General features: G+C 39.5%; 1 protein-coding gene across 1 annotated transcript; it reads right to left on the reverse strand.

Annotated features, from left to right (window-relative positions):
* Window positions 1-15,707: 15,707 nt before the first annotated feature.
* LOC148874246 (multiple RNA-binding domain-containing protein 1-like) lies at window positions 15,708-60,499 on the reverse strand. The gene is made up of 16 exons (XM_088965193.1): window positions 60,298-60,499; window positions 60,131-60,180; window positions 59,926-60,033; window positions 59,679-59,793; window positions 58,802-59,517; window positions 58,514-58,645; window positions 58,002-58,091; window positions 57,747-57,864; window positions 46,829-47,152; window positions 40,203-40,267; window positions 31,393-31,564; window positions 18,673-18,777; window positions 18,479-18,580; window positions 18,203-18,376; window positions 16,166-16,297; window positions 15,708-16,070 (listed from the first exon to the last, which is right to left on the reverse strand). Coding segments are annotated over exons 2-16 (2,529 nt in total). The 5' UTR covers window positions 60,133-60,180; window positions 60,298-60,499; the 3' UTR covers window positions 15,708-15,896.
* Window positions 60,500-67,845: the final 7,346 nt, after the last annotated feature.

Here is a 67,845-nt window from a genome sequence, read left to right on the forward strand (position 1 = left end):
GCATATAAGTCCTAGTCGCCTCTTCGGCATAGGCATATAAGTCCTAGTCGCCTCTTTAGCATAGGCATACAAGTCCTAGTCGCCTCTTCGGCCTAGGTGGACATGTCCTAGTCGCCTCTTTGGCATAGGAAGATAAGTCCTAGTCACCTCTTCGGCATACGCAGATCAAACCTCACGCCCAAGGCATAGACAATTCGGATACAGACGCTACGACATCTAGCCCACTTCGGCGTATAACAACAGGTTAATCCCATTTGAAGCCAGGCCCAATGGCTCGACACTAAGGGATAACCAACACCTAAGCGAGTAGCTCGTGTGCAGATAGGTCGGGTATATACCCCACAGTGTCCGCCCACCTCGGCATACAACGATACGAAATTATCCCTACTTGGAGTCCAGCTCGTTAGCTCGACAATTCGGGTTAACCTACACTTAGAAAAAATTCACTCCTATTTGGTTTAGTTCACTAGTTTGGAAGTTATTTACACTTAAAAGAAAAAAGGAATTCCAATACAAAGATTGCAAAAACATTTGTATTTCATTGATATGGAGTTTTTGGATACAAAAAAAAATTACAATACACCGAGCTCGGTGCTCTAGTCACTTCGAGGCTTCTCATCCTTACTAGAGGCTTCGATAGGAGGACCCGTCTCCATGCAGCTCTCGCCAACACCAGTATCCTCATCTTCATCAAGCAGGTTGTCGTCGCTTTCTGCTTCGGAGTCCGGATCTTGGGCTGCTTCAACGACCATCTCCTCTGTGATCCTTGAAGTGGTTATAACACTGAGGTCGAGCTGGGGAAACTCACAATGGGTCAGCCACCTGCTAAGTTTGAATCATTTGTGGTAGCTCGCCGTCCCTACCTCGACCATCTCCTTCCAGTACTCTGCTGAGGACTTGTACTCCTTGACAGCCTTAGCCTTGGATTCCTCCATTAACTGAAGAAGTATCTCGGTTCGCTCCTTCACATGAACCTCAAGGTTCTCCACCTCCCTCTTCAAAGCCACCTCTCGCTCCTCTCGCTCCCTCTTCAAGGCCACCTCACGCTCCTCGAGCTCTTTCTTCTTCGACATCAGCACAGTGAGCAACTCTTAATTAGCTCGCACGTCGTTCTTCAGTTGGTTTTTCTCGTTGCGAGCTAAGTTCAGTTTGGTGTGAGCTTTCCGGGAAGACTCCTCGACTTTGAGAGACCACTTCAAGTTCACCTTGGACTGATAAGCCAAGGCATGAATGGAGGAGTTCACCTGCCAAGAGAAGAAAATAAGCATCAGTATATAAAGAAATTCAAGTACAAGATTAGAAAGACAAGTTCAAAAACTTACCACCATACAGTGAGTAGCCGCTCGGGCTCTGAGCTGAGCAACTGGCAGTTTAGCCCAGCTAGCAACCTCCTCAGCAAATACCGCACCTTGACTCTTGAGGAGGCCGAATTTTGGAGTCAAAATACTCTGAGCTGCGTCGTCGTTGCCCGAAGAAGCAGCAGCTACCGGGGCAGGCTTCGAAGATGTAGCCTCCTCGGGCATGCGAGGCGGGGAGAGCTTGCCCGTCCTCGTTGACCAAATCTATTACTGGAGGCTGATTGGCAGTTGACGGCTGCTCGGGCTCTGGAATAGTAGCTGGTGGGGACTCAACATGAGCCCTTTTTGAGGCTCTCTTCTTTTTCCCCTTCTTCATACTCCCGAAGAGTTTGTTGGCGAGGATGTCCATGATAGGTGTGACAAAAAACGAGCTGTCAAAAACAACACTGAAGTAAAGCAAAGAGAAAATACAACAAACAGCAACCTACTAGGACTCAGACCAGCCTACACGAGCTTCTCCTCGATCACGAAGTCTTTAAACTTCAGGCCGAGCTCCGTCCAGGATTGGAGTGCCTCCCTTGTCTTTAGGTCCAATCTAATACTAGGGTCCTGGATGGCTGCCCTCCAATGAGTCGGAAAAGGCCACCCCTCAGTGTTGCGGACCACGAAATAGCACCTCTTCCAGGCTGGGACCTTGTTCGAGAGCTCGTGCAAGAGTTTGAAGCCAGGATGAGGTGACAAATAGTAAGTTTGCTTGTGCTCGGGTAGAACACAAGATGAATTCTTCTTGATGGAAAGAATAGAAGAAAAAATGTTGAGGTCAAGAGGAAGGTTGTAGTCGTGGGAAAGTGAAATGGTCCCTACGACGTTGCGGATGGAGTTCGGGTGAAGTGGAAGGCGAAGACCAGTTGCGAACTGCTCCTTGAAGATCACGATCTCATCGTGACCATGATCCTAAGGGAAGTTACCTAAGGGGATGCTATATACGAGATCAATGGGAAACCTGTACCGGGCTACTAGGGCTAGGAGCCTATCCGCCGTCATTGTCGACGGGCCAAAGTTATCTGGCAACCGACCTTGATGTGAGGTGGAAGCCAGGTTACCTGAGGCCTCTCACTCCCACCGAGGCTAGTCCACCTTGGGAGGACCGTGGACCGCATCCTGGCACAAAGTAACCTCCTCGGTAGGACGAGGATCTATGACTTGAACCGAGGTACCCACCTTGGCTCCAGCGAATTCACCGCTCCTATCTAAGAGACTGTCAAAACTGAAACTAGACATGATAGACATGGAATCGAAAAAGAGAGAGCAGAGGGGGACTCACCAAAAGAAGGACCGAAGAAAGAAAGGCGACCTCGGAAAGACACTGAACTGAAGGACTCAAGTGCGACCTCAGATTGTGGGTTAGCAGACTTGTAGCGAAGAAAATGAGCCCCTTGGCCCCTATTTATAGCCAGTGTATCCAGGGATCAACGGTCGAAATCAATATGATCCAACGGCTCCTAGGAAAACTGGTTGCACGAACCCCAAGGTTGAAATTAGTTTAGCATGTGTTTTGATGTTCACGGAGTTTACAAAACGGCGTGACGTCTACGCATAAACTAGACACGACTTGGGTCATTCCTGGTTGAGTCGGGCGGCCGAACAGGTCTAACCAATGATTCGCCCATCAATTGCCAAATCCACATGGACTCGTCATGAACTCCCCGCACCGGGTTGAGACCCCTGGCTCAGGGAGTGGGGGGCAATTGATGAAGGGTGATTTGGCCCGACCTAGCAAGAAGGGGACACGTGGACGTGGCCTGATTAAGGGATGATAGCTCAGCACTGGTGAGCCTAGTTCGCAACATTTGAGCTCATGTCTTTAGCCACCTCGGCCTAAAACTCACCTCGGCATTGAGGCACCTCAACATCCAATCCAGTTAAGAACTAAAGAACTGAAGTATCAGCTCGGGCTAACAACTTATGTAACCAACTCCAGAGGTCTCTCCAATAGATCCCGAATCTTTCGAGATCACGATGAGGTAACAAATCCTGACTTTTCCAAGATCACTATGAGGACTCATCCCGGCTCCGCCAGAGTCGGAAGTGGAACGATATGCCTTATCTACATACCGCTCCTTCGGAAGCAGAACGAACTCTATCTCCACACCTCGGAGATCGCAGAGCTCTTTCGTGAGATCCACGACAACTCCAGTATATAAAGACCGGAACCTCAAGCACAAAGGTACGCGTGATTACTCTACTCTCTAGCTCTCAAGCTCTCAAATTCTCAAGCATTCAACTCGCATTACAGTATACTAACTTAAGCATTGGAGTGATCTCGCCAGATTAGCAACCCCAAGTTCTCTGTTCCACTATCTTGCAGATAGATGTAGCTCGCTGCTCGATTAGAAGTCAGATCGCCCTCCAGTTGGGAGTAGTTAGATCGTAGCACAACACTAAAGTTGGACATATTGGAGGTATATGACAGATTAAATTGGCATTTTCTATTGTCATTCTTGGAAAGATTTGACTTCTCTCCTGATTGGATTAACCAAATGTGGAAAGATATTTGTAACAATTGGTTTTCTTTGAAAAATACAAAGCTTCATGTATGGTTACTTCAAATCCACTACAGGGTTGCACCAAATTTTAAGTAGGGGTTTGACCAAAAACTATCTAGCTATGACTCATTGCCTCTACAGATGGCATGATTATCTTTGTTAATAGTGTCAAAAGCTCTCTTATTAAGCTTATGAACTTCCTCAGTGCCTATGAAGACAACTCTAGATAGAAAATAAATAAGAGGAAGTATGGTTTTTATATTTTAGCTAAGGTCTCTATTAGTAGATGTAACCTAATTGAACCTGCTTTGGGTTTTGGTAAACATGTGATGCTATGCAAATACCTTGGAAGTTCCAATTTATAAAGGTCAGGCTAGATCATATATGTTTTATGAATTGGTTGCTAAATTCCAATCTAAGATTTATTCCTAGAGGGTAGACTACTCTCAACTGTTGGAGGTGGTCATATTACACTACTAAAACATGCATGTCTATACTATGATGTCTTGTGATCTTCCCAAAGGTCTACTTCAATGAATAGAAAAGAAGCTAAGGCAGTTTTTATGGTCGGGGGCCTTGTGATAATGCAAAACATGTGTGGGTTCCTAGGCATGTGGTAGGGGACCTAAGGAGAATTCGGATTAGCTGAATGCATTAGCTGTGTAAAAGGTTGTGGAACCAATGATAATGCCCCACACCATTGATAAAATACACTGAGCCCACACCAAAAACTTAAATGGTTGTGGGCCTCAAGAATTTTATGACTGATGTGTTGGTTCCACATCCTACTAAACAGCTACCATGTTCAACTAATTGTATCTCACTTGATGAAGGTAGTCTTGGTATTAGGTGCCTTAAATTCGTTGACAAGGTTTTCTGATTTAAGGCTCTTTGGGGGACCCTAGATCAGTTTTTGGCTTGAGAATTGGTGTCCATGGGGTGGGTCCTTTGGTGAATTTGGCTGATGACTTGGCAAATATTGATCTCTCTATTATGGGTTGTGATGTTTTGAATATGGATGACACTTGGAATTGGGTTTGATTGGTGATAAGCCTCGATACATTTGTTAAACAGAGGATAGAAGCTTCTGATTTTCTTTCTTAAATCTGGTTGAGACCTTAGGATCTAGAAGTCCAGCTCCACTGAAAATTTTACTTGTAAATTTATTGCCAACTTGGAATTCACTACACCCAAGTCTTGATTTTGTGCCATGGTACAAATTTCTCTAAAATCATAGAATACCTATAAAAGTTAGCTTTTCACTGATGGAACTTGGAAGGTGTTGATGGGTGACATTCCAACTGATGGACATATCAAAGCATTGGGAATTCAAGTAGTGTCAAGTTGTAATTGCTGCAAAGAGAAGAAAATTGAAACTTCGGACCACTTGGTTCATCGTAAGATTGCAAGTAAAAGTGTGGAAGTACTTCAGTAATCTTTCTCCTATCATAGCATGGGAAATCTAGAGAGAACATTGCAGTAGGTGAATGGAGGGCACAACCAATTCAACTGAGTATGTTATTTATAGGATTTGTGGTTGGATGTATGAGATCAAATGGACCTCTCCAAAGCATTTACTTTTAATAAAGGACAATTTAATCTTGTATATCCTATGTTTACATCCTCAAAAGCCAGCCACACCATCGCTTTAGTTTGTGAAATGATTACGACCTCCTATTGGAAGAACTAAAGCTAACATAGATGGAGATTGCTCTGGGAACCCTAGACCTTCGAGTAGTAGGGGTATTTTTACAACCCGTAAACTTTTTGACAAAGCCACTTTCTCCCTTTTATAATCTGAGGGGCTAATTTAGACCTCAAACTTCAAAAAAAAGGCTAACTGTAGGCAGAAACAAACGTCATTTGGCATGGTATACCCGTGATGGGTCTCACTATCAACCACTTGTAAGTACACGTCACCCCTTTCAAATTAGGCTCAATTTTAGGGGAAAATAAGAATGGAGACACCCCTTCGTCTTCTTCATCTCCGACTACGAAATACAGATCGAATACTCTAGTATTGGTATAAACCTCCATTCCGTTCATTCTCTGCTTCTGAGGTGATCTGGGAGGTGTAAAAGAGGAGTCTCCCTTATTCCTTTTCCTTACTCTTCTCACTCAGGGTTGGGCATCAATAGCTAGCATCAGATGTAGGTTACGCTTCTTTAACATCGGCCCTAGGTACCTCAACCACAAGTACCTCAAGTTCTGTGGTTGTCCCAAAACCATCTCCAACTTGGGCATGTATATTTCACAAAAATTAGTGGAATGTATAAAACATTTACACCCACTCTGACACTGTCCCAACCCCAACCCCAATCCCTAACATTGACTCTAACCTGACCTAGCAGTAAACCTAAACCATACCCCATTCCCCACAGCCCTAACCCAATCCCAACCCTAGGGTGGGCTAGCATATGTGCAGGCAACTAGCCCCAGTCTAGTTAATCAATGGACTAAGGCTAGTTGCCTACTCACAGACCAGCCCCACCCTACAGTTCCTAACCCCTAACCCTAACCCTAACCCTAACCCTGACCTTGATCCAACCCCATTATCCCAACCCTAACTCCCCATTCCAAACACTAGGGTGGATTGGCTTGTGTGCAAGTAGCCAACCCTAGTCCAACCAATGGACTTGGACTGGCTAGTTGCTCACAAGCTACCAACCTAACCTAGCCCCAATCCCCAATTCCAAACACTAGGGTGGGTTGGCATGTGTGCAGACAACCAGCCCTAGTCTAGTTAATGGACTGAGGCTGGTTACCTACTCACAGGTCAACTCTAGCCTAACATAGCCCCAACTTCCAACCCCAACCCCAACCTTGGCTCTAACCCTAATACAACCCCATTCCCCCTAACCTTGACTCCCCATTCCAAACACCAAGGTGGGCTGGCTTGTATGTAGGCAGCCAGTCCCAATTGAGTTAATGGGTTGAGGTTAGCTACTTGCCCACAAGCCAGCCCTAGCCTAACACAACCCCAAACCCCAATCCCAACCCCAACCTTGACCCTGACCCAACCCCTTTCCCCCCCTAACCCTAACTCCCCATTCCAAACACCAAGGTGGGCTGACCTATGTGGAGGCAACTAGCCCTAGTCTATTTAATGGACTGAAGCTAGTTTCTTTCTCATAAAATAGCCCTAGCCTAACATAGCCCTAGTCCCCAACCTTGACTCTAACCCAAACCTTAACCTTGACCCAACCCTAACTCCCTATTCTAAACACCAGTGTGGGGTAGCCTGTTAACAGGTAGCCAACCTCAGTCCATTAATAGGACTGGGGTTAGGTGCCTGCACACAGGCTAGCCCTGGTCTAATCCAGCCCATAGTCCATTGATAGGCCCCTTACCCTAACCTTGACTCTAACCTTGATCCAACACCATTCCCTCACCCACACTCCATTCCCCACTCTTGAACTTGACCTTGACCCCCACCTGAACAAGAACCTAGCCTACTCCTGACCTTGACCACTACTTGAGCTAGAACCCAATCTACCTTTCACCATGACCCCTACCTGAAACCCAAGGTTCAAAGTATTGAAAACGCCAAGTGTATTGGAAAGACAAATTTAAGAGATGCATCGGGATACGCTTAGGATACAGACAAAACTATATATACACATGGAAAAACTATATATACTCAAATAAATCATAAATATACATCAATAACATTAAATATAGGACCTAAATGAGCTATATATACATAAAAATCACATCCCTTAGTGATTTTTATGAAAGAATATATCATAATTAACATACACAAACATAAGGGTATTCTCTAATATGGTCATAACTACAAAATATAAGTCCAATAATTATTTAGTGAAACATTTTCTGTAATTTTTGAAACATTTATTTATTTCTTATTCAAACAATTATTTGATTTTTATTTTAAAAATTATAACAAAATTTAAAAAATAAAATGTAATAGAAAAATAATTTTATGGATGTGATAGATTGTCCATATATTTACAACATGGTAAATATTATGGTTATATCACACAAAAAAAAAGAAAATAATAAAAAATAAATATTTTACAATAAATTTCAATAGATTTATGAATTAATAAATAGAAAAAAATATTTTTTATTCTAAAATTACAAAAAGTTTTATAAAATAAACACTTTTTTACAAAATAAATAAATGTTTTTATTCCAAAAAGTACAAAAAATAAAAAGATGATTATTTTAGAAATTTCAATAGATGTGGATATGGTAGATCACCCAAAGATCTATGACACAATTATTCTTCATGTGTAGATTACACCAAAAATACAAAATTTTATCTTTTGTTGTTGTTATTATATATATATATATATTAATTTTTTCAAAAAATAAATAGATTTATTTAAAGCACAAAAAATATAGGATTTTCAACATAAGGATTATCAATATATATATATATATATATATATATATATATATATATATATATATATATATATATAAGCATTTCCAAATATTAAAAAAGTACAAAATATTGTAACATACTATCAAATAAATTGAAAAACAACATTTACTTTTGTACTTTTTTTCTAAAAATTTGAAAAAACTTCAAAAATCTTGAGTTCTGGAGATTGTTTTTGGATTTTTTTTTATGATTTTTCAATCCAAGAATTTGTAGGGATGATTTGGTGAGTTTGGGAGAGAAATAAGGCTTTTTGGAAAGAGTTAGAAGTTTTTTTTTCTCAAGCGCTTTTAATTCATGTTTTGAATATAGGAAAATCGTATTGTATCATGAAAAGACATGATACGAATGATTTTGTAACTTTTCCTATGCCAACCCCTTAAAGATACGATAATTTTGACCCTTGCTTGAACCTAACCCTGACTACTACCTGAAGTAGACCTATATCTGAAACTGAACCTAAACCCAGTCTGCTCCTGACCCTGACCCCTACTTGAACCAAAACCCCGCCTACCCCTAAACCTGACCCTAAATGCAACTTGAACTAGAAACCTAGCCTACCCCTAAACTTGACCCTAAACCAACTTGAACCAAAACCCAACCTACCCCTGACCTTGACCCCTACCTGGACCTGAACCCATCCTACCCCCTAACCATGCCCCTACCTGAACCAAACACATATCTGAAATTGACCATGAACTCAACTTGAACCAAAACCCACCCTACCCCTACCTGAACTAGAACCCAACCTACACCCAAACCTGACCCTGAACCCAACTTGGCCTAGAACCCATCCTACCTCCTGGCCACGCTAACAAAATAGAGGATTAACTATGGTTATAAATAAACAAAATTAACATAAGCATATAATCAAGTAATATACCTCCAACTTGTCACTCTACTTAACAGGACACGTTCTATGATTATGTCTATGTTTGAAGCAATACTGAAAGGTTATTATCCTACCTCTCCTACCAAGCTTTGTACCTTAATGAGTCTCCCAATCATCAAAGTCTTCTTATTCTTAGCATTCCCTTGTTCTTGTTCGTTGCTAGCTTAGGTGCTTCAACAATGGACTTGGGCCAAAACTTCATCCTAGTCATTGGCTGCATGGCATACCGATATGTCTTCATGAAATTCTCCTTACTATACCAATGTACCACCTAATCCTCTATCTTTTCCTTTCTATATAAAATGACACATATCGCATGAGGACAGGGTATGACAGTCAAGTCCTACCTTTTGTAGGTGTAGGTTTGTTTCACCATGTCAACAACATATTTGTCTACACTTGCTTGGACTTCAAACTCCGACTCCCCATTCCAAATCAATCTAGTTCGACCACTTTCTTCCTTATATTCCTTTATCCTTTCCCATATCTTGGGCCCAAACCCTCCTTTGAACCTAGAGGCAAAGCTTTTTCTCTCCACTGTCCTTGACAATAGTTTTACTTTGATATCATTCAGCATTGAAATAATTTCCTTATGTCTGAACTCAATGATGCCTTCATTGATTGTCTCAAACATGTTATTATCAACATAGCCACACTTCAATAATGTCTGAAAATATGCCATCGACAACCTATTGGATCTACTTTCAACAAATCTTCTTTAGCACCAGGCTTCAGCATCCCCAGCTTCTCCACCTCAATATAAAAGTCAGCAATTGTAGTGACCTTAGCACACATTCAAAATTGTCTCTACAACTCCTTACCCTTGTGTTTCCTCCTTCAGTATGCAAAGACATGCCTTGTACACTTCCCATGCTTTTCATAAGGTTGTAGGTCTGCAACTACCTTCACCAGTCCCTAAAAAATTCATAGCCATAACATAAAATTAGCCTTATTAATCCAACATGTACATAACTATATGATAAAGAGGTCAATTACATACTTTTTGTTAGTTAGATATAATAGTATAAGTGGCACTATTTGCTTCTGTGGTACCAAGATCATTCGTCAGGTAAGTAAGGAACCATTTCCAACTATCAATGCTATCACTTTTCATAATTGCCCATGCTATTGACATCACCTGATTGTTTTCATCCCTTCCAATACCCAAAACCAGCTATCCATGACTTGGTCCCTTCAAGAAACACCCATCTAATCCTATCACTAGCCTACAACCAATCACAAATCCCCTCTTACATGCATCAAACAAACATAAGATCTCCTAAAGATAGATTTCTTACCCTCGTTCTCTCTATGAAAATTTACATACATTGAGTTGTCAGAATTAGACCTCACTCTCTATAGCATAATCGTACACTAACCTATAACTCCTGACTAGGGTCACCTGCAAAGTTCTCCTTAACCCTCTTCTTTTCTCTCTTGCACCGTGATAGGGTGACATCACAGAACAACTACTCCTAAGCACTATTTTGGAGATTACATCTTATTTATGAAGTATTCAACTACTACTCTAAAAGTCACCTTAGAATTTTTGAAGCTCCATTGGCAGTTGTACTCTAGCACATAGGTTTTTAGATAAAAATCATGTGTGCTTTTGTCAATTGAAGCATGAAATATCCATGGGAAAATTTCATCCTTGTACATAGCCCTAATCCTTTGGGTCTCACACTTCTTGAATCTAATGTCCCTACGATTCCTGATAGCATGCTTTATAACTACCTACCCCCATGCATTGTTTGGTATTGACAAAAATCATTCCCAACTCAGTGGGGAACCTCAATACTAGGGTCATACACAGAACAAGTTTTTCGTTTCCTCCTAAAGTGATTTGCTTCTACTTCATTGTATGACCCACCACTAACCATATGATAGCTTCCATCGTCATCAAAACCATAGTAAAACCCGAATGTTAGTTCTCTCCTTCCTCACCTCCCTCTCCTCCCTTTCCTCCCTCCTCACATTTTGCAGATATAGGCTGTTGGATTCTTGCTTCCTCAATCCCAGTCAAATTACTATTGGATCCTCTCTCTCTGATACATCTGTTACATTAACACCAACCTTTTTCTTCTCCTAATTATCTCCTTCACTCTTTGTCTTACCGATTGAAGATCTTCATCATCATTGTATCTTAACCACTCAATATCTACATCTACAATCTCTTCCTTAGATGCACGATCCTCATTATCTAACTCCCCATCACTTTCCTCCTTAGGCTCTCCCTCCCCAGTCACTCTAGTAGGTTTTTTCTCTCGACTCCCTCCTTTAGTGTGAACCCTAGCCTCGCCCCCCTTTCAATGGGGTTGGCTTGTGTGACACAACCACATATATCCTCTAAATCACCTTGCAAAATTTTGCAAGTTACATCCTCAGTCAACCAAATGTCACCAACATTATGTTGGATATCATTATCCCTGCAATATTCAAACTCCCGTGCATGCTTATTCAAATCCACAACCAATTTGATCTATTTTTGGGTCTAATGGGTCCCCCTTCCCACATAATTATTTTGCAATGCACCTTGTTGCATTATATGTTGGATTTGACACAGTGTGTGTTAGATAGTGTATGCCCTTAGATCTAACCAGATTGATGTACATTAAACATTTATCATAAATGAATAAAAGTACATAATTGATGCATGTTATACTTGGTGTGTTTCTATGAAATTACCCTTAAACTGGATACTTATGATACTCGTGTTAGTTTAGAATGTTCTCGGCCGTTGGATAGACCTGGGAAGGTTTATCCTGCCAAAGCTGACACAAATGTGTTGCCAAGTTGGTTGGGATGGCTTGACTCAACTGCCAGGGTGAGATCCGAAGCACATGTAGTGTGCGTTTGTTTGAAACATTGAACCGGGACCATTTTTTAGTTATGCCCTAGACCTTTGAGATTGGTGGGCAAAACTGGAAAGTTACACCTAACCCTAGACTTGATTATGGTATTACAGGTGATCATAATGACGGAACCAGCCCCTTTGTTGGGCAAAGTGAATGATCAGGATTACACTCTCTCTTATGGAAACCAAAAACTACCAACAATTGATTTCAACCATGATTGAGATTTGTTTTGCAAAATATATTTATATGAATACACACACACACACACACATATATATATATATATATATATATATTATGTTTTATGAAAAAGATTTGCAAAAGGTTTTAATTCCCGGGATCCATCCGTGTAGAGAGTGTAACACTGTACCTTGTAGTTGAGGGAGATGTCATCTCTTGTTGGACAGTATTTGATCATTAAGGGCTGAGATGTTAAGTGTAAGACTATTTAGGGCTATTATACCTGATGGGCTAATCTCACTTAAGACCATAGTCCTTGGGCCTTCATAAGATGGTTGGACTCAAGAATCATTTAGTGTAAATGTTGGGCCCATTAAGAGCTCATACTAATGGACTCAAGGGTTCACTGTGTTTACCAATGAATTCGGCCAGACTCTGTCACAGAAACTAAGCTGAACCCATATGGCTTTTGTAAGATCAATGTTAGGGTCCCACATCATACAAAGAGAGCCAAGTTAGCCATCAATTAAAAGGGGACATGGGCCTACTTGCTTAATGGGCCTAAGGCCCATAATTAATTGGATTAGTTAAGAAGTCATGTGACTTGGGCAAATTTGGGTATGGCTATGGGCTTAGATTAGTAATGGGATAAGAGAATAACTCTTATCTACTTAAGGAGTCTAGATACAAATAAAGATTTGGATTAGGAAGCTCTTAATTGGATTAGGAGAAACTGATCTTTAAGGCCTAAAAATAGAGGAGGGCAAACTGCTACAGATTTCACCTTTCTGCTCTTAGTTCTCTGCCTTTGTTCTTGCCACCCAAACCCTAATTCGATCTCCAACTTTTGGGCTGATAGAGATCAATTCCTACCTCTGGTTTTGTAAGAAAATCAAATCATATTTCGTGCTCATACCCATTTGCTCGACCCAAGTTGTTGGATTGCAGTTCTTGTTGAATGACTGTATTGCTGAACCTACTTCGTCTCAAGATGTGCCATCTTTAGTGGAAGTAGGTTTTGGTACCCTCTTTGGGTGTAAACACCTACTTTGGGAGCTACACGTGTGGATTTTGTATCAGGTATTTCTCTTTCTTTCTTTTGGTTTCAGATCTGGTCCGGTTTGGTTCAAGAACAATCCTTGAAAAATGTAATTTTTCTAAAACTGGGAATACAATTCCCTGAAATTTCGCCCAACCACCTTGCATGGTTCGGCCATCCATATGATGGATTTCCCCTTCAGTGTGTTCCACATACATGTCAAAACTACCACCCTCAGATAAACAATTCAATAACCCAAATGTGGTTGAATCATCAATCACTTCCCTTAACCCATCACTAATACCCAAATTAGGCACCTTGTAAAAAAATTTACTTATCTCATTCTTCAAATATCCATAATCTTATACCATGATTAAGAATGTCCAATAGGATACCTTATCTATAAGCTTCACCTTAGCCCGAACATACAACAATTTGCCATTGGTCTGCTCAAATCCTCCTCCAATAAACCATTTCAACTCCACAGATACATCTATGCCCACATTGATTCCTATTAAAGAATAAACAAATAACAAAATTAAAAACTAATAATTGATTGATGAAGAAACAAAGTCACAATCAAACCCTTTGTATACACATTTATACATACCTCCTCCTGTTCACACGTCTTTTTCTGTTGGCTAGTGATTGACAGAAGGAGAATGGGAGATGATATTGGGAGACGAAGGATATGATGCTTAACTGAGAAATGGAGGATGTTGGCACTTGACAGAGATATAGGAGAATGTGAACGGAGGAGATTGGGAAAATGGGAGAAGGAGAGGTGATGTTCCGACCTGATGAAGAGACAAAGGAGAACAAAGGAGAAGAAGATGATCGAAGGAGACGATTGGATTGGAGTAGCAGACAATCAAAAAAAAAAATTTGCTAAAAAAGTTTAGGGTTGAAAATGGTAAAAAATTGAGCCTAATTTTAAAAGGGGTGATGTGTACTCAGAAATTGTCGAGAATGGGACCCACCAAGGATGGCAGATGCTGAATGGGCATGCCATGTCACCATTTTTCATTACTTTAATCGATCACAAATGACATAGATGACATCATTACAAATGTCGTCTGTTTTTGCCTACAGTTGGCCTTTTCTTAGAAGTCTGTGGTCTAAATTGACTCCTCGTATTATAAAAGTGTGAAAGTGTTTTTTTGCAATGTTCAAGGGTTGTTAGAGCCAAAATTCTTTTTTTCTACTTTGCTTCTTTCTATGGTGAAGGTACCAAACCTTATGGCTGAATGTCAAGCGATCCTAGATGCATTGAACTATGCTCGTGCTCTGGGTTTTCTTCTTTGATTCTTGAGAGTAACTCACAGGTGATGATAGACATCCTTAGGCCATGTTTGCCTTTTGGTAAGTTATTTACCCTAGTAAATACACTCACCCGGGTAGGTGCATTTAGCCATCTTCTTTTATTTCACAGGCAAAAAAGATAATGACCATTTTATCCATAAAAGGCCATTACTAATGAAGGCAATTTTGTCTCATCCAAATGTTGACAACTTTTCCCCCCTAGTGGGAAAGTTACATACTTGGCAAGTGATACCAAAGAAAATAGATTTTTCATGTACCCCACAAATCTAAAAAATGAACATGAGTATCTTAGTCAATGAGAATCAAAATCCACTGGCCAACATTCTCCCCTCCCAAAATCCTAAAATCAAACAAGCCCTTAATGATAAGGCTTAGGCCCATTGGACCATTCTACAGTGGCTAGTTGATAATTTTGGAGTGTTATTCTTCTTCAGATATCAAGTTCACATACACTCTTTGGAAAGGAAATGGCGTTGCAAACTCATTCACTATCCTCTACAGATTGAAGGCCTCGCTATTTTTTATCTTTATTCTTTACCACGTTCGGTTAAATTGCAAATTTTTGGTCAAGTCTCTTTTTGGTTTTCGGGTTTGAAGTGTGAGGGTGTGCAAATGTTATTGGTTTTGGGGCAAGGTGGGGTATGTCCTGTATTGATTTCTTAATAAAATTTTAATGTAGTCACTCCCACCAATGGGAATAAAATACAAAATTTAAAATCGACCAAAAACAAAACAAATTTTTCATTCAGGTGTTGAGCCAATGGTTTAAGCATTTAGGCTGTGTTTGGTTTAAAAGAAGGGAAAGTTGGGGAAACTTACACTATACAAGATTCGTTAAGGTTTTCCTGCCTTTCCCTACCTTTTCTTTCAAACCAACACAGCCTTAGGTTTATTGGGTCAACACATGTCATAATTAAATAATAGAAATTAAAAAACAAAACAAAAATACAATGACTTATAAAAAATATGAAAATTTTATAAAAAAACATGGATCAAATGGATCAACCCAGAAAGCAACAAGGTGTCGTAAAAAATGTTATTATCATTTGAAATTGCCAATGCAACGCACCATGCACATTTGCTAATACATTTAAACAGTGTATCATGGGATGGGATGGGCCTAAGCTAAGGAGCCCGGGCCGAGATGATAAACATGATCCTGATAGCCACATCATAAATGGACCACATTAAATTTCATGCCAGGTCGTTGAACAATTACAAGCTCTGAAGCTTCCCACGGAAAAAATTGGGAAGCCGGATGTAGATTAGAATATAATTACCTCGTGATACAAGAAAATATTCAGTTTCCTCATTTTGATCAATAAATATAGTTGACACATTGTTTGGATACACTAATCGGCGATCCTGCCAAACTTGAAGCTTCCCTCATCAATGATAGCCATGTGCTTTCTTTTCTTGGACAACTTTGTTGGATTTAGAAACCCACTTTGTTCATCAGTGAACTGAGCAGCAGTTCGCACCCGCAATTCTTCCAGGCTCTCACCTTCCTTTGCTCGCTCTAAGACCTGAAAGAAATAAACAGGAAATTTCAACAACTTTGATTTTGTTTAAGATCTTAGCAGGGAAAGCATGTTTAAAAAAAAAAAAAAAAGGATCTTACCAGATGTCGACCATACAGGTGGGTGCTTGAGAGAGCTTGAAGTGCATTCTCTGCTTCTTGCTTTGTAACATACTCCACAAATGCAAAACCTCTATGATTCCCAAACTTCATTGGAAGCCTTACACTCTTAATCTGCAATGTCATAAGATGACCGAGTAAACACCATCACAAGGAGAACAGAATTTTCCAGTGGAATCATCTACCACTCAGCTTGATATGCTATAGAATCATGCACCAACTTCTCAACAATGTTGTTCAGACTTTCAAAGACTAATAGAGATCAGTTTTCTTCTGATTTTTGCAAGAAAAATTCAGAGGAATTTCAGGCTCACCTTCCTAATTCAATCCAAGTAGATGGGTTGCAGTTTTGCTAAAAACTGTATTGCTGAATCAACTTCACCTATACACTACTCCATCTTCAGTGGAGGTGGTTTTAGGACTGATTTGGGCGTGAACTTCCACCTTGGGACCAACATTTGTGGTATCCGTACCAGGTATACATCTCCCTCTTGATTTGGTTTCAAATCTGATCCGATTCAGTGCAAGATCGATCCAAAAAAATGCAGTTTTTCAAAACAGGGAATTCGATTCCCATAAGGATTAGGAAATTTTTGAGATTTCGCCCAGCCATCTACCATGGTTCGGCCATCCATAAAATGGATCTAAACCCTTCCAACAGAAGTATCCCAAAAATGCATAAACAAGTTTACTAGAATTTTTCAAAAGTTGAAGGAAATTGGTTCGAACAAGACCCAAAGTTGCCCATGGCCCACATAACTGACTACATTTTGAATGGCTCCCACCCAAGATTCTGTTATTCACAACTTGCATAAGCATTTAATGGTTATCCCAAAAAGCAATTTGAACTAAAAATGCAAAGATGAAGCTTGCTTGTTCCAAGATAGAAATATAGGGATTGCTCTGCCACATGAGACAATCTAGAGATTCCATTTACACATTAGAGTGAGTTCAAGGGGACATCTCCCCCTGAAACTGTTGTTATAAATTCTTAAAACCAAAGAAGATGAAAATTGCAAATTGGGTTGTTTTAAGACAACTTGCATTGTCATTTCCTCATGAACTTGCTACTAATATTTGAAGGTGCTTATAAGACAACAGTCTAACCATATTGAGAACTTTTCAGCATGGTTTCAATGTGCCAAGTTGAAGCTAGGTGGTGGGGGGTGACTTGTCACCTAATTGTCTAGGCAATGGATTTTTTAAAATAAAATTATAAATCCAAGGGTAGCTCCCTAGGTTTCAAATAAGCAATAATTTTTAACTAATAATTACTATATCCTCATGAAATAAGTATAAACCTCAAATCAAAAGATAGAAAATAAACATACTTATTATAAAAAAGATAAGAAAGGAAAGAAAGCATATAAAACGTAAGGGATGACACCCATTTATCAAAAAAAAAAAGATTGAGTCTTTATTTTGGTCCTAGGAAGAAGATGATGAAAAAAAAATACCTATTGATTGTTCTTATGTGTCAATTGGATAAAATCTTCAAGTTATTTCTTACTTATCAATTCAGGTTTTAAAGTCTTAAAGGGTCCAAAACTATTATCACTCGACTTGTGTGTCGAGTGAACCCAAACAACTAAAAAACAATAAAAAGAAACTAGTATATGAATAATAATATTAATACTATATAGCCTCAATATGACTAATTTAGTTCAACAAAATCTATTGTACTACTATTAATAACATAAATAAAATATAAAAATATTATGTGGTGTCTTACATATAAATATGTAGGCTTTTGGGCAAGTCAACCCTCCAAGAGAGCAACTTTTCACCTAGGCGTCACCTTGACAACTATGCTTTCCAGAAGAATATTTAGTTACTTTTTTTTTCTTTCAGATCCCGTTCTTTGTCTAGGCAGAATACTACAGAGAAAAGCAAACTAAAATTGGAGGCAATTAGACACTGAAACAAAATGGAGGCCATATATAGAAAGAGAAGGATGTCCGTGGACCTCTATGTTATAAGTTAAAGCACATACAAAAAACTATAATGATTAACAATTACCTGGCCAAATGGACTAAACAGCTGCCTTAGATCTTTCTCTGTAGCCTCAAAAGCAACATTCCTCACAAGTAATTTTGTTGAGCTTCTATCCTTCTCAGATTTTTTCAAAACTTGCCCTTCTTTCTTGGCATGGCAAAGTTGCAAAATAAGAGCATGCCCATCTAAAATAGTTCCCTGATATGGAGAATGTTTTGGCTGCCTTAGTTAAGAGGTTACAGGAAGAAAACTTAATGCACAAATAATACAGCTAAGCAGTGCCTTTCTTAAAGACATTACCTGCAAATCCCTACACACATTTGTTGCTGTTTCTACAGAATCAAACTCAATGAAACCAAAACCCATTGAGACATTTTTTCCATTTTTCAGGTGCTTCTTTACCTATGAAAAGAAAAGAAAAGAAAACGCTATGACACCAAAAAAGAATGTGATCGAAACATTATAGCAATGTTTTTGAGAATGCAAAGACTTACTTTGACGCTTAGAATCCTTCCATCCTTCATATTCTCACTAAAATGCTTGGTCAAAGACTCATCAGATGTTTTGAAATTAAGATTTTTCACAAATAGAGACCGTGACTGCTCAAAAAACAAAAATTAATACATCAATATAAATTAATTAGAAGAAAAGCATTAGTAGTTGACAAAAAGCATGCGAAGAACAACTAATCCACAACCATTTAAAACAACCACCAATTACAATAAAATTTTTAAGTAATTAAATCTATTTCCATTCTCAGAAGCAGTGGCACATGCCTTTCCAGGAAGCCTTACAATTTAAAGACCAGTCATGGCATAAGCACTTTTCTTTCCAATGGATAAGCATTAGCACTTTCTATGCGAACCTCTTTTTCTGATCCAAGAAATGTGAAAAGAAAATTTTCTTTGTGCTTAATTCCTATATTGCCTTCAAATTTGTATAAAAAATTCACTCCTAAGACCACTTATCGATACCATACTACATGTATTGCCTGATCTCTGGATGAGGAATAGCTACTGCTTTCTTCCCATTTATACCCAAATCCATCATTCATGCAATCATTTTTAGCATAAAACAAACAAAAAAAAAGATGCCAAATGCTAAGATTTATGACTTTCCTTTTACAAATATAATCAGTGCTCTATGGTGTTTTTTATGCCATTTGTTTACATGAAACATGACAACTGAGATCCACAAAACTCCAATCAGTGGAGATTTCTTGTGATAAATGAGAAGATTAATCATCTTAAATTTTAATAAATAACAAAAACCTGGATTGATCAAAGAATTTCATAAACATCCACACGGAGCAAAAACTTGAAATGATGAAGTTACAGAAAGAGAAATGGTAATTTTATACCTTCCATAATGAAATTTGGCTTCTAGCCAGTTACACCAAATAATACATTGTGGACAAGTATGATATATTGGAGTTATATGTGCAAACTGATCAACACAGTGGCCATGTCTGCCTTATAAGCCCAAAAGTTCAGGTTACCCACAAACTAGCAGTCTAAGGGAAGCTAAGATTAGTCAGAAAGCAAACCTATCTACAGTACAAGCATAAACAATAAAAAGAAAATTAAGAATCACAATTTTCTACTATTCAAAAAGGTGTAGGCTGCATTTATGAAATTAAGATTACTGAGGTTCAAGATCATTAATGGTAAATTGGATAAAGAAATTACACTCAAGACAAAAACTTCTTGTATCTAGACAGTCACGTGCATTCCTATATTACAAGGAGGAAACTTGCATAGAATAAAGGCTTGCTCATGGAGTTTTTTAGTAATACAGTTAAAATTAAAATGCATTAGATAAAAAAGAGAAAAAGAAGCTGTATATAAGCGACATGCCCCCAAAAAAAATATAAAAGTGAATAGCAGGAAGCAATGACAAGGACCCTCCTGCACGCCACTCTGACTTTAGCAGCCAAACCCTCAATATGGACTTAGACCTGAAACCTACAGTCATGTATTTTTTCTTTCAGAAGACCCAGTTATTTCCTCGCCCTCCCACCCGTCCCCCTTCCCCTTGTGCTTATAAGTGCCTCTTTCAACTTTCAAGCTTCCTACTGTCTCTTCCTCTCTTTCCCTGCCTTAGGTTCCAGCATATCACAATCATGATGATTGCATGCCTCTTTATGAATCTCTCCCTTCTTGCTTTTTGTTTTTTTCTTTTTTTTTTTTAAGAAAGTTAATTGCATTAATAATTATTGAAGAAAAAAAGTAAATTGTAGCACCTCTTTATAAACCAAAGACTATCTGCCTTCTTTTCCTTGTTACCTCTACCTTCTTCAAAACTGATATCATTGTACTATGGTCTTCTCCTCTTAGTATTCTAAAGCCCACAATCCCTTTTTTTCCTTAATTGCATTGCTTTAAGTAGCTAATGTGATGTAAAACATATTGCATTCTTGATTCTATGAGTTGCCTTTGTACCACGCTGATAAAGTTCAGACCTGCACTAGAATTCTATTAAAATTATAGGAAGATTAGTGGAGATAGAAAAGAGAAGAAGAGAAGAAGAAAAGAGAAGAGAAGAAAGGTGAAGAAGAAAACTGGTTCAAACAAGAGAAAAAGTCACTCTCTAGTCAGCTAGGTTATATTTATATGTTTCTATTAGAGTAAAACAAAAAGACAATTATGTCCCGACTTAAGTATGGGACACATTACTTAACATAAACATTATACTTCAACTTAAATATAAATAGGACTAAACTACCCCAATATGGTTGACACTAACACTCCTCAAGCTGATGAGTATATATCATATAGTCCCAGCTTGTTACATATGTAGTCCACTCTTCCCCGACTTAACCCTTTGGTGAATAAGTGTACCCATTGACTTCCTGTGTTAACATATGCAGTATCTATCACTCCACTAAGCACCTTCTCTCTCACAAAGTGACAGTCAACTTCTATATGCTTTGTTCTCTCATGAAACACTAGATTAGAAGAGATGTGGACTGCAGCTTGGTTATCACAATAAAGCTTCATTGGAGTGTCAATGGAATATCCCATCTGTAGAAGATTCTTCAACCATACTAGTTCACAAGTGGTATGTGCCATGGCTCTGTATTCAGCTTCTGCACTACTTTTTGCCACAACTGTCTGTTTCTTACTTTTCCATGTCACCAAATTACCCCCAAGGAAGGTACAATAACCTGTAGTGGACCTTCTGTCAGATACAAAACCAGCCCAATTAGCATCAGTGTATTCCTCTATTTCAAGATTTCCTCCACTCTTGTATATCAAGCCACGTCCAAGAGCTCCCTTCAAATACCTTACAATCCTTAGAATTGCATCCCAATGTGGAACCCGAGGTTTCTATATAAACTGACTCACCACACTAACTGCAAATGAAATATCTGATCGAGTAATGGTTAGGTAGTTTAGCTTACCCACCAACTGCCTGTACTTTCCAGGATCTTCAAACTCCTCACCCATATCATTGCTCAACTTGGTATTTGGTTCCATAGGTGTTTCAGCCGGTTTGGCTCCTAAGAATCCTGTCTCCAACAAATCAAGAACATACTTCCTCAAACACAAGTTAATGCCATGCTTAGACCTTGCTACTTCTATCCCCAAGAAGTATTTTAATTTACCAAGGTCTTTTGTTTGAAAGTGCTCTTGCAGAAAGGTCTTCAGCTTATCAATCCCCAATCTATCACTACCAGTAACGACAATATCATCTACATATACCACCAATATGATCTTCCTAGCATGTGAATCATGGCTGAATATTGAACAATCAGCTTGACACTGTTTCACTCGCTTCACTAAATCTACCAAATCACACACGAGGGGACTGTTTAAGTCCATAAATGGCCTTCTTTAGTCTACATACCTTGCCATCCTCCCTTTGAGCAACAAACCCCGATGGTTGCTCCATATAGACCTCCTCAAGAAGATCACCATGTAAAAAGGCATTCTTGATGTCAAGCTGAAATAGAGGCCAATCATACATAGCGGTTAGAGATATCATAGCACGAACTGAACCAATTTTAGCAACAAGAGAGGTCTCTGTATAGTCAATACCATATGTTTGAGAGTATCCTTTAGCAACCAATCTAGCTTTCAACCACTCTACACTACCATTAGGAAAGTACTTAACAGTGTATACCCACTTACAACCTACAATATGCTTTCCAGGAGGAAGCGTGGTCAGATCCCACGTATTATTATGAGCTAAAGCAGAGAATTCTTCCATTGCAATGGCACCACCCGAGAGAGGCAAGGGCTTCTTGGACATCTGTAGGAGGTGCAGAAACTAGGGTTTCAAGAAAGAAAGAAAGAAGAAAAGAAGAAGAGGAAAAAGAAAGGAAAGTGTCGAGAAGTGTGTGAAGTTCACTGTTCACACCCTCAAAAGTTAACTTTATAATTGAAAATTAATAATTACAAGAAGGTCCCTATCTAGGTGATCAAATACAGAGTATAAGAAAGGAGAAAATGACCAAAAACACCCCTGTCTAACCATTCTCAACACTCCCCCTCAAGCTAAGCATATATGTCAATCATGCACAACTTGGTAAGGTTCTTAGCAAACTTTGGGTGGTGAACACCTTTAGTGAGGCAATCAGCTAGTTGGTCTTCTGACCTTACAAAAGGAAGGCAAATCTCTTCGCTGGAAATTCTTTCTCTAATAAAGTGTCTATCCACCTCAATATGCTTTGTACGATCATGTTGGATAGGATTGTGAGCAATATATATGGCTGCTCGAGTGTCACAAATATAGTCTCATTGAAACATCTGCTTGGATGCCCATCTCAGTCAATAAGGTCTTCAACCAGAGTAGTTCAGACACTCCATGAGCCATTGCCTTATACTCTACCTCAGCACTAGAACGAGCAACCACAAATTGTTTCTTACTTCTCCAACAAACCACATTGCCTCCAACTAAGGCACAATAACTGGATGTAGATCTTCAATCATCAATGGACCCTGCCCAATCAGCATCTGTGTAAGCCTCAATATTTAGATGGTCGTGGTTGGAAATACAACATCCCTTTGCCAGGGCATCCTTTCAGGTAGGCTAAAATTCTGTTAACTGCCTGCAGATGAGATGTCCTAGGTCCATGCATATATTGGCTAACCACTCCAACAAAATAGGAAATGTCAGGTCTAGTCAAACAAAGATAGAAAAGATGTCCCACCAATCTCTGATATACCGCCCCTATCTGGAAGAACTTCTCCTTCAGTAGAGTTCAACTTGTGGTTGGGATCAATTGGAGTTTCTATAGGCTTACACCCTAATTTCCCAACCTCATGAAGCAAATCAAGTACATATTTCCTTTGTGATAGAAAAATCCCCTTCTTGGATCTTACAGCTTCAATGCCAATAAAGTATCAAGATCACCAAGGTCCTTAATCTCAAATTCAGAAACAATGAATGAATTTAACTAAGAGATACCATCAACATTGTTACTCTACCATCAACTCTTCTAATAAATAAGGTGTGGTCAGCCTGAGATTGAGAAAAAACAATCTTTAAGATGGCATTCCCAAACCTCTAAAACCATGCTCTTGGAGACTGTTTTAACCCATACAAAGACTTCTTCAAGCGGCACACTTTTCCATCACCATTAGGGAAACTTACCCCAAGTGGTAAGTCCATATACACTTCCTCTTGTAAGTCCCCATTAAGGAAAGCGTTCTTTACATCCATTTGATATAAAGGCCATGAGTAATGGGCGACAAGAGACATGATCACACGAATAGATTTCATTTTAGCAACTGGAGCAAAGGTTTCCAGATAATCAATGCCATAAATCTGAGTGTATCCTTTGGCTACAAGCCGAGCTTTGTATCTTTCAATTGAGTCATCTGCCTTGTGCTTAACAGTATAAACCCACTTACACCCAACAAGAACCTTATCTTTAGGGCAAGGAACAACCTCCCAAGTCTGATTCTTTATTAGGGCCTCCATTTCTTGGTTCATAGCTTTCTTCCAATTGGGGCACCGCATTACCTCTATAACACTACGAGGAATGGAAACAGAAGAGATAGCAAAAATATAGGCACAATAGAAAGGGGAGAGAGCATCATAAGACAATAGGAAGATCAAGGTCAGAATCAATAATAGGATTGTCAGGAGGTTTAAGATTACCCGAGTTTGGAGAATCAAATTGTGATGGGCATTCTGCTTTAGGAGCCACCCTCTTACTGCACCTAATGAAAAATTGCTGCTAGGACCAAGGTCAATACACAGGAGGAGGAGGAGAAGGAATAAAGGTAGGAAGAGAGGGAGGAATAGAGGTAGGAATAGGAAGGCAAAAGGGAGTATGATCTTCACTTGCATTCTCCCCGTGAAGAGAAGGACGGGATGGCTGGAAAAAGGAAGAGGATTCCAAAAAGGTAACATCCTTAGAGACATCTCTTTCTAGAGAGAACATCAAAGCATCTATAGCCTTTCTAGGCAAGGACGCATATCATGAACAAAACAAACACAACCAAAGACCTTAAGGGGTAGATTAAAAGGAGGTTCATCAGGGAAGAGTAGTTAATGAGGAGAATGAAGGTTAAGGACCCTTTATGGGAGTCTGTTAATGAGATATGCAACTGTCTCAATAGCATCACCCCATAAACGAGTTGGAACATGAGTTTGGAACCATAAGCCTCGAGCAACTTCAACCATATGCCTATTTTTCCTTTCAGCCACCCCATTTTGTTATGGAGTATGACTACATGAACTTTGGTGAATAGTGCCCCTGTCTACAAGAAATCTATGCAAGTGATGTTCAAAGTATTCCTTGGCATTGTCAGATCTTAACTCTTTTCTCAAACTGTCTCTCGACCATATTCATGAAGTTTTGAACAATCATAGGAACTTCATCTCTACTTTTCATCAAGTAAGCCATGTATACTAACTGTAGTCATCAACGAAAAGAATGAAATATCTATACCCCCCCATACAGGGGACAGCATATGGGCCCCAAACATCAATATGGATCAAATGGAAAGCAACAATACTTCTTTTACTGCTTGCAAAATATGTGTTTCTACATTGTTTGGATAAATGACAAACTTCACATTCAAAATTCGATTTGGACATAGAATCAAACAAGTTTGGAAACAAAAACTTGACAGAATTGACAGACATATGACCAAGGCGACAATGCCATAATTTCAAAACTCATTTTCTCATTGGAACAAGACTCAATCTGGCTTGACAATCCATGCTCTAAAGGTCCATCGAGGAGGTAGACTCCATCCACTTCATATGCCCATTTCCAATCATCTTCCCCATTCTCTAGTCTTGAAAAACACAATGGGTGGGAAAAAAAGTCATTGAGCAATTGTGGGATTTTGTTAGAGAACTAACAGACAATAAATTTTTTTGTAGCTAGGGCACATGTAGAACAGAGTCAAGAGAAAGGTTATTAGTAATTCTGACTTCACCCTGACCCGAGATTGGGGTCTGAGATCCATCTGCAACAATAATCTTGCCCTTCCTTGAGGTTAACTTATATGAAGTAAAATGTGAAGGCATACCAATCATATGGGCATTGGCCCTAGAGTCTACAATCCATGGGCTAAAAGAGGTAGAACAAGCAAGTGCAATACCTGTCTTGGCATATGAACTAGATAGATTATTAAGTCCAGAACCAGATGATGAGGATGTACCACCCTTCTCTAGCTGCAACAGTATATTCCTGAGTTTGTCCATCACATCAGCGGAATCAAGCACATCCAAGGGTTGAGCATCATTACCAACTGTAGCCAAGTGGGCATTGCCCTTCTTCCCAGTTTTGTACTTCTCCGGTTTTAGATGGGGATTGAGCTTCCAACACCTTTCTTTATTGTGTCTTGGCTTCTTACAGTACTCACAAATAACATCCTCGACCTTCTCTGCAATGAGATGTTTGCTAGTATTTTGCTTGGGTCAATATGACATAAAGGTAGAATGATCACTCAGAGGATTGCATCATGGCAGTTCTTCGGCTTTCTTCCCCTTGTACAAGAGAGTAAGCACTAGCAAGAGAAACAACGCCTACACTAAGAATGTGTTGTCTAGTGAAATCAAACTCTAGGTTCAAGCCAGCCAAAAAATCAAAGACCGTATTCCCCCCTATATACTTCCAATACTACTCACCATCTTCAAGGTCCTTCCAAACTAGAGCTTTCAAGTGATCCATTTCTTCCCAGACAAACCGTAGAGAAGAGAAATACATAGCAATAGATCTCTCCCCTGACGTATACTGCAAGCTTCCCTCCGAAGCTGATACACTCGGGCAATATGAGGTTGCATTAAGCAAATCAGCCTTGACATAACAAGGGAGTTGTCCTGTTCCCACCTTGCAAATTTCAGGTCTTCAGGACTCGGCTTCACTTCCCTTCCTGTGATGAATTCCAGTTTACCCCTCCCAGTAATGGTAAGTTCAGCAGATTGAGACCACTCTAAAAAAGTAGTTCCATCCAGCTTAACAGTAGTTATCATACCATTGGAAATATCTGCACTTCTTGAGAGCACACCGGGAACCATCTGAAAAACCTTAGATGATTCCATATTCTAACAAAACACCTTTTCACCAACCAAAAAAAGACCCCCAACACTTTAACCGAGGTTCCAGACACAAAAACATGTTACCCCACGATTAAGAACCAAAAGAAGACCCAAAAATCTAGGTTGTCGGAAAAATAGAGGGAGAAAAAAATCTCCCAAAAATCACAAAGTGCTCAGAAAATTACTGAACCACTTCCCGTCAATCACAAATTGAAAAACGACCTGAATGGTCTAGGTTTAAAAGCAAAAAAAAAAAAATCATTAAACCTTTTGTACATGGCTCGACATCAGATCTGGAATTTCTGTGATTTTTTTCTTGAAAAATCCACCAAAAATCATAGAAGTTTCATATAACAACAAGAGTCATACCAAAATTTTTCTAAAATTAGGGCGAATCAAATTGTGTTGGTTTCAAAGACTACCGCCAACACCTGTATGGACTGCTGACGTCACCCGACGGCGGTCTGACGTCAGCAGCTCGCCTCTAGGTAGGAGATCAATAGAAACTAATTCCCAGATGCTTCTACCCGCTTTGATACCAAGTTGCAAACTAGGGTTTCAAGAGAGAGAAAGAAGAGAAGAAAAGAAGAAGAAGAGGAAGAAGAAAGGTAAGTGTCGAGAGGTGTGTGAAGTTCATTGTTCACACCCTCAAAAGTTCACTTTATAATTGAAAATTAATAATTACAAGGCCAGAGAGAGTATAAGAAAGGAAAAAATGACCAAAAACACATGTCTAACCATTCTCAACAATAGGGATAGAAATAGAAGACAATAGAGAAACAAACTAGCGATGGGAGGTAGAAAGGTAAGAGACAAAAACATAATTAGAAATGGGAAGAAGTGTGCAACTGCGCTTAGCTTTCCGCAAGGCGATAGGAAGGTCCAAGTCAGAAACAAGTGGGGCTGGTATGGTAACAATTGGCAGATCTGTTGATGGTGACGAAGCTAGAGGAGGAGCTAATACATGTTGTCAATGCGTATACACTTGATGGATGGGTGGCTGTTCAACAGGAAGTTGCACCGGAGTCAAGGACTTAGTCACAACTAGAACAAGTGGAATGGGGTCCTCAACGGGAATTGGAAGAGGTGAAGAAGAAGAGACAACACCTAACCCAGAGAAAAACGGAGTAGACTCAAATGAAGTAACAGTAGGACACACAAAGAACGCCGAGAACTAGGGTTATAACACATACCCTTTTTGGGTCCGGGAATAGCCAAGGAAGATACACTTAGTGGATCGTGCATCTAATTTGTCGATTCCAAGTCCAAGATTACGAACAAAACATACACACTTGAAAACCCTAGGAGTAAGAGAAAACAGAGACAAGGTGGTGAAAGGAGAATGACCTTCAAGGATGGGTGTGGGCATCCGGTTAATTAGGAAGCAAGATGTAAGCACAACATCACTCCAAAAATGTTTGGGTACATTCATATGGTGCATAAGGAACCGGGCAGTTTCCAAAAGATGACGATTTTTTCTCTTAGCTACCCTGTTCTGTTGTGGGGTGTAGGTACATGGAGTCTGATGGATAATGCCATGCTGTTCCAGATACTCCTGAAACGGTGTATAAAAGTACTTTCTACCATTATCAGAACGAAGGGTCTTAATGTGTACACCAAATTAATTGCGAATTTCAGCATAAAATTTTTGGAAGATGGAAAACAATTCACTCCTTTCTTTCATTAGGTAAAGCCACATCATCTTTGAATAATCATCAACAAAAATAACGAAGTATTTGTAGCCATTGTATGACACTATTCTATTTGGACCCCAAATATCTGAATGCACTAAAGAAAAAGGACTTGACATACGATTATCAACCCTAGGACTAAAGGAAACACGATGATATTTCCCCAACTGACATGACTCACAATCCAGAACAAAAAGATGATTCAACAACAGAATAAGTGACTTCAGTGCTTTAAGTGATGGATGACCAAGTCTACAATGCCACTGAAGAGGAGAAAGGGATGTCTAAAGGGTTGTTGTCAAACCACCACCACCATCAAGCTAATACAGTCCATCAGCTTCATACCCTCCACCAATCTTCTTCACCGTCTTGAGATCCTAAAAGACACAAGAAGAGGGGTAAAGGGTAATAAAGCAATTAAGAGACTTGGTTAGTTTACTAACAGACATAAGATTAAAAGGGAATTGGGAACATACAAAATTGAGGACTGAGGAAAAAAGGTCTATGTCAACATTACCAACACCACAAATGGAGGATGTGGAACCACTAGCAAGGGTAACAGACTATGATGTGGGGAACTATGAAAGGGAGGAAAACGCACCTAGAGTCTCAGTCATATGATCAAAAGCTCCAGAGTCGATAATCCAGGAGGTGGGTTTGGATGCCATACAAGCCATACCTAAATGTGCAAGAGTAGTTGTATTCTGTTGAGGGGTGGCCTGGATAAACCGCTCATACTTATCACGTGGGATACTTATCATCTCCTTCCTGGAGACACCCATAGATGTAAAGGGCATCTAATCAGTTTATTGGCTATCCTGTGTTGAACTACTATCACTAGACACTGCATGATTTACCCAAGTTGAAGGTGGGACATGCAAATCATAACAGAAGTTAATGGTGTGCCCTTTCATACCATAATAAGTACACCTCCTTGGACCATTACCACGTCCTCTACCACGAGCTCCCCCTGAAACTTGGACTCTAACACGTCCACCATTACGAATATACATGGGTCCACCACCACCACTATGACCATACATGAATCCACTTCTGCCACTATGACACGGCTGAACTCCCATATCTGAATTCTTCCCCTTTTTCTCTTCGTATATTAAGCTTATAAATCACTTTTCACCACACTCCACACTAGTGGAACCACCTACAGTCAATATTTTTTTCCAGCAATACCCATCACTGATTTCTTCACTTTCAGCACCACAACACACTGCACACTAGTGGAACTACCTATAATCAAAAATTTCAGCAATACCCTTCACTGATTTCTTTACTTTCAGCACCACAAAAACTACCATACAACTACCTTAATACACATCATAGCACAACTCACCAACCACTCAATCCTCACTGAAACACACATATGTCCCACCTATTTGATCACCGAAAAACAGTCTAACACTCAACTGTTCACTGCACCACCTGAAACAGCCCCCTTTGTACCATCGATTAGAGGGCTTCCTACAAACCACCACAAACACCCACTAAACCACTGATGAGAGGCATGAAAACCTCCAAAAGGAAAGGGTGATCACTCCTTTTTAACCCTTTTTCCTATCTCCAACTGATAATAAGGAAAACTGTAAAACCCTAGGCTGAATGGTGAGAGAACAGAATTCTGGGCAGATCTGGCTTTTTTTCTTTTTTTCACAGTTGCTCTGATACCATGATAAAGTTCAGACCTGCACTAGAATTCTGTTAAAATTAGAGGAAGATTACAGGAGATAGAGAAGAAAAGAGAGAAGAAGAGAAGAGAAGAGAAGAAAGGTGAAGAAGAAAACTGGTTCAAACAAGAGAGAAAGTCACTCTCTCTAGTCGGCTAGGTTATATTATGTCCCTACTTAAGTATGGGACACATCACTTAACATAAACATTACACATCAGCTTAAATATAAATAGGACTAAACTACCCCTATACAGTCGACACTAACACACGTCCCTCGAGGAAAGCCCGAACAAGTCTATGTCAGGGTCTGAAATTCTTATTTCTCACATAAAAAAAATGATTTTATAACTTTCATTGCCTTATAAGAAGATATTTTATTGCAATGAATGAATGAACATTAGCAAATAGTGCAAAATTTTAAAAAAGCGCACACCTGGGCTGAGGAGCAAGGCACATCAGGCACACCAGACATGCACCTTTTGAAAGGGGTGCACCTAAGACCTGGGCGAGGTGCACATCAGGCGCACCAGACATGCACCTTTTAAATCACTGGGCTAGTTGTAGCAGAAACCTGGGATCAAATCCTATCTTCATCAAGGTCTGTGTTTGGGGAAGGGCAAAACCCCAATGTTCAAAACAGAAAGGAAAAAGATGGGGTAAATTTAGACATGGCCCTAAGATCAAAAAAGTCTCTCCTTTCGAAAAGAAAAGGTAATTCTATAAACAAACTTTTATTATCTTTTGCCACTTCAAAGACGTACCTGGTTTTGGGATGTCCTGGATCAGAAACTGAGAGTGAGAGAGAGAGAGAGAAAGAATGAGTTTTGGGAGTATTTTAGCTTTTTTTTCTCTAAAATAGTGATGAGCTAGTAGAGGAGGTTTTTCCGCAATTATAGAACCACATTAGACAAGGTGACCTATCAAATCAACTAGCAGTAATTGATACATCACCCAGGTAGGCCAAAATGACCAGACACTGCACATCCACCTTCACTACAACATGTTTTTCCTTGTTAATTTATTCAAAGTAAGCATTTTTTGGAACAGTTAATCCAATCACCATTAATTCCTTTATTTACCCTTTTTCTTTATCAATGACTAGACCTCCTTCTACAACTTGGATGAAGTGGGAAAAGAATATATGTGTTGATCTTTCATTGATAGGGAATACACCAAAACAGATGGACAAGAGAACTTTCTTCCACGATTAACTCTTTAAATGAATGCAATAAAAAGAAAACACAAAAAAAAAAAACTGAAAGAATCACAGGAAACTGATTATGTCATGTATATTGAAAGGAAGAGGAATTCCTATATTAAGATTAATGTCAAACCTCAACTCTATCAGGATCAATATCCACTTCTGATATTCCTTCCACACGCTGCTCTAATAATACTCTCTTGACATCCTTTTCGCCAACAATATCATTAGTCTGTTCAGTCTCTGATGTTGAACTTGGACCAAGAATGTTCTCAGGAGCCCATTCCAGGTACAATGGAGCATCTCTATGAAGAGAAGAAGAAAGTTAAATTTTCATCTGGAAAATGTTCAATTAACGCTTTTACTGAAAGCAGTTGATAGAAAACACATAGGGGTGAAGGTACTATGGACATAATAAAGACATGAAAACCAGTGAACTACAGACATGTAACAAAAACATAAAAAGGATAGAATTACACAAGCACATGACAAATAGGATGCTAAAAAATGGACCACCAAAATAACACTAGATACAAGAAGCAAATAGCAAGCTCAACTTATAGATTGTAAACACTAAGCTACCTTTAAAAGAATATCCAGGCTACTAGTTAGAGAAAACATGAATTCTAAAAGAGTTAATTTAAACAAGCTAACAACTAGAGGGTCCTAACAATTCACAAACATAGATAGCCATGCTCAAAAACGCTTATGACAAGTTTTACTGGATTGGGGCAGCTAATTTCCCACTTGGCACTAAAGAGGAAATGGACCAAGAAAGCCCAACTATATTGTTGTTGCACCAAGTAAAAGTTTTCAACAGAAAATGAAAAACGCTTATGACAAGTTTTACTGGATTGGGGCAGCTAATTTCCCACTTGGTACTAAAGAGGAAATGGACCAAGAAAGCCCAACTATATTGATGTTGCACCAAGAAGTAAAAGTTTTCAACAGAAAATGAAAGGCGCATTATTTTACTATTTCAATTAATGGTGAATACTCATCCTCAGAACAAACCCAGCTTTTCCTTTTAATCAGTGGCGCAAAACATTACATTCAATGATGAGAAAGAAGAATACTGAATCCAAATTTACAAGTCTAATAAAAGTCAAGTTTTTTTTTTGGCATAATTTCCTTGGTCATATGTCATTTGAGTCCTCGAATTTTTTTTCTAGAATTATTTAAGTCCATGTCAATAACTGAGTTACCGTGTCAAACTTGTCAATTAAACAAGCATTATAGAACGCCATTTCCTTTAAGAAATAAAAGATCTAATTATCCTTTCCACTCTAATGTTTGGGGCTTTGCTACTATTCCATTTGAGAATGGCTACAAGTATTCCATTACTTTCATTGATGACTTCTCCAAATATACATGGGTTTATCCAATGCACTTCAAGGAAGAAATACCTAAACTTGTAAATTTCCAACATATTGTTTTTACATAATTTCAGATTGAGATACAAGTTTTCCAATTTGACAACGTAAAGGAGTACTTCCATGGTGATCTAACTTATTTCTTTACTTCCAGCGGCTTTCTTCACTGAAGCTCATTCATAGGAACTCCTCAATAGAATGTTGTTGTAAAGGAAAAATCATCATCTTCTTGAAGTTGTTGGGGATTGCTTGACACAGCTCAAGTATAAAGAAAGAAAAATAAGAAATTTGTTCAAAGAAGAAATGGAAAAGGAGGAAATTGGATAGAACTTCATTAATATAAGGTGGATTACAAAGAGGCAATAAGGTTCGGGACTCACTCAACCAAAGGGGTTTAGGACTCCCTCACCCAAGAGAGGATTCCCTCAACTCTCAAAAGAAAGCTCCAAGCTTAATGAAACAAAAGAATGAACTCCTCAATAGAATGTTGTTGAGGAGTTCATTGAAGCTCATTCATAGGAACTCCTCAATAGAATGTTGTTGTAAAGGAAAAATCATCATCTTCTTGAAGTTGTTGGGGATTGCTTGATGCAGCTCAAGTATAAAGAAAGAAAAATAAGAAATTTGTTCAAAGAAGAAATGGAAAAGGAGGAAATTGGCTTTCTTCCTTTTCCAGTGGCTTTCTTCACTGAAGCTCATTCATAGGAACTCCTCAATAGAATGTTGTTGTAAAGGAAAATTCATCATCTTCTTGAAGTTGTTGGGGATTGCTTGACGCAGCTCAAGTATAAAGAAAGAAAAATAAGAAATTTGTTCAAAGAAGAAATGGAAAAGGAGGAAATTGGATAGAACTTCATTAATATAAGGTGGATTACAAAGAGGCAATAAGGTTCGGGACTCACTCAACCAAAGGGGTTTAGGACTCACTCACCCAAGAGAGGATTCCCTCAACTCTCAAAAGAAAGCTCCAAGCTTAATGAAACAAAAGAATGAACATGATGCCACATACTTAGGATTATTACATAGCTCATTTAGGATATGTTTGGTTTGAAGGAAAAGGTAGGGAAAGGAAGGGAAAGGTATGAAAACCTATACAAAGTTTGTAAAGGTTTCCTTACCTTTCCCTTCTTTTCCCTACTTTTTCCTTCAAACCAAACATAGCCTAAGAGAACAAAACTGGTTGTTGGAGCATTTAATAAAACTAGCTATTAGAAACCCACTAACAAACTAGTTGTTAGAAGTTCACTAACAAATTAACAATTAGAAACCCGCTAACCAAAATGGTTGTTGGAAGCCCATTAGTGAGTTTAAATTAAGGCCCGCTTGTCTTATTCTTTGAAAATGATTTTATGTTTGTTGGAGCATAATTTTAAACTGCATCAACCTTCCCCTCTTGAAAAGAACTAGTCCTCGAGTTTTAACAATTCCAAAAGAATGATTTGTCACCACGCCTCCATTACATATCTTTGTTATTAATCCTTTGATAAGCAACTGATGGTGTAAACCACCAATATGGACTGGAATTTATTCATCATGTCTCCTAGCTATTGAGACGGGCTTCATGTGTTTCAAGTCCTTCAACACCCATTCAAAACTTTGAAACAATAGCTTCCAATAAGAATTCTCATACACTTGTATGAAGTAGTCAAAATCTCCTATTTGATAAGTGTTGTCTCCATCACTTTGAAATTCGTTATAAATGATAAAAGATTCATGATACACAATAAAATTGTAAATGTTATTGTAAATGTGATAATAGTAGATTAGGAATGGTGTTGTAATAATAATAGATAAGGATTGATTAGGAATGGTGTTGTGATAATAGTACTTTGCGGAGTCCCCTGTTGTGGTTTGGCCGCAAATGCACCCCTCCTCCAGCCCATGTGCCACTCAGGGTCAACTTGGTGGTTTGGCTAAGTATGGTGCACTAAGTTTAGGGATATGGATGGGCTGCGGGACCTCCACGGTGTGGTAGGGTATCGTCACATAGTGCTAGTGGCTGAATGACGGCCTGATCTGATTTACAGTTTGGCTCGACATAGCGAAATAGAGTTAGGGTAAACCTTTGTTTTGCTCTGTTGGCCAAGGTCGTAGGCAATTAATTAGGCAGCCCGTTCTTGCCAACTATAAATATTGATACTTTACGGAGTATCCTATTGCAGTTTGGCCATGAACACGCCACCGCTCCGGTCCATGTGCCACTTAGGGTTAACTTGGTGGTTTGGCTGAGTATGGTGCAATAAGGGTTAGAGATATGGATGGGACGCGAGACTGGACACAGTGTGGTTGGGTATCGTTACACGGTGTTGGTGGTTGTATAGGCTTTTCACGCCGTCAAAGTGGATGTCATTCCATTTTTATATAACAATGAGTTAACTTGACTCGTAATGCAACATCAATAAGCACCCAGTGCATAGGTAGTTCTATTACATCTTAGTTTACATACAAATATAGGATATTGACAAACATATTAGAAGAGAAAAAAGGAGGGGAGTTGTATTAGTAGACACATTAAAGAACGGTATGCTTGAGTAGTCCTGAGCACACAAACATAAGATTGTCTTTAACAGGCTAAGTTGTGGATGGTTAGTATACAACCCCTTCAAAGGTGGTTGCTTGACACACTGTTGTCAGACCTTGCCCTAAACTCGTCAAGATCACGCTCCAAGCGTGCGATCTTAGTCTTAAATGCTAGATTCTCAAGCTGTAGATCATCCACCTCTTTTTGAAGATTGTGACATAGGCGAGCATAGTGCCGGTACTCCGGGTATGTAACATCAACAGTGCGTACATGCTATGCCTCTTTAAGGTGCCACATTGCAAGATGGGCAGCTTTCTAGACGCTTGCTTTATCTAGCAGACGGAGTTCGCCCGTTAACGAGGACTCATTTCTATTCACCACAATGGTGACAGTTGCCTCATAGAGACCATTTGAGTTGCTTGTTAGCTACTCGGAGTCAATTGTCCTGCAAATAGTCTTTGCAGCCTTCCCTGTCTACAACGGAGGGCATTAACAGCATTGGCCGACGGGCCTAGGGCAACGTGAAGAGGTGTTGCCATCTAGCAACTACAGCGGTCGTGTAACTCCACTCAGGTTGGCCTACGAATAAGCTTTTCATCTCAGCTGCAGCCTGCAGCTAGTCCATCAGATAGGCCAATCATCTACTCATCAAATGGCGCACAGGTAGTCGATTTGAGAGTCCGAAAATCTAATTGTCATTGCACACAGGTAGTAGAACGGAGATTCCAAGAAATTACTCCTCAGTAGTGTGCGCGCATGGTCCTCTAATGAAGGTTTTCACTACCCCATTCATATGCCCGTGAGTTAACTACCACCAATCTATACAGAGTGTACTCAATAGCCCTTTTGGCAGAGCACGTGCAAAGCACCAATCGACCAATGAAGTTATGGCTCAGGAGGTATTAATGAGTCCTTGGTGGTTTTCTTTTCCATATGAAGGGCTGGTATTTGGTGCTATTACGTACCATTGCTTTTTGTTTTCCACATGAACGACTGGTTTTTTGGTGCTATGGCTTATAATTGGTTTTTGTTTTCCACATGAACGGCCGGTTTTTGGTGCTATTGCTTACCATTGCATGACCAGTAGTAGAACACTATACATGAACTATTATGCAATTATAGGAACTCATCTTACTGTTTCCCATTGATGACATATGTACCTTGAACTTTTTATGATCGATGCCCATTACAATTTCATAAATTCTCAATATGGCCAAGAAAAACCAAAGTGAGAGTTTGATAACAATATGCTCTTAACCCTCATTGAACTCTCCTAGTTGTAAACAATCAATAAAACACATAACAACCAGATATTTAATATATTAGATATTACCACTCTAGGAATATCTGGGGGTTTGTGGGGTGCATTTTTCATTCTCCGTATAAGGCCATTAGGTGTCATGATTTATGCAATGGACTATAACCCCTTAAACCCTGATCAAATATCATTTTCCAATTGACCAGGATTGCTTCATCTAAGGCATGAGACTAAAATTAAAAATGAAGAAGATAGTCTCCACTTCACCATCCGTGTGTCATATGAGTAAACTAATTATGTAATTTCATATTGATATATAGATGGGTGGGGAGAGGTGTATATAGGGGTACACTTGTAGTGATTTAGGATGTAAGATAGGAAAGTTGGAGACATATGTTAAATTTGAACAAGGGTGAACAAACCTCCGTTTCACTCCGTCAAGCCTCATCGTAACTTCGATCAGGCCATCGTTCGACCCTTGCTGTCGAGGGACATTACCCTACATGCCATGTCAATCCTCCGGAACGTATCATTATTCACATCCGGCACAAACGGGACGCATAAATGCCGGCGGCCTTAGCTGACAGAGCACAACAGAGCTTTACCCGAAACCTCCGTTTCGCTTAGTTGAGCCTAACTGTAACTCCGATCGAGCCGCCATTCAACCCCTGTCATTGGGGACAATACCTTACCACACCCTACGGGTCCCACGGTCCATCCCCAACCCTACCCATTGGCATGCCACACGTGGCCAAATCCACTAAGTTGCCCCAAAGAGGCACGTGGAACAAAGGAGCAGTGTGTTGGCTACCAAACCAAGTCAAGGCACTTCGGAATGTCCCAATATTCACATCCGGCCCGAACGGGACACAAAATCGCCGGCAACCTTACTCGACAGAGAGAAAGGGGGGTTTACCCAATAGCTCCGTTTCGCTTCGTCGAAACTAACTATGATCTCGATCGGGCCGCCATTCGACCCTTGTCATTGGCGGACAAAACCCTATCACACTGTGTGGGTCCCATGGCCTATCCCTAACCATACCCATTGGCGTGCTACACGTTACCAAATCCACTAAGTTTCCCTAGAAAGGCACGTGCACCGAAGGAGGGGTGCGTTGGCCACCAAACTGGGTCGGGCCACTCCGGAGTATCCCAATATACACATCCAGCCTGAGTGGGACACAAAATTGCTGACAACCTTGGCCAATAGAGCGAAACGGAGGTTTATCCAAAAACGCTATTTCGCTCTATCAAGCCTAACCACAACTCTGATCAGGCAGCCATTCCACCCATATCATTGGCGGACGATACCCTGACACGTCGTACGGGTCCCGCAACCCATCCCTAACCTTACGCATTGGCGCTACACGCGGCCAAATCCACTAAGTTGCCCTTGAGAGGCACGTGGACCGAAGAGCAGTGTGTTCGTCGCAAAACCAACTCAGAGAACTACGAAATGTCCCAATTTACACATCTGGCCCAAACGGGATGCAAAATTGCCGTCGACCTTGCTTGACGGAGCGAAACAGAGGTTTACCCAAAATCTCCGTTTCACTCCGTCGAGCTTAATCGTAACTTCGATCGCACCGCCATAAGACCCATGTCATTGGGGGCAATACCCTACCCCGTTGTGCAAGCCCCATAGCCCAACCCTAACCCTACCCATTGGCACGCACACGTAACTAAATTCACTAAGTTGCCCTGAGAGACACGTGGACCGAAGGAGCAATGCATTGGCCGCAAAACCAGCTCAGTGCACTCCAGAATGTCCCAATATTAACATCCAGCCCGAACAAGATGCAAAATTGCCGACGGCCTTGGTCGACGGAGCGAAATGGAGGTTTACCCAAAAGCTTTGTTTTGCTCGTCAAGCCTAACCGTGACTCCAATCGAGCCGCCATTCGACCCCATCCCCAACCATGACTCCGCCGGTGTTCTTTCCAATTCACACAACCGAGGTGGGGATATAGATAACACCAAAACCAATGACAAGATAACAACATATCACATGTTCTAAACTAAAAATCAACAATGATTTAAACCCCATCTATAGGGGATTACCACAAACAAGCGACGATTGATGGCAAAAATCTGATACTGCAAAGAGAGCCTCAACAGAACGACACTATGGGAGCTGAACTTCCTGAAAATTCTGAAAATGAAGTAGGTAGCCTAACGGGAGCTTCAATGGGAAACTGGGAGGAAGAAGACAAGCTAATGGGAAATATAGGACACGTCAGCTCTACGATTTCTTGCTTCAACCGAGGGGAGGTGAACTTGCTAAAAAACCAGGAAGAGACGAACTTCCTAAAAACCAGTAGGAAAAAAACAGATCCTTATGGGCTCTTCACTGCTGAAACAAACAAGAAGAAATGCAACCACAGATGTACGACCATGGCGAATGCATAAGGAGGAAGATAAACCAGAGATGCGTGACCATGGAGAATGAGCGAGAAGGAAAATGAACCAGAGGTGCACGACCACGGCGAATGCACAAGGAGGAAGATGAGATGGAGAAGGTTAAACCAAGAGGAAGAGCAAGAAGGTGAAACGAAGAGGAAGGCGAAGAAGCTAAAAACCGGAGGATGTGGAAGATGAATACACGAGGCTGGGACGTTCAAACAGAGGTTAGGGACTCGGGTGAGATCAGGAGGAAGAGGAAGACGATGAAAGCAGGAAGAAGAGGAAGACGATGAAAGCAGGAGGAAGAGGAAGAGGAATACACGAGGCTAGGACGTTCAAACGGAGGTTAGGAACTCAAGGGGTATAGTTGGAATAAAAACAAGCACAGGGCTGACGAGTTCAAATTGGTGGAGCGAACGGTAATTACAAATGTAATGCCAGGAGTCAACCATCAATTCGCACTCTGTACAAGGCCATCGGCCATTTCGATTTCTAAGGTGGAATAACCAATAAATACCTCTAAAATATACATATAAAAAAGACTCAACTACTGTCACCAATCAAAACCCTATGGGTAATGGTTGTAATTTTCCACAGAGTACATTATTTTTCGCAAGATCTTGGTCTCATTGGATGAAAACCCTATTTTAATGACACCAAAATGAAGGCAGATGGAAAAATTCTGAGATTTGACACCTACACTTCAGATGAAAGGTGATGAAACAAGAACCACTCTAAATTCTAAAACTCCCTAATAAGTGTATTTAAATTATCTAGACTAATAAATGAATCCATACAACAATAATGAAAACAAAAATAACCAAAAAGAATCAGAATTGGCCCAAATCAAATAACAGAAACTATGAAATTAGCAATGGATGAGAAATTAAGAAAAATGCCATTTCTTTGTCCATTGTTTCCTTCCCTTTTCAACCTAAGTATCACATTAGAGGATAGAAGATGTATCACCTTGAAATTGCAACCTACTACAAGCATATCTTGAATACACTTGCATCTTAAGCTAGAGCATAGCTTAGAACAAAAACATCTCTGAGCAGACTTGCAGAGCAAAACCAAAAATGCATCAAGGCTAAACAAACCATGAAGTCATAATCTCTTCTTTTCTTACTAATCAAAAAACAATGCTTTCTTTTTTTTCTTTCTTTTTTGGACACTGCAACTCAATTAAAACAAATGAGCGAGCTGAAAGACTTAAGAAACAGGTTCATTACTTTAGGTTAACACTTTTTTATCAGTTTACTTTAGGTGAACGTTGGCAGACAGCAACATCATCATTCACCAGTTAGTCTTGGATAATGGTTAACATTGTGCATTATTGTTTGCTACAGCTTTTCAATGATGGAAAGAGAAAAAACAATTTAACTTACTTGTAACGCTTATATGCCAAACCTTTGAAAGCTGCACGCGCTTCAGCTGCTTCAAGGAAAACAACCTGGAAGATATGCATAAACTATGAATACAATACAGCCATACCATTACTTACAGCCAAATATGACCTTGAAATTGACTGAGAGACAAGCATCCTCAATTCTGAATGGACATTGCTGGACAATCACCATGTAACAATTTATGATTGTAATTATGCATACTTTTGATGTATATAGAGAGATAGAGAGACAAAAGATAGAACATAGAGATATAAAATGAGAAATAGGATGAGAGAATGTATCATAGACTGCATATTCCTCTGCCATCCATAATCTTTTCAGTTTTTCCTTTTCTTGGTCAATCATTAAGTAACCAATTTCTATATCCTCCCCTCTTCTTTTTTCAATGAAGTTTTAAGTTAATTCTCAAATATGTGCACTTTGAAGTGTATAACCATGAAGAATGCAACATACAAGTTTCAACTTTCAACTTCATAGTAAGAAACTCCTATATTTTTGGGTGGAGAATAGAAAAGTTGCTACCTAAATGAAAAAGAAAAAGAGAATGCTAACTACAGTGAATGGTCAATAGGATATGTCCATGAACCATTTGAGGAAAATGGACAAGTTTTATGGTAACTGTAAGATTTATTAACTGTATTAAAAGTACGAGCCACTACGAATATCAGCCCAAGTACACCCTTTATCTATACATTATAGTTAACCGGGTTTCCATTAATTACCCTCCAACAGGGCTGTCATTAGAATGGATTTGGTCCAATCTAATCTAAAGCCAATAATGATCCAATCCATAATATCCAAATCTGATCCAATCCAATAACTGATCCTTCCAAAGGTAACAGACCAAGATGGATTGAATTTTTATCAGACTCGACTGGATATCCAATTCAATCCAATAACGAAAAGATCCACTTACTTTCAGTCCAAGTCGATCCTTTAAGCCTTAACAGGCATCCAATATGTAAACCAGTCCTCAAAAATAGGTGTAAACTTGAAAAATTAGAGAGAAAGAGGAAGAAAAGTAAGAGCAGCAGTACAAGAGAAGATGGAGAAAAGAGGAGGAAGAAGAAGAAAGGTTCGAATAATCCTTCCCTTTCTTCTCTAATCCTTTTTACTAAAAATTAATGTTAAAATAATGACAAGTATGCCCTTAATTGGGCGGCCAGCTAGGCAGTAACATAAAGAGATCAAACAAAAAGAAATAACATGTCCATTAAGAGAGGCCCATTAGTTAACAAGAAAATAGAAAAAATATTACAAGAGAAGATACTAGGACCCATTCGGCCCAGTCTCTTTACACTCCCCCTCAAGCTGAGCATAGAGGTCAATCATGCCCGGCTTGCTTATATAGTGTGTTGTTTTCCCTCTCGGAACTCCCTTGGTCAAGATATCAGCTAATTGTTCGTCTGATGTGATGAATGGCAAACAAACTTCTCCTGAGGAAACTCTTTCCCTTATAAAATGTCTATCAACCTCAATGTGCTTAGTTCTATCATGTTGAACAGGATTATGTGCAATATTGATAGCTGATTGGTTGTCACAGTAGAGCATCATTGTCTTCTCATAGTCAAACCCCAATTCCTCTAAAAGGGATCGTAGCCACAGTAATTCTAACACACCATGTGCCATTGCCCTGTATTCTGCTTCAGTTGAAGATCTAGCAACTACAGACTGTTTCTTACTCCTCCATGACACAATGTTCCCAGCGACCAGAGCACAATAACCTGAGGTGGATCTCCTATCATCAATACATCCTGCCCAATCAACATCAGTGAAAGCTTCCAGCTTCATGTGTCCATGTTTAGCAAATATAATACATTTCCCTGGAGTACCTTTCAAGTAACACAGAACCCTTTCTGCAGCAGCTAAATGAGTATCTCTGGGAGAATGCATGACTAATAACACTTACTGCATAGGAACTGTCCGAAGAAGTCATGCAAAGATATAACAATTTCCCAAGTAGTCTCTGAAACACCCCCTTATCAGATAAAAGGTCACCATCTGTAGCAGAAAGCTTATGATTGGGATCAATAGGAGTGGAGATTGGTTTAGCTCCAAGTTTACTAGTCTAAGCAAGGAAGTCAATGACATATTTACGCTGAGAAATGAAGATACCATCCTTAGATCTAGCAACTTCAATGCCCAAAAAATACTGAAGATCTCCCAAATCCTTGATCTCAAATTCAAAGTTAAGAAATCTTTTGAGTTTACTGACCTCGAGTGTCATTACCCGTGACCACAATATCATCAACATAAACTATCAAAAAGGTCACCAGAGAGCCATTTCTCTTCAAGAATAGAGTATGATCAGATTGAGTTTGTGTGTAACAAAAGGAGACAAGAGCAGCCCTAAACCTCTCAAACCAAGCCCGAGGAGACTGTTTGAGACCATAAATAGATTTCTGCAGTTTACACACCTTGCCTTGCATTTCCTTCCCATACACTCCTGGAGGCAAGGACATATAGACCTCTTCATGTAGGTCTCCATTCAAGAAGGCATTTTTAACATCAAACTGGTGTAGGGGGCCAAAAGTAGCGGCTAGGGATAACAAAACCCGGACTGAGGTCATCTTAGCTAGAGGAGCAAATGTTTCAAGATAGTCAATACAATACATCTGTGTAGCCTTTAGCAACCAGCCTAGCCTTAAACCTCTCAATAGATCCATTAGAGTGATATTTAATGGTAAACACCCATTTACAACCCACTGGTTCCTTCCCTTCAGGCAAGTCAACAATATCCCAGTTATGGTTTTTATGCAAAGCATCAAGTTCAGCCATCATAGCATCCCTCCATTCAGGTTTAGATAAGGCTTCTGGTACGAACCTGGGTATCACATGGGAAGAAACAGAAGCAAAAAAATAGTAGTAGGAAGGAGAGAGAAGCTTGTAAGACAGGTGTTTGGAGATACAATGGATTGTACACTTCCGCTTGCCCTTGCGGAGAGCAATAGGAAGGTCAAGGTCTAGGAAAGATGTAGATGGGTCAGAGGAAGGCTGACCTGTTACTTCAGTAATGATGAGAGGAGCAAAAGGCTCTTCTATAGGAGTGGAAACAACTTGCCCATGTCTGAATCTATGCCTTTGGTACCACCTTTGGAGAACAGGATGAGGAGGAATTATAGGGGAATGAGGTGGAGGAGGAGGAATAAGAATATTGGAGGTAGGTCCAATGGGAGAAGTGGACACCTCATGATAGGACTCAAGAGGAATGGGAAGAGGAACAGCTGTGGACATAGCAAAGGGTTCTTCAAATTTCTCCCACTCAGGAGAAATACTAAAGAAATGAGTCAACTCAACAAATGTGACATCCCGAGATACAAAGCGGGTGCCACTAACTGGATCAAAACAGCAATATCCCTTCTGTGTGGAGGCATATCCTAGAAAAACACATTTACGCGCCTTAAGTTCAAATTTGTTCCTTTGATGGCTGTGAACATGCACATAGCAAGTGCACCCAAAAACACGGAGAGGAAGAAAAAAAAGATCCTCATCCGAGAAGATAAGGCTAAAGGGGGTTTTGAAGTTAAGAACCTGAGAGGGCATATGATTGATCAAAAAGGTAGTAGTAAGAACAACATTTCCCCAAAATTTTATAGGAACATGGGATGCAAACAGGACAGATCTGGCAACTTCAACCACATGTCGGTTCTTCCTTTCTGCCACTCTATTCTGTTGTGGAGTGTAGGGACAAGAACTTTGATGAATAACCCCAAAAGTTTCAAGATAGGCAGAGACGGTTTTCTCAAAATTCTCCTTAGCATTATCAAAACGGAATATTTTGATCCGAGTGTTAAACTGGGTGAGGATGAGTTCATGAAATTTTTGCACAATAGGCGGTACTTCATCCCTGGATTTCATGAGATAAATCCAAGTGTAATGAGAGTAGTCATCAATAAAAATGATAAAGTACCTATAACCCCCCATAGTTGGCAAATGATATAGCCCACACACATTAGAGTGAACAATACGAAAAAGGAGAAAGAGATCTTTTATTGCTTACTAAATAAGAATGTGTACAATGCTTTGCCAATTCACACGACTCACAATGAAGACTCGATAAAGACACTCCCTTAAACATATCTGGAAACAAATGACTCAAAGTAGAAAAAGACAAATGACCAAACCAAAAGTGACATAACAAGACTGTCAATAGACTCTGACAAGACTGACTCTAAGGCAACTCCATGAGGTGGTCCAAAAGCTCTATCCGGTGTGTCCAGCAAGTATATTCCGTTCGCCTCATGGCCACTCCCAATCATCCTCTAAGATTGTAGGTCCTAAAAAACACAATGAGTGGGCAAAAAGGTTATGCTACAATTCATGGATTTAGTTAAGCTGCTAATAGATAAAAGGTTTGTATTAAGTTTAGGGACATGAAGAACAGAGGATAAATAAAGGGTGTCAGAGGTCTTTATATCTTCTTTACCAAAAATGAGAGCAAGAGACCCATCAGCAAGGGATATTTTCTCTTTACCAGAGAGAAGGTGGTATGAGTAGAAGAGATTAGACAGGCTAGTCATATGGTCTGATGCACCGGAATCAATAATCCAAGGGATTTTGTGATTACCTGAAACTGAAGCATGATTTGTAGAAGCACGAATACCTGAGTGAGCAAATGCAGATGATGATGATGTGTTACTGGAAGAGAGATGAAGAAACAGTAGCTTCCAAGTGATTTAGCAGCCTCCCATACTTTTCAAAATCCGCCTTCATTGCTGCCAACTGCTATATGGTTGATTTTTCTTCACTCCCCTTATTTCCTCCTTCAAGTACTGTAGCAACATTAGTTGTCTTAGGCTTTCCTATCTGACTGCCCTTCTTAGAACTGTTGTTATTCTTAAACCTATCAGGAAGAAGCTCAGGATGAAGCTTCCAGCAAGTGTCCTTTGTATGCCTCGGTTTCTTGCAAAATTCACATATTTGCTCCTTTTTCTCAGTAGGACCCTCTGGCCTTATTCCAGCATGTGCAAAAGACACTTGAAGTCAAACCAGAACCCAGCTGCTTGAAAACTAAGGTTTTACTCCATCCAACTATTGAGGAGGAAGAGAGAGAAGAAGCAGCCGCTCCTACCAGAGCTTCCCAATCTTTTCCAAACCTGAGCCGCCCTCCTTTAGGAGCCAAAAGACACCTCCCAAGCACAGAGCGCCACACCCAAAGCTTCACCTTTACATGTACCTTCGAAAATCTCTAGTCGGCTAGGGTTTTGGGCAGCAATAGAACTGCACCACTTCTTGGCAATATCCAGCCAGATTTAAACTCTCCGAACCCTCTACCAACTAGGCCAAAGATCCTCTGAGCTATAGAGAACCTATCTCTCCATACACTCTCTTAATCTAAGGGTGTATGGGAAAAGAGGAAGAAGAAAAGAAGGAAGAAAGAAACCTGCTTTGATACCAAGATGTAAACCAGTCCTCAAAAATAGGTGTAAACTTGAAAAATTAGAGAGAAAAAGGAGGAAGAAAAGTAAGAGCAACAGTACAAGAGAAGAAGATGGAGAAAAGAGGAGGAAGAAGAAAAAAGGTTCAAATAATCCTTCCCTTTCTTTTCTAATCCTTTTTACTAAAAATTAATGTTAAAATAATTACAAGTATGCCCTTAAGTGGGCGGCCAACTAGGCAGTAACATAAAGAGATCAAACAAAAAGAAATAACAGGCCCATTAGCTAACAAGAAAATAGAAAAAATATCACAAGAGAAGATACTAGGACCCATTCGGCCTAGTCTCTTTACAATCCACATCCAAAGTTATTGGATTTGGATCAGATTGAACAATCTGTTGACGGCCCGAGCCCCAATAAGTATTAATTCACTTACCCCTTGCTTAATTAACATATCTACCAAACTGTTAACTTCCCTTGGGAGACAAAAATTCTGAACTCCCAATTCCCTTATCTCTCTTAGCAAATTCCCATGCTTTCACTGTCCGGGATTGCTATTTGATAAGCAACTCACTGTGATGTTAGAATCACCTTTTAGGCTATGTTTGGTTTGAAGGAAAAAGTAGGGAAAGGTAGGGAAGCCTATAAAAAATTTGTGAAAGGCTTCCCTACCTTTCCCTTCCTTTCCCTACTTTTTACTTCAAACCGAACATAGCCTTAGTGAACCAGCCAAACTTTTCTAGATAAAAAAGTGTTTGATTCGTAGCAACTTTTTGTCATTCTTCCCATTTCTACCCATTCTTGTCCATCCTAAAATCTCATCAGTAGTAAGAATAAGCAAGAATGAGAGTAAAACCAAACATGGCCTAGACCTCATATTTTCAGAAAAATTAAAGCAAAGTAACTCCTAACCAAAAAGAGAGTTCTCTAAATAGTTAAATGCATCTCCTTTATCAATTATGATCTGTGCTCAACTACAGTAATGCAGGTGATAAAAGTACATGATATACACCAAGATTCCAACAAACAAACATCAAGAAATAAAAGCATCTTAAGACCATAAAGTTATTAGAACAATACACAGCTTATAAAGGTTTTCTTTTTTTTCCTTGTTTTTGGATTGGTAAATAAAGTTTACTGGTGAAAGAAAAAAATTAGGTACTATCTAGATAGATCTTTTTGAGCCAAAAACAAGTATTACCAATTAAAACATAAAATAATGCATACCAAGGCCAATGTTTTTGTAGGGGGAAGAATAATTTTGTCCAAACTACCAAACTTCCCAAACATATTTGCTAAATCTCCTTCAGATGAACCATAAGGCAAGTTCTTCACTATCAGAACATGGTTGCTCCTTCTAACATTGCCAGCCTTTCTAGCTGCCAGCTCCTCCAAAGCAGTTATATTTACTCCATCATTTTCTAATGCTTTTTTGGTTTTTGCGATCACATGTGTTTCTCCCAAAGCAATACGCACAGCAAGATCATCTGCTTCCCGGTCAAGTAAATCACTTTTACTAACACCACATTCCCTAGCAATATTTTCAACAACCTATTCAAATAGCACCAGAATAGTCACCAAAATGAAAGCATAGAGTTAAGAAAACTTGAATAATTGAGTTAAAACAAAAAAAAAAACAGAAAAGCTATAATTTAAGTCAACATTAAAGGAAATATGAACTTATCAAAACTTGCTTGAATAGAATTAGGAATATATACCATTCTTATACATGAAACATTGAGATGTGAAACTTGATATTGAAAGTTATGCATCATACACTTACACATAAATCAGGTAAAAATGTGTTATCTTTCTTCTATCAGCATTAAGAGGCATGTTTATGATAATTTTTTTTTCTTTTTTTCAATATGGAAAAGTAAATTTTGTCAAAAAAAGAACTAGTGTTACATCACGCATACTAAGCTGAGACCTAATTAAGCAAGCAAAAGCTTAAAATGTTACAGAAAACACATTATACATTTTTCTGATTGTACCAGTAAATTGTATTGATTGTGGGGAAACAAAAATTATAATATTAACAATGATTAAAAGTGCTTTTAAGTTAGGCTAGATGGAGCTACTTAACCCCACATTTGTTCTCTAAAGCTTGAAACTATGTAGTAACCCCTAAAAATTTGATAAAAAAGAAAAACTTTATTAAGAAAAAAAAAATAGACCACAACAACAAAAGGTGATAAGATATCACCCATGAAAGAGAAAACTCAGACCCCCAACACCAGCCACAATCCTATAGCCCCTTGAACACAAACATTTCCCCCAGCCTGACCTTAAACAATCAGAAAACCTCACTGCCAGGATTACAAGACCATCACAAGAGACCCAAACTCTCCCCCTACACCCCAATTCCCAGACACATGCAACCACCTACTTATCAAACCTCTACATTCGAAATATCCACACCCAAACCATTCTTCTTTTCCAGCTCCAAAAAAAAACTTTTCTTGCAAATTCTTCCCCTCCCAGAAAAAATAGCCCCATGCTTTGCTTACTTGAACTTCTGTTTCTACTATTTTTCCAAATTATTTTTTTCTGTTTTTCTCACTTGATCTAAAGTACCTCTTCATTTTCCTATTTCCCCTTCGCAACCTCTTCCTCATCTTCATCCTTTAGAGCATCAGAATTGGGTCCAATCTTCATCTCCTCCACTTCTCTTTTCAACTTGTCCAAAGAACTACCACTCCTTCAAACATTGCTCTGATTTCTATTTTTGACCTCCACCCCTTCCTCTTATACACCCTCTTGAATTTACTTACTGTTAAACAGTTTTGTATACCCTTAGCTTCAATCAAAATTGATGTACTTTATGAGTTTATTGTAAATGAATAAAAGTGCATATTTGATTCATGTTCCCTTGGTATGTTTCTGTGTAATACCCTTAAATTGGACACTTATTGAGACTCGTGTTAGTTTAGAATGTTCACAGCCAGTGGGTCAGTCTGGGGAGACCTATCCTGACAAGGCTGACACTGTGGTGCCACCAAGTCGGTTGGAGTGGCTTGTCTCGACTACCGGGGTGAGACCCTAGGCACATACAGTGTGGGATTAATTGAATCTTTGAACTGGACCAGATTTCCAGTATTGCCCTGGACCTTGGAGATTGATGGGCAAAACTGGAAAATTACACCCGACCCCTAGACTCGATTATGATACTGCACTAGGTGTCGGATCGAGCTGTCTTTGATGTACCAATCAGTGAGATCCTTAGCGGAGGTCAAAACCTGGGTATGTTGGGACAATCCGAGAATTCATCTGAGTGGGTGATCATAGTGACAGGATCAGCCCCTTTGTCGGACAAAGGTAATGATCGGGGATGCACTCTCACTGTTGGAAACCAAGACTGCCGGTAGTCGATTTCAACCGTTGAGATTTGTTTTGCAAAGTATATTTTATATGAGATCTAAAAGTATATATATTATGGTTTCTAAAATGTTTGCAAAAAGGTTTTAATTCCCGGGATCCATATAAGTAGAGAGTGCAACACTGTTCCTTGCAGCCGAGGGAGAGGTCCTCTCTTGTCGGGCAGTGTATGATCATTAAGGGCTGAGAGGTTAAGTGTAAGACCATTGAGGATAATACCTGATGGGCTAATCTTGCATCTGCCCACAGTCCCTGGGTGTTACAAGGTGGCTTGGCCCAAGGACCACTTAGGGTAAGTGTTGGGCCCATAGAGCCCATTCGATGGGTTTCAGGGGGTGCACTGTCTTTAACAGTGTATTCGACCAGGCCTTGTAACAAAGGCTGGGCCGAACCCATGTGGTTGATGTGTAGATCAATGCTTGGGTCCCACGCCATACAAGGAAGCCCAACTGGGCAGCAGTTAGGAAGGTTAAGTGAGCACATAAGCTTAATGGGCCTAAAGCCCATTTCGAACTGGGCTATTTATTTAGTTAATTAAAGGGGCGAATTCTGAGATAGATTAGCAGATAAGATAGGGTCTTAATCCTATCCACTCAGAAAGTCCAAATCTGAATGTGATTCAGATCTAGAAACCTCCTAATGGGATTAGGAGAAAGCTAATCTAATCTGCAGATAAGATAAGGGTTTATCCTTATCACTAGAAGAGAAGGCTGATCCAAATATGATTTGGATAAGCAGCTCCTAATGGGATTAGAAGCTGATCTTTTAAGTTAACAAAGGAAGGAGGGGGCGGCAGCCTTTAGGAGATATACATCAGATCCTCTTTAGTGCTGAAATCAAGAAGAGAGAATTCTGCACCCTGCGAATACTCTCTTGCCGCCTCCCTGTTTTTGCCGCACTATTTGCCAGTTCGATCTCTAGTTGTGGGAGAAGTCAAGATTGGATCTTGACATCAGTTCTTTGAGAAATGATTGAAAAGGAAGCTGTGCTCACGTACCATTCTACTGATTCTTGCGAAGGACAGTGTTCTTGGGGAAGAACACTATTGATTCTGCTCCATCCTGCACTACGCCATCTTCAGTGGGAGCAGTCTTTGGATCCTTCCTTGGGCGTGAACACCTTCATTGGGAGATATTACTTCTCCGTATCAGGTATAATTCTCTCCTATTCCTTTTGGTTCAGATCTGGTTCAGTTTAAGGTTCAAGAATGATCCTTGAAAATATGATTTTCTAAATAGGGAATGTGATTCCCAATTGAAGGGAGAGAAAAATTTTTTGAAATTCGCCCCCTTATTCCGCAATCTTTGGGCGTCCATGGGATGGATCTCTCATCCCTTCACTTACTGCAATGGCCAGCTCCTAAAAGACCATCTTTCAACTGATAGAAAACTTCAGTGACATGACCACTATTTGATCCTTTGGGTTGTTTCAAGTTCACCAAAGATTTTCCACCATTTCTAGCCCCATCTGTTGTACTTACATCCCTTTTCCTCCCCAAATCCACCCCCAGCTTTCCAATAACCACTTCTGTCACAGGATCTAACATCACTATATCTCCACTTGAACCTTCAATTTCGTTGGAACTCTCAGCACCTTCATTTTCCCCACCTAGATCGATGCAGCCTTCCCCCAACTTGAAAGAGTCAACCCCCTTACATGTCCAGGGGTACCCTCCACCCAAAGAGATTACTTCCCAAAATCAACCCCACTCTTACTCAAAACAACTAATGTCTTCTTGATTTTGCGTCCTTGTTGAAACTACATCATCTGTCATCACCTCTTCAAATGCATAATCTGATGAAGTCTGCTCTATAAACAATCCATCATTGCCAAAACTCCAACCTCAAAACCAAATCCTGACTACGACTCCTCATCACAAACCTCATTATTGCCCTATTGTTGAGAATCTGCCTCTTCTGTTGCTGATGTCCTCGCATGATCACCCCCTAAGCACCAAGGTCCTTCCCACAATCCCCTAATGTCTGCCAATTCTTCCCGCATCATGTTCTCTCCCAATATGAGTTAGGACCTTAAACATTAGTCAACACCCACACAAACCCATCATTCAAATTTTTCAATTTTACAAACACCTTAAAATTACCCACCAACTCTTCCAAACATTCTATTGTTTCCTCTCACCACAAGTTAACTCCACTTAAACCCCATAAGCTCCTTACCCACCTCGCATCCAACTGTTGAAGCTTAGACTCTTAAACCATCATGCTCAGGCTTCTCTATAATCTTAAACCCCAAACCACTCACATTCCAGCTTAAGATCTTCATGAAACTCAAACTATAAGCAAACCCCAATTGCCTATCCTCCTTCCCTAGTAACTTCCTTTCCTCCTACCCTTCCTCACACTAAATTCCTTGTCACCTTCAACATCATTCACCAACCTCTCAACTTCATTCATTTTTTTCCTTGTCTTACCTCTCTCCTTTCCTTTTTTTGATAGTAGAAGAGAAATTTTATTAAAGAAAAAAGAAACCGGTTACAACCCTGTAAGGTGCTAACTTAACACCTTGAACAAAAACACTTTCAACCACCTTGCCAGAAAAGAAAAACTCATACATCAACTTCACATCCAACTTAACCAAAGCTCTCCTCACAGACTCAACTCTAAACTAACAAAAGAAGCAAGACATCATCATCCCAATTGCTAAAATCTATCTCCCCACCGTCTTCTACGCCACCACCTCCCTCCTTGCCTTTCCTAACATAGGATTTTAGTTCCTTTGTGGAACTTACCATATGGCCCAATTCATTGGCTATTTCCACCACGGGCTCCTGACCATCTTCAATCCCATTTCTATCTCTTTCTCCTCTTTTTCTTCCCCTGTTACTTCCTCTTTTTTCTCTAAGTCTTCTTTATCTTTTGCAACTCTCTCTACTAGTGATCCCTCTTTACCATAAGGCCCAATTCATTGGTTATTCATCTTGTTGCTTGCTTCCTCTCCCAACAATCTCAATATTTGCTGCCCTCATTACCCTGACTATTACCCCATTCTCCCTCATGACTAGATTCTTTTTTTTATCAGTAACAATAAACTTTATTTCATGACTAGATTCAATTCTATTTTACTTCTCAACTTTTAAATTTCCCCTATCCCCCTAGCTTATAGCTTTCACCATCAGAATCATTTACAATGGGCTTAGCAGACAAGGAATGGGATAACTGTGTTTCTGCACAGTTAACAAAACAGCCATTAGTACCCAAAATCAAATGAACACAAGTACCTGGGGGAGCCAGGGCAGAAACAACTGCAGAAGAAGACCACAACAAAGTATCCTTTTTCCTGTTATGGAAGGCTACGCATGCCTACTACCTTGTTGGTCTAACCTCATTGAAGAGTTTCCATAGGAGAATTGCAAGGTTAATCAAAATCTGGCAAATTAGCTGGTTTCCTTCTCGTTCTGACTGCTTGAGGTCCCTATGTGTTGCTTGGACTAGAACGCCGACATCCCTCCTTTATCAGTCAACCAGTTCTCTGCTTCATCTTCCAAACCTCCTTCAAAGACTTCTTGGAGATTCTCATTGAACAATTCTGTCAAGCTAAGTCATCTTGGCCCACACTAGTATGCACTGTTTCCTCCATACTGTTGATGCTAGAGGCATCCTCTGAGTTGCTTCCATCATCTTTATCCTCTAAGTTCACCCACCTTATATCACCTGTTTCATTGCTGAGTTCTTCAAAATGAAAATATCTGGATTAGGGTGTTCTTGCTCGGTAGAAATGCAAGGGAACCACTACATAGTGACTTTACTCCAGCATAACCTCCCCACCTTCTTTTCCTCAACTTTCTTCAAGGGAGACAATGATATATTACACTTATCATCTCCCTATAAACCTAAATTAGTTCCAGTCACGTGCACACTTAATATTTCGCATAGTCTACAGTCCCCAGAACAAAATGGCTTCCTTCATTTGATTAAGCCCTACCACCCCACTTCAGTTGTCTCACACATTTTGGTTCTTCTTTAGACCCATCTTCATCTTAACTTTAAAATATCCACGTAGGACAAATTATTGGCCATTGGATGTAATTCAAATGCTTTTGATTCCTTTCCTAAAACAGTATGAGTTGTTTTTACCCTCACTTGAGACCCACCAACTTCCCCATTTTTTTATTTTTCTGTTCTTCCTTTTCTTTGCCCCCTCTTACCCTGCCACATGTCAGTTTCCATGCCACGTCACTGTCATCTTCAACCTCTCACCCTTGCAACCAGAGCATCAATTCAGTTTCCAAGCTACCCAAACCTTCCTCCATATCCCCTCTATAGATAGATCCAAGCATCAAGGGGTTCTATCAAAGTTGGCACCAATGATTTTGATTCTAGCTGTGTGCAGGTCTAGTGTGTACAACGCTTCAAGAACCCCACCACACACAATTGCAATCTTCTCAAAGACATGCTCCAATGGTCCAACCATAGACTGAACGGAAGCACAAAAAGCTTCGGGACCAAGCATTCTTCTTTAATTCCTTCTTGTTACAAGATGGGGACCAATTTTCCACTCTAACAGCTCCTTCCACTGTTTTTACTATCATGAAATCCACCTAAAACTCCCCCAGGTCAAGCACTGCCTTAATTGTCTTCAAAGAGCATTAGAATTGTCATCTCTTCAATTTGAATCTTCCGCATGACCAAGCCAACACTCTTTTCCAGTCCATTACCTTTTTCTTAGCAATGATCACCATTTTTCTATTACAATCCTCCTTATTTCTCCCCAAGCAAGGCTTTGGAAATGTAGCAGAGCCATTAATCGATACCTCCGATCCTTCTTTTTCAGTTCCAGTTTAGCCCTTGACCTCCATTCCCCTTATTTTCTCCTCTCGTCACCCAATAGATCCTTTCAAACTCCTCACCACAAACTCTTGCAATAGCTCTGCTATCAAAGTCAACCCTGTTTTCCTTTCCCTTCTGGAAAACAAATTATTTGCCTTCCACTGCTGCCAAAAACTTCAGTTAACATCAAGAAGCATACAATTTTGTTAAATCTCTTCCCAACCAAGTAACTCTTCCATTCCCTTCTGAACTCACTTTTTCCAACCTCAAGTCTTTGTAGTGTGAACCGCACCATCCACAAACCTTTGAACCATCAAATTCTTGTCTTCCCTTACTTTCAGTGTTGCTACCCTTCTAGATTCCCTAGGACGAATCTCTTATTCTCTACCACAACTTCCTCCCACCATCTCATCACAAGTATGAAGCCTTCCTCCACCTCCCCCTATATTCAATACCCTCCCATGCCCAACATCTCATGTAGGAATGAAGCCCCCGCTTCTTTATTCTCCATATTTATGTCACTTTCCCTCGCAGGTATGAATCCCCCCCACTTTCTTCTTTGCCACCCCTTTCTTCAACAAGTCCAAGCAAAGATTGCTTCTTGTGTTGTTCTGAGAGGATCCACCACCACATTTGTGCTAATGAATTTGGGTCTTTTGATTTCACCACATTAAAGTCACCCCCAAAACAGCATGGCACACTCCATGTACCACTTATCTCAACTCTTCCCACACATCCTCCCTTCCCCCTCTCATCAAATGCATACACATTTGAAAGCACCCACAACTGATCCCCTTTTACATTCTTGAAGAAAATGCATATTGGTAATCTACCTTTCAGTTCACCAATTTTACAAAATAAATTTGGATTCCCAAACATTAGAATTCCCCAGCCTAGCATACTGAATTCTGAAGGTACTTCCACAGATCCACCCATTCTTCAACATTATTTCACCAGACCTCATTACTTATTCCACTCTCCACTTCTTCCGGTTTGTTTATTGAAACTTCAATATTGTAATCTAATCTTTTCTGACCATGTTGCCCACTTGCATTCTTCCCAAAGACCTCAAAAACTCCATGTTATTAATTTCATTTCTTCTTCCACTTCTGGATTCTTCTTTCTTCTGTAACCCTCTCACCCCTCTTTTAGCTTCTCTCATAGGCCATTCCCCAATCTCACTTTATTCTCTCTGATCACTAGCACCTCACCACCTCTTCCTTCCTAGACATCCCTTCCTCCCTTATCTGTCACATGCCTCTGATCCCCATCTTCATTGACCTTTTTTTCTATTATCTTTATCTCCATTTTATGGTCCTTTGTCCTCCACTCTTCTTCTAATTCCATGAATTCCCTTATTGTATACTCTTCTAATTCAAGCATTTCATCCAACACTACCTCTCTTTCTTCCATACTAGAGCAGTCTGGACCTTCACCCCCCACCTCTAACACGTCTTACATCTTCCCCTTCTTCATGCAACTCATCTCTTAGAGGTCCAGTATCGTACAATCTTCTTGTATACACAAATCATTCAGTATCACCTTCATTTCCTTCTAATATTTGAGCCTCAGACTCAACAGCTTGCTGATAGATATCATCCACAGCCCTGTGTCAGACATCTTACCACAACAGAATCCTCACCCTTGTTCCTCCTTAACCACTTTATCGTTCCCTTCATCTCCATCCTTGCTACACCCAAACACTTCAACCACCTATCATACACCCTCTTCCTTCTCTCTCACTCATCCTTTCTGCTAACCTTGTTCAACAATGTCTTAGGTGTGGGACTCGATGGAGTTCAAACCAAAGCCATCCTCCAACAGCTTACCTTTCTTAAACTCTTTGCCACCCCCTCTCTTCTCCCCTGCTGCCAATGACTCTGGTACATCGTTGAGCCTCAGTCCACACACTTCTTTTCCTTTGGTTGTAGCAGCCTCCTTTGTATTCCCAAGCTCTACTGCCTGCCACTAGCTGACTTTGTACTCTTTCTTTTCTTTGCTTTCTCGTTGAAACTCACTTCTATCTTTAGGTCTGGTCTTCCATTCTACCTACATTCATTTTTCTCATATCTTGCAATAATCCCTATCCAGTCCTCTGCCTCTTTCACCATCTCCAAGCATCACCCTTTGCCTGTTGACTTACCTCCCTTTTCTTCTCACTATCTACATTCATTTTTCTCAGATCTTGCAATAATCCCTATCCAAACCTCTGCCCATTTCACCTTCTCTGAGCATCACCCTTCATCTGTTGGCTTACCTCCCTTTTCTTCTCACTTCCCTCTTCCTTTTTGATCCTAGACTTTCTTTGGCCATTTTTTCCTTTTAAACTTTTTATTCATTGCATCTTGCCTACACTTATATTATAACTCTCATTTATGCATCAAATAGTGGCATATCCATCTCAGCTCTCCCTATGTGTCAATCACTTGTCTTCTTGTTATGATCGAACCACTGACTCCCCTCTGTATCATTAAACCTCCATGGGTTCAACTTCCCATCAAAAATCCCCTCTACCTCTTGCCCCATGTCTCCTTATCAAAATTCCTTTTCTGCCCCTTCCTTGACCCCAAGGTTCAAAGTATCGATACACACAAACAGGCATATCAAGTGTTTCAATACCTAATAAATCTTTTCTTCAGTTTTTCTTTTTCAAAACTGCTTCAGGGAGTCAGTTTTAGGCCTGCCTACCCCGTGAAACTGGTCAAAATCTGAAGCAACCCTTATTTGGGGTTTCAGGGGCCTGCCGATACAGGGTGCATCATATTGAAATTTTGAACCTTGCTTGACCCAAAGTTTCACCTTCCACATTCAAATGACTGTTCACCTTCTTAAAATCTGCATCATCTTGCTCACTACCCTCTATTCTATGCCCAGATCTCTTCCCCCAATCTTGTTCACCAACTGGGAACATGTCTCATCCTCCCTCTTTACCACTTTACCAGCAAACATCAATTCGCACAGCAACAAAATGTCTTCAATCTCTTTTGCTTCTAAAAATAATCTAGCCACCATCAAGTTGTCACAGGTTATATGCCCATCAACTGTCAGAAACTTGCCGGCTGCCGCATGCATCTCCTATTACACATTTGTATGCAACAAGCATGTAAAGGAATGCCTGCTAGGTTTGTCCATAGTCCATACCAACTTATTTTCTGTTGTATACTTCATCAACCCCACCAACAGATAGCAACATCCAATACACAGTTCTGATTGTCTAACTTGGGTTTTTCAAATGCCAAAACCTTCTCAGGTTCTTCCCTATTTTAAAATGCATTCCTACATTCACCTTTCTAATTCCCAATGATCTTGCCAGCTCCTATTTTGCTTCTGCCCAAAGTTCAACATTTTTTGTCTCTGGGCCAATACTAGCAAATCTTCCAACCAAATTGGCTCTCAAAAGTTCCAACTTCCAATCTACAGTTCAGTTCACCCACATCCTTCACCACTATTTTCCTCATCATGAAACATTAGGGCTGGCTTACAATAAGATAATGTGCTCAGTATGTCACAGAAAGCAAACAATTAAGAGGCTAAGGATCCAGAACTTGCTCATACCATGAAGTGACACTATATGTAAAAGACAAGAGCAACAACCTAGAGCTGTGGACATAGTTCCCACTGACCAGGGATCAAGTTCCACTGTCACCCTCCCCACTGGCCCACCCCTCCCTCCAAGTTTACCTCGGAAAAAAAAAAGAAAAAAGAAAAAAAAAAGTCTATTCGACCTAGTAGTGACAATCACCCAAAAAAATAAAGAAAGAAAGAAAACAGCCTAGTCACTAAAGATAGGTTTAGTTCCTTTGAGAAGTTTTGGGTGGGTTGCTAGGAACAGAAACTTAGAAGAGTTTCCCTCTAAAAGAGATAGGCTTCATAAACAATTTAGATTCCTAATATCTCAGCTTAGTTACAAGGTAAGCATATATGATGGAAAAATGCAATTTCTTTTTCATAGTAAAATGTAACTTCTAAATTGGGCATACTGTATCAGGGTGCATGAACAAACTATTCCATGCTCGTGTATCTCCACTAGCTTCAGTTGCCTTCTTCCGTTCCTCCCTACGTTGCTTAAAAGTTTTTGCTTCTTGGTTGACATCAAACCTGGAGAGTAGGTGAGTCCAAATATAGACGTTCCTTATTAGTCATCAAATATTTGCATGAAGAAAGCTACAAACGAAGCACAAACAAGTAACAATAACATAAATGATAAATGTAGCTCAACACCTAACAACACTAACCCTTTCTTCTCAGAAGGAATTCGTTGTTTTGATGGCATAATATGCAACAGTCTTCCTTGGAATATAGAATTGTCTAGTTCTTCTAGTGCCCTGAAATAATAAACACAAATAATTACATTTTAGATGTAAGGTCATTGAGAAACATAACTTACACATAGGTAGGTGACAGACATAAAATGATCAAAATCACTGGAAAACAGGAAAGGGGTTTCTAAGATTAACAATTGTGAAATCAAATTTTTTTTATGAGGATGTTGTGAAATCAAAATTATAAACTTGAAATGCGAGCCAACATTTGCATCTAGCTCAAGCGATGACACAAATGATTGCAAAGAAAAAAAAGGCAGGATGTCCTTACAATAAATGAAAAAAAAAACAAATCAGGAGATATAAATATATCTTTCTTTATACAACAAATTCTGTACGTCATAGTCCCAAAAGTGAAATTAGGCTTTATCAAATATCATTGTGAAAATACCATAAATTTTGAATTTGAAAATGAAAATTATTACCTATTTGCAGAATCAGAAAGTGAATAAAGAACATAAGCAATTCCTTTGGACCGCTTGGTATCTTTATCAACTACTATATGGACCTGTGAGACATCACCAAATTTGCTGAATAGCTCCACCAACTCCTCCTCACTGAATTTCATTAAAACACAAAAGGCCAATTAGAATAAATAATCTGAAATAATTCTAAATTCTAATAAAATTTTATGTTCATATTGATTTCATATAACAGATAAACATTTTCCCAGGATATAACTTCTAGAGAGAGGAAAATCAAGATAAGCATACGTTGCACTATATGGAAGATTACGAACAAATAGACGACCAGTCTTCAGAACTTCTTCTTTCTCATCTTTTAATTCTGATGACAGTTCTCCAGCAACCATTTCACCATCAGATTCTTCAGAAGGTGCCTCTTTTTCAACATTCTCCTCTAGGGTTGCACCCTTATGGGCATCAAGGAGCTCCTCATCTACTTTCTCATCAATGCTGTTACTGCAATCATCATCATCTTCTTCACTTTCTGAGTCTGACCAGTCTTTCTTAACTCTACTCTTGAAGTAATCCGTATCTGAGAGAACCTCATCACGAGCTAGATCATGTGAGTGCTTTGTTGCATGATAGTCAGAGGGCTCATTTTCTGTTTCATCATTTTCATTAAATTCAGCCTCCACCAAAGCTGTTTGTTTTCTGCCTCCCTTGCCTGACATATTCTGCTTTCCATCAACCTTTCCATTCTGGTCAAGAAATGGAGCTCCCAACTCATCATTAGCCCACAACTTTGATTTAGACCGTGGCTGCATAACCTGAAGAAACTCTTGAAGCTTTAAGTCATTTTTTTCACTGCCCTTTTTAGAATTCTCTGTGTTGCCTTTAGAATCCAAAATTTTTGAACTTTTGGAACCAGTACTCTTTTTGTTCTCCTTAGTCAATTCTTCTTGTTTCTTTACTGAATATCGACTCCACGGACGAGGCATATTTGGATCCCCAACTTTACGAGCTACCTGATGTAAGGATATTTGTTGATTTCAATTAAATTTCATGTTGCTAAAGGTCCAGTCCTTGCTTCCTTAACTTATATTTGCACTCTTGTTATCTTAATTCCTACTGAATCTAAAGAATAAAATCAAGGAAATGAACAAGTTCTTAAGACAAAATTACAAACCTCACATGTAATTCTACAAGTATCTAGGTAAGAGTTATTGAAGTAATTAAGAGCTGTTTCTGCCTCTTGCTCAGTCCGAAACCCAATGAAAGCAAATTGTCTGCTCTTACCATCTCTGAATTGACCCAAAAAACAGACAAAATTAATACTAGAACTATAGCCATCAAGTATCAAACAAGAATGAATAAGTGAACGATTGAAAATAAAAAAAAGAAGCAAAAAGGGAAAGAGAATTCGATCAAATTACTTGGTCTTCATCACTTTTGCGTCGGTTACTTCCCCTTTCTGAGAGAAGAACTCTCTGAGGCGATCCTCCGCAATATATTTAGGAATATTCTTAACACAAATCCGAGACCTGAGAACATAATAGGAAAATAAATCAAAAAGAACACCCAAGGCATCGAAAAAAGAAAAGAGTAGAAAAGCGTGATTCTGGAAGAGAATGTGCTCACATTGTTACTTAGTTCACAATCAGACTTTAAGATAGAGCAGTGGTAGTTAGCTGTTTCTCGAAACAGAGAAAAGAAGGGAGTTTGTTAGGGGGTGAGCAGTAATCTCCTAGATGTACCATTCCTACTATATATCAAAATCATATTTCACGAAAAACTCTGCGTCTCACATGGTCTATGATGCTCTGAATAGTGGTTGTGGAGGTGGACTGGTGTTGAGACGTTCGTCGACTTAGAGATGAAGCAGCAGACCAACGGCCAGCGGTGAAGTTGGAATGGTGGCAGCAATCGACCGACTTTGAGATTCTGGAGGCTACGTTCTCCTTAAGGTTAGTTCACCCCAAAAAAAGAGGTTTTTCGAACTGTTTTTCTGTTCGAGAAATCTCTTAAATTACCCAAATTCACTTAGGACTCAACTTTTCTGACAAATACTACGGGCCCGTTTGGTTTATAGGAATAGTGGTCTGAAATCAAAATCGGAATGACTTATTTGACTTATTCTAGTTCCAATTGTTTGTTCGGGAGGAAACGAAATTCCATGAAATGGCATTCTCCCATCTAAGGATTCCCATTTGAAGAAATCCATTCCAACTGGTTTCAATTCCCATCTCAACCAAACTGGCTATAAGAATATATCATTCTAATTCCAATTCCAGAAGCAAACCAAACAGATCCTTAAGTCTTCTGTTTGGATAAATTGCTGAAACCTCCTCTAAAGTATATTGTTGCTACTGAAAGTCTGAAACCTCCCCTAAGGTTTATAAATTGCAATAACCTTCCCAGAAGTTTTCTCTAAACTTTACTGTTGCTACTGAAACCAAACAGACCCTTAATGTCCAAATTACCTATCTAGTTACTTTGGCCAAAATGTTTATTTTCCAAGTTTTCTCTACCTTTCTAAAATTGATTTATTTTTCAGATTTTCCCTTCATGCTCAAAGGTAAAACTACAATTTTAAATTCTTTTTTTTGTTCAGTTTTCATAAAGTTTATATTATTTTTTAGACAAATTTTTTAAATTAGCCCCATTGTTTAGTTAATTGACAATTGTACTCTTATTATTTGACTATTGTCTTAAAATACCCTTACTATTTCTAACAATTATCGACACCGTTAAATTGTAACAGAAATGATGAAATGTCCCTTTTGCCCTTACTCCCCAAGTAGTTCAATAGCAACCCCACTAATCCTCTTCTCGCCGCACAATCTCTGATGAAATTCAAGATCGGAATGTTAGCAATTCCTTCATTTTTTATTCTGGAATAAAGAACAAAAGAAAAGAATGAAAACTCTAACACTTGCAACAGCGCCATAATCAGAGAATAATTTTTGTCTTTTGGCTATTGTTCTTCACAGGCAACTACAACCAACACCCTTCCCTTTCTTAAGCAACATCTCCTGCACCCTTCTCTCTCTTCCTCTAGATCTTCTTCATGTAGATTCGAATTTCTCTACCCTCCAAGATGTATCCATCAGCTCAACCACACTAACCAGGTCGAGATGCAATTGCAGCCAACAAACGACCACTATTGAACCATTCCTCAATATGTGCGTCAAGCTTGTGAGTTGTGACCTTGTTGCTTCTCAAGTTTCCTCGGAACATGGTTGCTTTTCTTTGCCTCCTAAGTGGTAGCTTCACCTTCCTTGCCTTCTTTCTTGGCGGAAGTAGAGATCTTCTTCTTACACCCAAATATCAAGGCCATAGTGTTGAAGGTAACATTGCTTGAAAAGAGCCGGCAACTATTCATGTCATTAGATTTTTTTATTTCAAGCAACAAATAACTAGAAAACAAAACATAAGGTTTATCTTTTGGAAAGAGTTCTGGTTAAGAGAATCAGAATAAAGGAGGAGATCAACCTAGCCTATAAAAAAAAAACAAAGTAAACATTAGAGAAGGGGGAGAAAACAGGAACAATTTGTGTGACGATAAGATGGAAGAAGAAAAGAATCACTTTTGGCTATTTTAGTGCCTTGATGGCTTTTTTCAATGCATTGATTGCCATTTTCAAGCTGACCTCTAGTTCAAATTCTTCAAATGAAACGGTTCCGATCAGTGTGTTTGAGTTGTATAGTTGCAAACAGAGGTCGCCATTGGAACTGTTCATCTTCTAACTCTTGACACCTAACCAGCGGTATTAGGAGAATACCCAGTTGACGCACATCACAACTTGCCATGAACTTAACTCTTGCGATGAGCTTTAACTGTGATGAGGTTTACTCTCATAAGAAGTTTGTTATCAATTGTTAATCGATTACGGGTCTATTTTGGTTGTTTTTGGTAAATGTCACGTCAGCCTCTTTTGGCTTCTTGTAATAAATGCCTATATATACTTGATAATTTTAATGAAGGAACTACTACTTTTTCTTTGTTAATTCCATGTTACCGAGTTTTACATGGTATCAGAGCCCCAGTCCATCTCGGAAAATTCCAATTCTTGCAGAAAAATTCGATTCTTGACTCCAGTCTTCCTCTGCTTCTTGTTTTGCCCTTCTTGACTCCAATCTTCTTCTTCTTGTTTTTCCCTTTTTCGCCATCAACAAGGATAGTCGTGAATAAGTGTGGAAACAATATGTTCACTGTTGATGATCAGATCTCCTCTTTCAGTGATCAGAATTCACTTTTCTACTTCCATCCTTCTGACAACCCTGGCATAGTGCTTGTTTCTTGTCTTCTTAATGAAGACAACTATATGACTTGGCGAAGAGAAATGATTAATGCTCTCAGCACCAAGAACAAGATTGGCTTCGTGAATGGAATGATTCAAAAGTTAGATCCGGCGAATCAAGCAGAGTTCCTCGCCTGGTGGAAATGTAATTCCATGGTGGTGTCATGGATTTTCAATGTTTTAGCCAAAGATCTCCATGAAAACATAATCTATGTTGAAAATGCTCAAAAAATATGGAAAGATTTGGATGAAAGGTTCTTACAAGGAAATGCACTAAGGATCTTTCATCTCAAGAGACAACTCATGCTACTCAGGCAAGAAAATCTCCCTGTCTCTGTTTACTTCTCAAAACTCAAGGCATTTTGGGAGCTACATTGCTAGACCATTATGTACCTGCGGGTTGTGTACTTGTGGAATCTAGAAAAATTTTGTTACAGAACAGGAAAGAGATAAGGTGTATCAATTTTTGATGGGTCTGATTGAAAATTTTAACGACATCAAATCGAGCATTTTGAGAATGGACCCTCTATTGAGCATCGTTAGAGTCTATGCACTTATATCACAAGAAGAAAGGCATCAGTCTTTAATTGCCCAACACAGTCCAACTACGGAGGTTGTTGCTTTTCATGTGGCAGGTCCAAAATTCAACCCAAAAGGAGGAAAAGAAAAGTCCAAGATCCATTGTGATCACTGCAAAAACAAGGTCACAACAAGGACCGCTAATTTGAATTGTTCGGGTATCCACCGAATTAGGGTATTCGATCAAAGTCCGCATCCAAGAATAACACTAACAATCAAGAAAAGGTTGTTGCTAGCATGAACTTAGTCCAAGGAGCCTCTCCTCTAACCTATCTAAGGAACAATATCAATAGTTATTAAGCACCATCAACAGTCTGTCTAATCTTCTGAACAAAGATAAACATACTTTCTCAACTAACTTTGCAGGTAAAATCACTACCACTTCTTGGCTTTTGGATAGTGGGGCCTCAAATCACATGGTTCCCGCTAATTCTGAATTTGCTATTACATCTATTACATTGGCATCAACACTGAAACCAGTTTAGTTGCCAAATGGAATACTATTACCGGTTTAGTCACAAAGTGACATAGCGTTGTCTTCAGATCTAGTATTGAAGGACGTGTTATTCATTTCAAGATTCCAATGCAATCTTACATATGCTGGTAAACTTACCAAAGACCTGAATTGTGTTGTGTTGTTCTTTCCCACTTTCTATGCCTTTCAAGACATGACATCCAAGAAAGTGATTGGTGTGGGCCTGATGCGTGATGAGCTGTATCGCTTCGCTTCCTTTCTACCATCTTTTTCATTGCACAGTACCCACCCACATGATCCACGCATATGGCGTTCAAGGTTGGGACATGCTTCTTATGAGAAACTTGCTTTGATTCCGGAATTGCACATTACTATACCAAATGATGATTGTTGTGACATATGCTTTTGAGCAAAACAAACACGTATTTCTTTTCCTACTACTCATACTAGATTTGATGCCCAGTTTACACTTATACATTGTGATATTTTGGAACGCTATCACACTCCATCTCATTCTGGAGCTCATTATTTTTTATAATCATAGACGATTGTACTCGAGCTACATGGGTATATTCATTACTATATAAATCAGATGTCTGTTCTTTTCTTGTAATGTTTTGTGAAATGGTGAAAACATAGTTCAATGCCTAAGCTAAGTATATCCATTTGGATAATGGAACCAAATTTCTCTCTGGATATGTTCAATATTACTTGACAACACATGGAATCTTACATCAAACATCTTGCATAGACACCCCTCAACAGAATGGGATCATTGAGCGCAAGCACTGACACTTACTTGAGATAACAAGGGCCTTATGGTTCCAAGCGCACCTGCCAATCGAGTTTTGGGGAGAATGTATTATGATAGCAACTTACATCATTAATCACTTGCCTAATCTAATACTTGTTGGGAAATCACCATATGAATTTCTTTTTAGTAAGCCTCCTTCATATAATCATTTCTGAACATTTGGCTATCTCTGCTATGCAAGTACATCCCGACGTGGGCATGATAAATTTGATGCTCATGCCACCAAATGTGTGTTTGTCGGGTATCCTAATGGTCAAAAAGGATATATATTATATGACTTGACAATCAAGTAGATATTTGTGTCAAGAGATGTAATTTTCCTTGAACACAAATTTCCCTTTGCTGATGAGGACATGTCTTTGGACCCATCTCCACCATCAACCATACCTCTACCGATAATCGATGATATAGTGGCTGATACAGTTCCTAGTCAAACACCTTCAACTGAACCAGTTTGTGATAGCTCACAACCCCCTATTAGTTTAGAATTACCCGAACAAACTAGTGACATGGACTTCATCGCTTCACCAACTTCTGAACCTATTGTTCCTAACCCTTCAACCTCACATAACCATCACCCACTTCGCTCCAAGAGACCTCCTCCACACTTGGTTGACTACATTTGCCCAACACTTCCAATCACAAACTAACTCATGCATCACCCACCACCCAATCTCCAATTTTTTAACTATGAGTTCAATCCCCTCTACACAACCTGAGCCTTCTTGTTATAATGAAGCCAGCAAATATGATTGTTGGAAATAAGCTATGTCAGCTGAAATAGTTGCACTTGAGCGCACCCATACCTAAACCTTGACTAACCTAACACTGAAAAGACTCTCATTGGGTTCTTTTGGGTCTACAAAGTCAAGTAAAAGTTCAATGGAACTATAGAGCATTACAAAGCCCTTTTGATAGCAAAAGGCTATACTCAAACTAAAGGCATTGATTATATAGAGACATATGCCACAGTTGCTAAGATAGTAACAGTACGCTGCCTCTTAACTCTGGTTGCAGCTTGAAATTGGGAACTACATCAGATGGACATAGACAATGCCTTTCTCCATGGTACTCTCCATGAAGAAATCTACATGGTGCCTCCACCAAAACTCCTGCCTCCTAAGGATCAGTGAGTATGTTGCTTGAACAAAACCATTTATGGACTCAAGCAAGCCTCACACAATTAGTTTGAAACTCTAGCTCATGCTCTTCACCAACAAGACTTCAAGCAATCAATTGTTGATAATACCCTCTTTACTTCAGTTCAATCAAGCAGCATTCTTGTGGTACTAGCATATGTTGATGACTTGGTGGTTGCCGGAAACGACCCAACCCATATTTTTGCTCTTAAGGACTACCTACGATAGTGTTTTCCAATCAAGGAACTTGACGTCCTTTGATATTTTCTTGGCATTAAGATCTCTCAGTCTTCTTCTGGAATTTTTCACAATCAAAGGAAATATACCCTTGACATCCTTTAGGATGCAGGCATGCTAGGTTGCAAACTTAGTATGTTTCCCATTGACATCCTTTAAGATGACTTGTGGGTCATCTTCTTTATCTCACCATTACGAGACCAAAACTCACTTATTCAGTTCACATTCTAAGCCAGTTTATGAGTGACCCTAGACAACAACATTTGGATATTGCAATACATGTCCTTTGATACCTGAAGGCTACACCTGAGCATGGTATACTTCTTCTGGCTGATTGTGATCTCCAATTGTGAGCTTATTGTGACTCGAATTAGGCTAGTTGCCTAACCACTCAGAAATCCATCATCGGGTCTACTGAAGCAAAGTATCATGCAGTGGCAACTGCCACCAATGAAGTATTATGGCTGAAGTATTGTGGTCTCTATCATCCACAACTGATGCAGTTATACTATAACAACAAGGCAGCAGTCCACATCGCTGCTAATCCAGTATTCCATGAGTGCACCAAACACATTGAAATAGATTGTCGCTTCATACGAGAGCACCTTCAGTCTAAAGTTATAACTACTGCTCATCTTCCTACATCAACTCAGCCTATAGATATCTTCACCAAAGCTATTGGTTGAGATAGATTTGCTTTTTTCTTACCCAAGTTGGGCATTTTTTATCCTCATGCTCCAACTTGAAGGGGGGTATTAGGAGAATACCCAGTTGACACAAGTTGTGATGAGCAACTTGTGATGAACTTAACTCTTGCGATGAGCTTTAACTACGATGAGGCTTATTATCGGGAAGAAGTTTGTTACCAATCTGTTAATTGATTACGGATCTGTTTTAGTTGTTTTTGGTAAATGCCACGTCAGACTCTTTTGGCTTCTTGTAATAAATGCCTATATATATTTGATAATTTTAATGAAGGAACTACTACATTTTCTTCGTCAATTTCGTGTTACCGAATTCTACAAGCGACGACGAACTCTCTCTCTCTCCCTTGGTTTTCTTTTTTCAGTTCACCATTAGGCCACTGCAACTCCCCTCTCTGTCGATGAGAATAGGGGAGTGGAGTTGCAGCGACGGAACTCTCTTAACCAAGTAGGTCCACCTCCCTCATAATTCCTAGCTGCAAGTACTCTTGTGCCATTCTTTTGTGATCCCTTGACCCTATGCATAACTCAAAGAAAGGTTTTCCCCATCAGGGTCATGGGAAGAGACCTTTTGTAATCCATTGATTCTTGCCAGTCATTGAGATGGGGAAAGCATGAACCTATGGTACCCAATAACCCATTATTGCCTTCTTCCACATGTAAAATTGAAGCCCTAACAAGGGCAACAATAGTAAATCGAAGAATAGATTTGTGATTTGTACTAGCAAATTGAAGCCCTAACCTGACTTTTTCCGTAGTAGAATCAAAGTGCTAACTCAAAAGAGGGTTGTCACCATCTGAGATTGTCTTCATGATTGAAGATGAGGGGTCATAGGATTCTTGGAGAAATGTACCTAGGTTTTCATTCTTCGACCGGAAGACTAAGGGCAAAAGATGAAGAGGGTAACTTTGGGTTTAAAAAAATTATGGGTCACGTGGTGTCATGTTCGTACGAATTTTGACAAAACATTAACTTACAGTAATGGCAGGGGTAGAGCTAGTGAATTAGCTAAATAATAGGGATAGTTTAAGAAATTTTCCCTTACCTTTTCTTATAAACCAACCTTAATAGTAACTGCACAGATATTTTGGACATTTTCATGC

The sequence above is a fragment of the Nelumbo lutea genome, chromosome 1 (assembly GCF_056320005.1).
Source record: "Nelumbo lutea isolate HS-2025 chromosome 1, American lotus-T2T, whole genome shotgun sequence".
In the NCBI taxonomy this organism is placed as follows: Eukaryota; Viridiplantae; Streptophyta; class Magnoliopsida; order Proteales; family Nelumbonaceae; genus Nelumbo; species Nelumbo lutea.

Coding starts and splice junctions, on each gene's coding strand:
- LOC148874246 (XM_088965193.1), bottom strand. Junction 47,153..57,746: donor TGTTCATGCACCCTGATACA/GTATGCCCAATT, acceptor CTATTTGAATAG/GTTGTTGAAAATATTGCTAG. Junction 40,268..46,828: donor CTACAAAAACATTGGCCTTG/GTATGCATTATT, acceptor CATATCTTCCAG/GTTGTTTTCCTTGAAGCAGC.